General features: G+C 41.0%; 3 protein-coding genes across 4 annotated transcripts; 1 reads left to right on the top strand and 2 right to left on the bottom strand.

Annotated features, from left to right (window-relative positions):
- Positions 1-20,719: 20,719 nt before the first annotated feature.
- Positions 20,720-21,170, bottom strand: LOC104420070 (magnesium transporter MRS2-3-like). Its single transcript, XM_010031971.3, has one exon. The coding sequence runs from the start codon at positions 21,168-21,170 to the stop codon at positions 20,763-20,765; it is 408 nt and encodes a 135-aa protein (XP_010030273.3). The 3' UTR covers positions 20,720-20,762.
- A 14,974-nt stretch (positions 21,171-36,144) lies between these two features.
- LOC104418015 (protease Do-like 10, mitochondrial) lies at positions 36,145-44,692 on the top strand. Of its 2 annotated transcripts, XM_010029222.3 has the most exons (8): positions 36,147-36,558; positions 36,648-36,893; positions 36,966-37,161; positions 38,325-38,584; positions 38,952-39,079; positions 42,942-43,142; positions 43,530-43,580; positions 43,983-44,692. In XM_010029222.3, exons 1-8 carry the CDS (start codon positions 36,252-36,254, stop codon positions 44,217-44,219), a joined length of 1,626 nt encoding a protein of 541 aa, XP_010027524.2. In that variant the 5' UTR covers positions 36,147-36,251; the 3' UTR covers positions 44,220-44,692. The 2 variants fall into 2 exon arrangements, with proteins under 2 accessions (XP_039157520.1, XP_010027524.2); XM_039301586.1 differs by lacking the exons at positions 43,530-43,580; positions 43,983-44,692 and adding an exon at positions 43,348-43,502 and having other exon boundaries at positions 36,145-36,558.
- A 1,112-nt stretch (positions 44,693-45,804) lies between these two features.
- On the bottom strand, positions 45,805-49,003 carry LOC104418013 (magnesium transporter MRS2-F-like). The gene is made up of 6 exons (XM_039301861.1): positions 48,701-49,003; positions 47,595-47,705; positions 47,177-47,305; positions 46,500-46,645; positions 45,929-46,058; positions 45,805-45,825 (listed from the first exon to the last, which is right to left on the bottom strand). Exons 1-6 carry the CDS (start codon positions 49,001-49,003, stop codon positions 45,805-45,807), a joined length of 840 nt encoding a protein of 279 aa, XP_039157795.1.
- Between the last annotated feature and the right edge of the window lie 22,778 nt (positions 49,004-71,781).

The raw sequence follows: 71,781 nt of genomic DNA, 5'->3' as shown, positions 1-71,781 counted from the left end.
ATTCGTGTGAACAATATGATTCTATCTTGGATCCTTAATTCCATCCATACATATTTGGTGCCAACAGTTCTCTACACAGAGTCAGTTGCAGATGTCTGGGCCGATCGCCATCGAATAGTCCTAGGATTTTTCATCTCAAGCAAAAGATATGCACCCTTGCTCAATGTGACGATGCCGTGACTAAGTACTACAACAATTTGCGAAGCTGCTGGGATTAATTGAATAATTTGGATCCGTTACCGCAATGCTCTTGTTCGGCTCATTCTATCATCACCACACAAGAGAATCGGTGCTTGTTTCAATTTCTCATGGGTCTCAATCCGAGGTATACTAATGTTATTAGTCAGATTTTACTAATTAATCTGCTACTTAGTGTTGCACATGCATATGCATTAGTTCTTCAAGATGAGTCACATTGCCATATCCAATTGGACCGCCCACTATCCAACCAAACAAGCACTTTGCTTAGCACTCACAGAAATAATGCTCCACGGCCGTACACGAATTCATCCTACCATGGACAGCCCAGCTCTCTTGGTGCCCCCGCTCCATCCGCTAACCTAGCTAAACAGGCAAACACGTCTCGCAGCCGAGAAAGATGTGCCCACTGTGGCATCCGAGACATACGCGGGATGTGTGTTATCGACTTCATGGCTTCCCTCCTAACCACAAGCAACGTCGTGGACAGCCATCTACTTTCTCCCGGCTCGTGGATAACAAGTCCAGTCATACTTCTGATCCAGTCATACTTCTGATGCGGCGCCTCCACCATTCACAAATGATCAGTATAAGCAATTGATGTACTTGTTGCAAGAGGTAAACATCTCGAAAGCCAACCTATAATGTTCTCGACTTAACTTCGAATTCATTTAATTTCAATACTTGGGTCATTGACATTGGCGCCACCAATCACATCACATTTGAACCCCATTACCTTACAAACCCGACATACTATTCTTCTCCACATCCCACCATTGGAATTCCGAATGGTGTTGGTGTGCCCGTGACATCACACAATGCAGCCCCCTTACCTCAACTATCTCCCTTGATAATGTCCTTTGTGCTCCCTCTTTCAAATACAACTTATTGTTAATCTCCAAACTCACTCAAACTTTAAACTGCTCAGTCATTTTTTTCCTAACTACTGGCTTTTTCAGGACCTCTTGACGAAGAAGATCATTGGTTGACGTCTCTATTATCTGGAGATTCCTATTGAATCTGCCGTTCTTTCTACTACAACCTCTTCATCTCATCTTTGGCATGCCCGCTTAGGCCATCTATCTGAGTTAGTTTTATCTACTTTGCAACAAACTTTATGTTTTAGTCCAGCAAAACAATTCAGTCCATATGATGCTTGTCATTTATCCAAGCAAACGCGTACAAACGCGTCTGTCTTTTGAGTCTAGCACTATTACTACTTCACGTCTTTTTCATTTTATTCATGTTGACATTTGGGGACCTTATTCTCATTTTACACATAAAACATGTCGTTATTTTTTATCTATTGTTGATGATTATTTGTGCTATACTTGGATTTTTTTGCTTACTTTTAAATTTGATGTCATTGACTCTATGATTCGCTTCTTTACTTTTGTTGAAACTCAATATCAAACCAAAGTCCAAAATGTACAATATGATAACGGGACTGAATTCATTTCCTCTCGCTTACAAGAATTTTTTTGAGCATCGTCACTTGCTCAATGTTGCTCGTGCATTGTGTTTTCATTCTAACATACCTCTTCACTTTTTTTGAGGAGATTGTGTCTTAACTGCTACTCATCTCATTAATAGATTACCTAGTCCTCTCCATCACAATAAAACCCCGTATGAACTTCTTTATAGCAAACCACCTTCCTATTCTCATCTTCATGTCTTTGGCTCATTATGCTATGTTTCCACCGGTCATCTTCACTCCAATAAATTTGGTCCCCGATCTCGCCGATGTGTTCTAATTGGTTATCCCACAAACCACAAAGGTTACCATCTTTATGACCTTCAAGACCAAATAATTTTTACCAGTCGTGACTAGGGGCGTCAAAAAAACCCGAACCGAACCGACCCGACCCGAACACGAAACAAGTTTGGTACATGTTTCGGGTGTTGATACTGTTCGAATAACAAATATAAAACAAGTGGAATACATGTTTCTGGTCGGGTTTAGGGGTTGAACATTGTTAGACTCGAAACACGTTAACGCCCCTATTCCAAACACACCACTAAACACAAACAAACATGTTTTCGAAAACCCCTCCCCTTTTGGCTTCTTCTCCGACGACACCCCTCCGCCTCGCCGTCGCCGTCGCCACTCCTCGTCTCCGGTGAGGGTGATGGGCACGGTTGGAGCTCCGGTGAGGGAGCTTGGGCGGCAGCAAAATAGACTAGCAAGCAGGGGACCCAAAACAGGGGCAGCATGGACAGATCCACGGCGAAGGTAGGGGCGTCGGCGAAAGGCTTGGGCAGTAGGGGAGTTGCTCGAGCTTCGAATCTGTTGGCAGGGCAGCAAGGGTGTCAGGTGCCGTGGCGAGGGGGACAGAGGCGAAGCAACTGGCAGCTTCACTCGGGCTCGGGCAAAGGGCTCGGGATTTGTTGCAGGGCGGTGATGAGGAGATGTTGAGCCGTTGCAGGCGGTGGAGGCAGGCGCGGCAGAGAGGACTCGGGATCTGCTGCGAGGCGGCGGTGAGGAGATGTCGGGTCTCGCGAGTTGCAGCAGCGGCGAGCAGTGGCAGAGGCTGGCAAAGGCGCGAGCTGTGGCGTCGCGAGTGAGGGAAAGCAAGGTGGGCTGCCGGGTGACGAAGCAGAAGTAGGGCGGTCGGCATGGAAGACAACAGGCGGGGCACGATGATGCTATGCGGGGGTCGGTCACAGCAAAGAGGTTTGGAGTGATGGTGACCGGCGGTAGCGACGGTGGGCTTCATGTGGCGAGGGAGGCCCGCGGGCGCTATAGGTCGCGTGGCGAGGGAGTTGCAAGCGGAACGGGCCCCGGCGACAGAGCTGGTCGCAGCGGGCAGAGATCGAAGAGGGCGAAGATGACAACCTTTTCTTTTTTTTCTTTTTATTTTTTCCTTCTCCGGCAGCACGTCCCTCTATGTTCCTCCTCTGCACACCTGTTGTACCCTCTGTTTTCTGCTGACTTTCCCTTGTTTCCTGAAAAAAAAATTAAAATAAAAAAGAGGAAACCCAAGCAACCCGACCCGACCCGAAACACATTAGATGGTCTAATGTGTTTTGGGTCGGTTCGGGTTTGGTCACAGTGTGTGACCATCGTGTTTCGGGTCGGGTCGAGTAACAACAAAACCCGACCCGACCCATTGACAACCCTAGTCGCAACGTCATTTTTTATGAACAAGATTTTCCTTTCCGTCAAACCATCAAACATACCACAATCGAACAAGCCTCAGTACTTCCATTACCCATACCTGACCTTGGTGAAACATACCCACCTCCCTCCACCCCAGTCCTTGCACCGATCTCGACTCCTCACCCTCCTACACCCACGATCACCCCTTCACCAACTGAACCCAAAGTCATGTCTCAGCCATCTCGACAATGCCATCCACCCAGATATCTTTGGGACTACTACTGCGCTATTGTGGCCTCCGATCAATCCTCTTCGGACTCTAAGGTAGCTGAATCAGGTACTCTTTACCCTTTATCCAACTATTTATCATACTCGCGTTTTTCACCCACTCACTATGCCTTTTTAGCGTCCATATCCTCTGAACAAGAACCTGAAACTTATGACGTTGCATGTCAATCTCCCAAGTGGCAGGAGGAAATGTCTTCTGAGATACAGGCTCTTGAACAAAATGGCACTTGGGAAATTGTTCATCTTCCTCCTAACAAACATCTCATTGGATGTAAATGGGTTTACAGCATCAAATATAATTCTGATGGTACCATTGAGCATTACAAGGCTCGGCTCGTTGCAAAGGGCTACACTCAAACAGAGGGGATTGATTACCATGACACATTTGCGCGTATTGCTAAAATGGTAAATGTTCGCACTTTATTAGCTCTTACTTCAATTCGTTATTGGCCTCTCTACCAATTAGATGTGAATAACGCTTTTGTGCATGGTGATCTTGACGAAGAGGTCTACATGAGGTTTCCACCAGGTTTTCATACTAAGGGGGAGAATTTAGTTTGTCAACTTAAGAAATCACTCTATGGTCTTAAACAAGTATCGAGGCAATGGTTTGCTAAATTCTCTTCTGCACTACTTGATGTTGGTTTTCAACAGTCAAAGGCGAACTATGCACTTTTTACATTAGTTCGTGGCTCTCTCTTGACCATTGCCCTTGTTTATGTTGATGATTTGGTTAGAACGGGTGATGATGAAATTATGATTCAACTTCTCAAGCGATTTCTTGACACACAATTTCGTATTAAAGACTTGGGCACTCTCAAATATTTCTTGGGCATTGAAGTTTCTCGTTCCAAGTTTGGGATTTTCTTGTCACAAAGGAAATATGCTCTTGATATTTTGTCTGACATTGGTTTTCTTGGTGGACATCCTATTGATACTCTGATGGAACCTAATACACAATTTTCAAACTCCTCTCCAACTCTAAGGATCCAGGTTCATATCGACGACTTATTGGTAGATTATTATATATTACAGTAACTCGTCCGGATTTACTCTTTGCAGTGCAACATCTTAGTCAATTTATGCACTCTCCTCATGGAGACCATTGGAATGCTACCCTTCGGATTGTCCGGTATCTCAAGCATGATCCTAGCACTCGTTTATTTTTTTCATCTAATTCAACTCTCCAACTTAATGGTTATACAAATTTTGATTGGGCATCCTGTTCTACATCCCGACAATCTGTTTCTGGCTACCGTATGTTTCTTGGTTCTTGTCCTATCTCATGGCGTTCCAAAAAACAAACCACTGTTGCCCGTTCCTCAGCAGAAGCTGAATATCATGCTATGGCGTCTGCCGCATGCGAAATCACATGGCTTCACATGCTTCTCTTGGATCTCCATGTCAACGCTACTATTGCCAATCTTTTTGTGATAATAAAGCGGCCATCCACATCGCCACTAATCATGTCTTTCACAAACGAGCCAAACACATCGAGATTGACTATCACTTGGTTCGTGAAAAAATTCAAGATGGCACTTTGCGTACTCTTTATGTTTCTAGTCACTCCCAACTCGCGGACCCGTTCACGAAACCAGTTGCACGTGATTTATTTTGTAATTTTAAGAACAAGTTGTTGACATGTTTACATTCACCAACTTTAGGGGATATTGGCAAATTGAGTTTATACTAAAGGGCATAATTGTCATTGTATTGCTTTAGCCTTAAACCCTATGTATATATTGTAAATTACTTCATCAATGCAAGTGAGTTCGCCCAATTTCTACAACATTGAAACCAAAGGTAAACGTGACTAGTTATGGAAGACATACAAAGTGATTATATTCTTATATACTTTTGGTGGTGAACTTGTTCAGATTCCTATGTCTTTCTTCATGCTTCCTTCGCACAAGCTCTCTCTAGTTGTAATTAATCCACTTATACCTTGTCCTTTTTCATTGCTTAGCGCGAGGATGGTTTTGGACAGCGCCATATTTTCTCTCATTATCTGACCTTCACCTTGTTTTCCTCCCGATGTCGCGGTCTCAAACCATTCCAATCGACGCATGTACGCTTTCTTCCTCAAAGCACTGATGGTTGAATGCACGCACAAGCACTTGATTCGACAGGATTTGTCATGTGAAATCTTTCCGTAAATTAAAAAGACAACTCATTCAACAGAATTTGGCTTTTGGTGGGAAAGTCGAAAATGCTTTTACCAATTTTGGACGAACTTGTTGATTGAATTGTCTTTATGAGATTTTGTGGGACTATTATAAACTACTTTAAAAAATTTAAATGATTCATACTTACGATCTTCTGCTCTGATATCATTAGAGATTTTGTAAGATTATTACTAATTATTTTAAAATTTTAGATAAATGTGTGATTTAATAATTAAATTATTCTAACAGTCGTGCCTAATGATACACTTGTAGAATCCCCTCTCCCTAGAAAGCCTCCTGTTCATCGTTGTGTCACGTCATTCGACTCATTCCTAGACATGGAAAAAATTTCATTCTCACCCGCTCCAAAGTTTACGCAAATGAAAGTGGCAATGGGCGTTTCCATGCTTTCGGCTTCGGAATTGAGGGTTATAAGTGCAGTTCCTACCGTAATTAGGGAACTCATAATTAAGTGGGCTGTTGGTGTTGATCATTAGGACCTTGATCACGGCCTTGATGTGCTCCAGGTTCACAAGGACCGCCCGCTTCCGGCCGAGGATCGAGGACGGGTATGACAGCACCTGGTCGAGCACCAGGAGGTTGCGCGTGGGGAGGCTGGTCCAGCCCATGATGGAGTGCTTCTCGATCTCCTCGATGTGCGACTGCCCGGCCTCCGACACGACCAGCCAGGCCCTGGTACCGATCCCCTTCCGCCACCACTGCTGCGCATGGACCATCGCCACCCTGCCGATTTCCTCCTCCCCTGTCCGGCCGCCACTGCCACCATCGATGCGAGGGGCTCTGTCGAGATAGATCACATTCGTGAGTGAGCGAGCGGGCGGCGCCATTACTGAAGAAAAATCTGGAGAAGAAGGATGAATCTTTTCTGAGGGAATCTGGTAGAAAGGAAAGCGAAGCGTTCCCGCCAGAATCGGAAAGAGGAGACAACGTGATTACCCCAGACCGGGATTTGTTTATTTTTTTTTCAAATGTTAAAAAGCCCACCAAAAATGTCAAATTATGCAAATTGTTGATATATTTACCTAAACTTTTTTTTGTGACATGTTTAACTAAACTTATATTTGTGTTATGCATTTATCTTGAACTATTTTTTTTTTTTTTTTTTTTTTTGTGATGGCTTTTTATTGTGATACAAAAAATTGAAACTTGTATTCATGTGATATCTTTATTCAAAAAATATATATTTTCTATGATGCTAAAAATCCTAAATTTAGACTGGCCACACGTACGTTTAACCTCTATCAAGATTTTTTTTTTTTTTCCCTTTTTTCCCTTTTGTCCTTCCTCCTTTGCCCTCACCACCATCATCTTTACTATCGGCATCACCACGGTCCCCACAGTTGCCAAACTAATTAGGAAATTGAAAGAGGAAGGTAAATAAAGAAGGAATAAGAAAATGAGAAAAGAACATATAATGAGTTTACATATTTTTGCCATAGGAGCACTACATGGGCACTGTTTGCTTTCCGTCGTCCATATAGGTAACCGCGTAAGATCTTTAGCGGTGTTCGTAAGTAGAATTTTGATAGAATGCAAATGCGAATACTAATTTGGGATAAATTTGTTAAATAGATATAAGTTTGGAGTTTTTAATATTACAAAAAAAGTTTATAGCAAATATGTTACACAGATATAAACTCGACATATTAGCGTCACAATAAAAAAAAATTAAGGTAAATGTGTCACTGTAAGCATAGTTTAATTTATTTATTTTTGTGATTTAAAAATGCAGATTTGTAACTTTTGTGGGATAAATCACAAATTCGATATTATGTTGAATCTGCCTTTGAATATGAAGATATTTTCTCTATTTATGGCATGAGCTTTTATAATTCAAACGTGAGGGAATTTATTTAATTTTGGATCTCATGTCCAAATTTGCATTGATTTTTCGCAGTTAATCCTAATTGCTTCTATTCATTCCCATGTGCTAGTGTCACCCCAAAAAAACATATTTTCTAAAGGTGTGTTTGTTTAAGGAAAAGTGTCTGTCTGGAATTATTTTTCCCAAGTCTCACTCGTTTAGTTCATCGAAAATGATTAGCTAATCAAAAACACTTTATGATCAAGAAAATATATATGCACAAAATTAGACAAGTGAATTTATGTATCTAAGGAGGTGAAAATACTATCCAGAATTGCTCATCTTGAATTTTTTAATATTTTTTTTTTCTTTTATTTAAAAATGGTTTTTAATTTTTTCTTTTCTTTTATTTTTCTTTCTCTTTCCTCCCTCCTTCGTCTCCAGTTGCCGGGCCTTGGCAACCAACTATAAGCACATGCCAGCCTCAAGCTAGCCTTAAGCTTGCCAACCTGAGCTAGTTCGGATTAGGTGAGCTCAACCTCGCTCGAGGCTAGCCAAGTCAACCCTTGTTGAGCCTCAGCGGCGGTGCCAGTGGCCTCTTGCAGTTGTTGCTAAGGCTCGGCAACTAGCAATGGAGAAGGAAGAAAGAAAAAGAAAAATATAAAAATGTTTTAAAAATGATCTCTTTTTTTTTGCATGAAATTGAAATCATTTTTCAAATAAACTTCAAATACTAGAAAACGTTTTTACCACATATTGCCAAACAAACAAAAATTAACTATTTTCTTGAAAAATTATTTTCCGGAGAATATTTTCTTTTTTCATGAAATTTTACCCATAAGGCAACAAGAAAACTTTATTGCGCTATGAATCAATGATCACATTCTACCTAAGTGCAGACATTCGACATGTACCATCCGGAAGTAGGTAATTTTAAGTACCACCCCTACATTTAAAATCTACAACTACACGTAAGGAAACAATATTCAATGCGGATTATGCCTGACCTCAAATTCCCATCGCGCTAGAATCGATCAATTACGTAATCAAATATTTAGATTGAATAAGACGTTGAGCTATTACCTAATTCAATCAATGAAGTCCACCGAGGTTGGCAAAGAATGTTGGGATTGTCGGATTCCCAAAAACCGGATTCGACACTAAATCAAACCCCTAAAACGAATGCGGAAGACGAGCCCAGGAAATTCACATGTATCACCGATCCTAAAGCACACCACAAAATCGAGCGTACCTTGTTAGCCACAAATTAAACACCGACGCCGATAAGAGAAAGAGAAAACGATCCCGTTCGATCCGATGACGTTGATTGGCCTTGAAAGGAAGAGGGTGTCGCCTTTTTCTTCTTGTTTTTTTCTTTTGGAGGGAGAGAGGGAGAGGAACGTATGTAATGTCAAAAGGTACGTTCCTTCCTCTCTCTCTCTTCCTCCTTTTATACGTCCCTCCAAATAAAGAAACGTACCCCTTCATCCATGGGCCCTAATCTTGTGGGCCGGGCTTTTAGGCCCAACATGGGCAGACGAGCCAACTTAGGCCCATCACATAAAACCATCATATCCCACTCGCACATGGTAGGCTGAACATGATTCTCTTAACCTCTCTTCAATATTCATACCGGTGAATAATCCGTGCAACTAGCATACTTTGAAAGCTCGTTGCTATACATCTGTTAGGAATATATAGCAGCTCACAATGGGCATCATACTCTGAGTAGATTTAGTATGCAGTACTCTAGATCGATCGATCACATTTATATCTCTCTTGATATCTTTTAAACAATGATATATATATATATATATATATATATTATGATTATCCCAAAGACAGTCATAATTGGTCGACCAGTGAACACAAAACTACAATGTGATTCTCCAAATTCGATCTTCTTCTTTCCTTCAAACTCTTAATTTCAGTTCAGCTTGCTTTTCTAGAAATGTCCCATTAGATCGAATCAACTCATGACCATTGGCAACATCCTAAGATAGCAAACACTAAATAGAAATCTTTGAGAATAAGTAAAAGTCATGAGGGCACTAAAATTGAGGAACTCATTTCCTCAAGAGTCTCACACGGCATAAAAGTTGAGATCAAACTTTTGCCACTCTTATTGGCCATCTCCTACATACGTAGTATGAAATACGTATTACGGTATTAACTCCTTTCCCATGGAGCGTATGTCTTTTCCTTCACTACTGTATAGATGATAGTTCAGACATACCCAATGTCTAACTTGAGTTCACATATATACTCATTCACAAAATTCATCAGAACTCACATTTGGCATCATAAACAAATAAAGTAAAATACGTGGGGTATTTTACTTTCAAACATAGTAAGTATTATGTCATCATCTTAACACCCAGTTAAGGCGACAAATATATTTTAAGCTTGAGCTCTCGATTATCACCTAGATAATAAGCTTAAAAATAGTCTCATCTCTATTTATCATACAGTAAATAGAGGCAATTACCTGTGTGAGTGGGCCAATCTTATATCTGTCCGACATACTTTCTTAACTTAAAATAATGCACTGAGCATCAAGATGCATAAAGATCAAACAAAGATTCATAGGCATTAACAATGAAAAACAAAAGTTCATAAATGCGAACAAATCAGGGAAATTACAATTCAGTACATCATACTCTACGCAATACTAGAGATTTTACATGACCACAAAACACATCTCTAGGTATTGGCTTTGTCATAGGATCTGCTATCATTCTATGCGTAGATATGTATTGTAAGTTCACATCCTTTCGTGCAACCATATCTTTAACAAAGTTATACTCGGTATCTATATGTTTGGTCTTGCCATGATATTTTGGATCATTGGTGTACGTTATAGCTGCTTGGCTATCACAGTTAACTAATAATGGATTTGCAGCTTTCTCAATAACACCCAAATGGTCTAAAAATCTCTTAAGCCAAATTCCTTCTTGTACCGCTGCTGATAATGCCACGAACTCAGCTTCCATCGTGGACAAGGCTATACATGTTTGCTTCTTACTACTCCATGATATGGCGTCATTGTTCAGTAAGAAAGCAAATCTAGAGGTTGATTTTCTTTCATCTAAATCTCCTCCCCAATCAGCATCTGAATAGCCTTCAAGTCGCAGATCATTTCCTTCGTAATTCAACTTGTAATCAGCAGTTCCCTTCAGATACCTCATTACTCTCTTAACGGCCTTCCAATGTGCTGGACCTGGATTGGATTGGTATCTACTCACCATTTCAACTGCAAAACATATGTCAGGTCTTGTACACATCATAGCGTACATCAAGCTCCCAACAGCACTAGCATAAGGAACATGTTTCATTTGTTCCTTCTCTTGTGGAGTTCTTGGACACAGTCTATGGCTCAATCCTTCATCTTTTGCAATAGGAGTGTCTATGGGTTTACAATCTTCCATACGAAATCGTTCAAGAACATTGTTTATATATGTTTCTTGCGAAAGAGATAACGATCTCTTCGAACGATCTCTTGAAATCTTAACTCTAAGAATGTATGCAGCCTCACCCATATCCTTCATCTCAAAGTTGGAAGACAACCAACTCTTGACAGTATTAACAAGCTCCATATTACTTCCTGCAATTAGTATATCATCAACATATAATGATATGATCACAAATTGATCATTGGATCTTTTGATATATACACAATGATTCTCATCTATCACTGTAAAGTCATATGCCATTATGGCATTATGAAAATGTATATACCATTGTCTCGATGACTGCTTAAGGCCGTATATCGATCTCAAAAGTCGATATACTTTTTCTTCTTGGCCTTTCACTATGAAACCAGCAGGTTGTTCCATATATATTTCTTCCTTCAATTCTCCATTAAGGAAAGCAGTCTTTACATTCATTTGATGTAACTCAAGATCCATACTAGCCACTATTGCCAGAATAATGCGAATCGAGGTAAGTCTCACTACAAGAGAAAATGTATCTTCATAATCAATTCCTTCATGTTGATTATACCCCTTCACCACAATGCGAGCCTTATGCCTTTCTATCGAGCCATCAGCCTTTCACTTTATTTTAAGAACCCACTTATTTCCAATAGCTTTGCGTCCTTTGGGAAGATCAACCAGTTCCCAAACTTGGTTTGATTTCATTGACTTCATTTCCTCTTCCATTGCATGAATCCATTTCTCCTTACTAGGGCAATTCAGAGCCTCATTAATATTTCTTGGCTCATCCTCATCTTGCGGAGCAATCATAAAAGTTTCCCCTTCAATGTCAAAACGTTGACGGGGAATATTTTGGCAACTTGTTCGCCGTATGGGAGATTGTACACTTTGCACATCATTCCCCATTATGCTCCCACTTGGATTAGATAATGATGATGCTGTCTCATCATGTGGTTGTAATTGAGAATGAGTTGAATTCAATTCATCACTTCTCATATTACTCCCACTTGGACGAACTCTACTAATATCATTATCTTGATTCAAGATTTCAAATAGGGAGTAATCTTACCCTATTTCGCCCTTCTTAGGAAATTCATCCTCTAAGAATGTGACATCCCGTGATTCAAATTCAATTATACTCCCACTTTCCTGCTCACCTATGAACACATACTCTTTCGAGTGTTCCGAGTATCTTATGAAAATACTATTCTTTCTTCTGAGACCCAATTTCCCAAACTTGTGAGAGAACTCATGAGTATATGCAACACAACCCCATGGCTTAAGAAAACTTAAGTCCGGTTTTCTACCTATCCATAACTCATATGGAGTGGAAGTAACTGATTTGGAAGGCACTTGGTTAAGTATATAGGCAGCGGTTAACAAATGCATCACTCCAAAAGGTGATAGGTAAGTTAGCATGAGCCATCATGGACCTAACCATTTCCAGTAGGGTTATGTTTCTTCTCTTCACAACACCATTTTATTGAGGAGTATATGGAATAGACAACTATCTTTCTATTCTTTTTTTATCACATAATTTTCTGAACTCATCAGATAAATATTCTTGACCTCAATCGGATCTCAATGCTTTTATTTTCTTGTCTAATTGATTTTCTACCAGATTCATAAACCTTTTGAAACAACTTAATGCTTCAGATTTATGAGAAATCAAATAAACATATCCGTATCGAGTATAATCATCTATAAAAGTGATGAAATAAACAGCCCCATGCCTTCCTCTCACATTCATTGGACCACAGACATCAGAATGGATTAATTGCTGAGGAAATTCAGTTCTTTTATGTTTTCCAAATGGTTTCCTTGTCATTTTCCCTTCTAGGCAATGCTTACATATGGGCAAATCGACTTTTTTAATGTTGCCCAACAAGCCCTCTTTGGCTAATCTATTCATTTGTTGTTGGCCAATATGACCAAGTCTTGCATGCCACACATTCACATCATTATCATACGAATTAGGAGATGTGAGAAGGGAATAACAAACATTTGCATTAACATAGTCAATATCTAATACAATGAAACCATCCAGAAAATAACCACAACCATAGTAATTTGTATCCAAAAACAAATCCACACCTCTATTATGGAAGTTCATATTAAAACTTAATTTAACCAATACTAAAACAGACACTAAATTCCGAAGAATCTCCGGAGCATACAATACATCATGTAGGAATAAAGTGCGTCCACCACGCATGTTCAGTTGGCAGGTGCCAACTCCTTTCACTTCAGCTCTGGAGTTGTTTCCCACATAGATCCACTTAGTTCCAGTTGGTACACATCGGAATTCCACGAAGGATTCTCTATCCTTCGCTACATGGTATGTCGCTCCTGAATCCACAGTTCACAAAGGATTAGACCCAGTTAAGAATACAGAACTCGACACAAAAGTAAAGTTCCTAAAAGTACAATGGGTGTTTACCTTCTTTGGCTCACGACAGTCGCGAGCATAGTGACTTTTCTTGTCACAGTTGTAACACTTCACCGTTACAAGCTTCTTCATTCGAGGACGCTTTCCTCTTTCATGTTGGTTAAGCTTGTGCTTCTTCCGTGAAGGACCTGCTTCCTTGCCTTTCCTTTTATCAAACCAGTTAGGACGTTTGCGCTTGGAGCTCGAAGCTCCATGTGAGCTAGAACCAGCATGATAAATTTCAGCTTCTAGCTTAGCCGCCAAGAGGCGATCCTCTTCCAGCTCAAGATGACGCACTGCATCCTCAAAGGTTTTGATATTTTCATTATGGGTCAAATGCACCTTCATATGCTCCTAACTTTGAGGCAAGGAACGAATTACTGCTTGCACTTGCTGCTCATCTGTCAAGACATGGCCAGCATTTTTTAGCTCATTTATCATGTTTGACATCTTTCTAAGATGTTGCTTCATGGTTTGACCATGAGGCTTCTTATAAGAGTCAAACCTAATAGTGAGTTGCCTCAGTCTGGTCACCGAAGTATCACCAAATCTTGCTGCCAATGCTTCCCACATTTCCTTGGCGTTCTCGAAACGCCTAAACTCTCGCATGACATCATTTTCCATGCTGTTCAACAACGTAATGCGAGCAAGAGAGTTCTTTCTTTTCCATGCAGCAAATGCTTCCTTATCTCTCTTGTGCTGTGCAGTGTTTCCCTCTTCAGGTTCTACCATGGTCAGGTTAAGAGCTTCTAGTGCCTCTTGCTCTTCCAGCACATATTGAATTTTCATGTGCCATATTTCATAATTGTCGCCATTGAGCTTTTCACCTTTGTTCAGCTCGGCAACTATGCTCTTTGTGGCTGAAGCCATTGATCTGAACACATCAGACATATATGCACGAATTATTAATGCCTATCATTTATGCATCCATTTTGCACAGACCCATCATTTTAATAAACAATTTCAAGTAAGGTTTCAGAATCAAAAGGTCACTATGTTTCCAATCATCATCCAAAAATCCTAACTTAAAACTATCATTAATATAATTGTCTTATGCAAAATAAATTCTATGAAGCTACAAAAACTTCTATGAACTACCCACAGCAACCAACAATAACAGAAAGCAAATAATATTTGACATCCAATAGAATAATAATAATGCTTTCACATAATACAACTAACATATCAGTTGCTACATCAACAATAATCAGGTAATAAATATTACATAAGACGTTCATAAAGCACACTTAACAAAGACCAGCCTCTACATCTAACACCAAGTCTGTACATGAACTGGGAAAGATCCTCTTTTGTTCAATTTCTTGATATTTTCTCTTGTAACAATCCAATAATATTTATTTATAAAATCCATCACAATTTTCCTATATGAGGCAGCTTTGTTGACATCCCAAATGCGATTCAACACTCCTTGCCATTCTGGTGGAAGGGTGTTCATGAAAAATCGCACCATCTCAGACTGTGGTATAGGACGACCATTCCATATGACCTTTTGAATTTTCCCGTTGACTTCAAGGACGTGATCAATTAAGTTACCACTCTCCTATCGATGATCTGTCAGCTCAGCTATCAACTTAAAAAGCCTTTGCTTTTGTTCATCAGTAATTGCGCGAATAGGTGTGCGCGACCTTAGGGGAGGTATTGTTCCTGCAACAAATGCAGAACAAATAATGGCTCACATATAATCCACATAGACTTAATTGAAAAGAAAACACATTCTTTTCCTTTCTTTTTTTTTAGTCAACGGTCAACGGTCGTCGGTCAACGGTCAGGTCGTCGGACCGATCAGACCTCGGGTCGGGTTGCCGGCCCGCCAACTGTCACCGACGATGACGTCATCGATGACGTCATCCCAGCGGTTACTGACCATTGGGTGACGTCATGGTGACATCATCACGCGTCGGTTCGCCAACCGGCGCGTGCCGGTTCGCCAGTCAGCGGCATCGCGCACGTGCCGGTTCGCCACCGACGCGTGTGACGCACGCGCTAGCTGAGCCAGCGCTTCAGGCATGTGGCGCCCACGCGCAGCGGCTTCGCCGCGCGTGTGGGCACGTGCGGCGTCGCCCGGCGGCGGTCGACCCGTCGACAGACTTGTCTCGACGAGCTCTTTCACCCTGTGCCATCAGAAATCGATTTCGACTTACAGAAACTCGAAAAAATGGATGAATAGTGCTCGGGTGTCGGGATTTTTCGCCCCGATCCGTGTCGGCCGATTATTTTCACGAAAAATCAATCAAAAAACATTCATAAACATGAAAGGGGTCGAGAAAACATGAACTAGGGCTCTGATACCAACGTTGGGTTTGTCAGATTCCCAAAAACCGAATTCGATACTAAATTGAACCCCTAAAACGAATGCGGAAGACGAGCCGGGAAATTCACATGTATCACCGATCCTAAAGCACACCACAGAATTGAGCGTACCTTGTTAGCCACAGATTAAACACCGACGCTGATAAGAGGAAGAGAAAACGATCCCGTTCGATCCGATGACGTTGATTGGCCTTGAAGGGAAGAGGGCGTCGCCTTTTTCTTCTTGTTTTTTCTTTTGGAGGGAGAGAGGGAGAGGAACATACATAATGTCCAAAGGTACGTTCCTTCCTCTCTCTTCCTCCTTTTATACGTCCCTCCAAATAAAGAAACATACCCCTTCATCCATGGGCCCTAATCTTGTGGGCCGAGCTTTTAGGCCCAACATGGGCGGACGGGCCAACTTAGGCCCATCACATAAAACCATCAGAAGCGATTCTTGGCTACCGACGGGGCAAGGCGAAGACGGCAAGAAAACCTCAACGGAGACTTGCAGGCTCTGGCCCACGGCAGAGGAGGACCACGGTGGTACTGCGATGGCGAGGAGCCGCGCAAGCGGAAGCCTCGCTTGAACCGCGAAACCTCTCTTGGAATTGTGGGTTTCCTCCGAGGATTCGAAGGCAGGTGTGACAAGTCGTGTGAGCTGTGGCGGCGTGGCGAGGGAGGAGGCGTGGTGGCTGTCCGGATGCTCGCAGCGGTGGCGGGAGGTTCACGGTGCGGAGAGGAGAGCACGCGGGTTTGCAGACCGCGAGGAGAGTCTCCTTTCCGTATCTTCTTTGTCTCTATATCGACTTTATTCTTGACTTTGTAATTTTCTTCGAGCGTGCGTTGTGGACTGCCTTTTCTTATGCTGCTAGCATGAAGCAGTGGATAACGAAAGCATGGAGAAACGTAAGGATTTCGAAGGGAAACGAATGGGTTGACTTCCCTTTTGGGGAGTGGGGGAATAATGGTGTGCATGTGCACTACCGTTTGCTTTTATTATTCTTTGGCCTTGATTATGCGGCTGACCCCAACTTAAGATTTGTTTATATTATTTCAAATTGCACTTCCATTAGAAGAGAGAAAATGAACATGGAAAATCCGATGATACCTCGAGTTTGTCCCCGAAATAAAGGAGATATTTTTCTCTAGTTGTGGCATGAACTTTCAGTGGTTTGACCACAAACGAGATTCAATCCAATTTGAGATTCTCATGTCCGAATTTGTATTGATTTTTCCCAAGTAATCTAATAGTTTATCTTTCTTTTTCTTTTTCTTTTTTTCTTTTTTTTAAAAGTACTATGCATATTCATGTGATTGACGGTCAACAACTAGAGTAGAACAAAAAGACATTATTGCAAAATCATCCTTTCTTTTAATAAAACTTGCAACTTACATCTGATTTTTTCATTTGCGTATATCGACTCGCATGCTCATAACCCTGCTTATTTACAAAAATTGTCATCTACCTTCCCAAACTGTTCTTCCAAAAAAAGAAAAAAAAAAAACTAGAAACCCAAGTATGCAAGTTTTTTTTTCTACCATCTTTCTGCCCATCATCCCCCCGCCAAAAAAAAAAAAACCCTGACCGTTGCTTACCTCGAACTTAAGGTTGACATTGCCATAGAGATTGGGCGCCTTACTCTAGACCAACAAGCTTTTGTCATCGAGGGGGCGGCGGGTGGCGGCATTAATGTTGGCAAGGGGTGGAGAAAGTGAGAGAGGATATACTTTGTGTGCGTGACCAAGTGAGAAGGAGGTGGAGAAAGACAGGGAGACGGGAAAGAAATCAATGTAGGGTTGGCGGTAGATGTGTTTTTTTTCCAGTTTGGAGGAGATGCATATGTTTTTAAAAGTGATGATTTGGCTTTACATGTAGTCATTGACTCGGGAGCTACTAGTCCTATGACGGATAAGCAAGAACTATTTTTTCCCATCATAACTCCAGTCCTTTATCAGAAGTTATTTTAGCTAATGGTTCTTCTACTCAAGTGCTTGGGTCATGAATTGTTTCACTTACACCTTCCTTATCTTTGGAGAGCCGAACACCTAGAGTACCAAAGCTTGGTACGGGGAGACACTTAAGTGTTAAGAGTTTGGAAATATACACTTAAGTGCCGAAATCGAAGCAAAATGGATCCATTAAGTATCAATGGCGAGAAAATTCGGCCAAAATGCTAACATGGCATTTTTTTAGCGAGACAATGGCAAAACAATGTTGTTTTGCACACTAACGTGGAAAGAAAAGCAAGAAATGATGTCGTTTTGCCTCAGATTTGAATTGTAATATAATTATTAATTAAATTAAAAACTAAATTTAGTAACTATTTTTTTTTTAAGTAGAAGCAAATTGCAGAAGGGGAGGGTTGTGCAAGCTCTCACCGCCACCTCCCTATTGTTATTGACAAGGGCTGGCGACGACGGGGAGAGAGTTGTTTAGCCTTGGCTAAGGGCTGGCAACCCTCTCGTCACCAGTGATGAGGGCCCACAAGCCCTCACCCAAATTTGGGGTGAAAGTTGCAACCCTCCCCCAAATTCAAAGAAGGTTGTCGCCCCTCGCCTAGTCGGGCCAAGAGCCGTCGCCCACTGGGGGGTTGCCTAGCTAGCGGCGACGACCCTCGCCAGATCTGGGGGAAGGCCGCGACCTTCGCCCCAAATCAAGGCAAGGGCTTGTGGACCTTCACCACCAATTGGCGAGGGCCCGACAACCTTGGCCGTCCCTCCATCATCGCTAGCCCTTGCTAATGACAATGGGTAGGCAGCGATGGTGGCTTGTACAACCCTCACCTTCTGTGATCTACTTTTTTATTTTATTATTTAGTTTTAAATTTAATTTAATAAATATTTATTTATTTAAAAAAAGAAAAAAAAAGACAAAATCACGTTGTTTTGGTTCTTCATTATTAACTCAGCTCTCTAGCGTGCCATGTAGGTTTTCCGGCCACTTTCACTAGATTTGACACTCGTTGTCCCGTTTTTTTTTTTTTTTAAAGGGACACTTAAGTGTCGTTTTCGTAACTTTCGATACTTAAGTATCCTCATGTCAAGTTTTGGTGCTCCAATGTTCTTTTGCTCTTATCTTTGTCTTTTGTTTTTTTACATATTTCCCAAGTTTTTTTGAATTTGTTATTTGTTAGTCAGTTAACTAAAGCTATTGGTTGTTCAGTTGCATTTTACCCATCTTATTGCATTTTTCAGGACCTTCAGACAAAGAAGATGATTGGTGGAGGGCATGAACAGGATGGACTCTACTATCTAAATGGTGTCTCTAGTGCTAACACCAATGGTCTAGCTGCTATTCGTTTTACCCCCTTATTATGGCATTCCCATCTTTATTTAAGTTACAACAAATAATTCCCGAGTTTAAACCAATTTCTAGTCTTGAGTATGAGGCTTGTGAACTTGAGAAATATCATCGTAGTTTAAGTACTTTGTTACTTTTGTGGATAATTATTCTCGTCTAACACGACTTTATATGTTTCATGACCATTCTGAATTTTTACATATTTTTCAATTGTTTTATCTTGAGGTTACTAATCAATTTAATACATCACTTAAGATTTTGCAAATAGATAATGCTCTAGAGTATACACATAAATCGATTTCTTTGTTTTGTTCTAATCTTAGCATTATACTTCGAAAAAGTTATACTTATACCGCTTAGTATAAGGATGTAGCTGAGAAAAAGAACCGTCACCTTCTAGAAGTTGCTCGTTCACTCTTGTTTCATATACATGTCCCAAAATCATTTTGGAGTGATGCTATCCTTACTGCATGTTATCTCATAAATTATATGCCTTCCACTGTCCTCAATGATCAGTCACCAATCAGTGTTGTATTTCCTGACAAGCCATTATTCCCTCTTACCCCACCCGTCTTTGGGTGTGTTTGTTTTGTCCATAACCTACATTTTGGTGCTAATAAACTATTTCCTCATGCCACTAAATGTGTTTTTCTCGGGAATTCACATACTCAAAACGGATATCGGTGTTATAATCCTATAACTTATACCTAATATGTTAGTGTTGATGTTACTTTTTTCAATGGCACACCATATTATTCTACTAAGAGTAAAGAGTTTTCAATTGACATTGTAGCCAATCCTCTTATCCCACAACTTATCCCCTTAGATTCTGTTAGTCCTTCTTCAATACCTCTTCCTTTGCAGGTGTATTAGCAACGAAAGCAATTTATGGCACCGCCAGTCTCTAGTTCTTCCATGCCCTCCATTCAATCTTTCTCCTTGTCTCCTGGTCTAGACGATCTTCCGATTGCCCTTTGCAAAGATACTCATTCTTGTACACAAAAATCCTCTTTGGCTTACCCTATCGAGTGTTATGTACATCATCAAGTACAATTTGGATGGCTTAGTTGAGCGTCTTAAAGCTCGGCTTGTTGCTAGAGGTTTTACTCAAACTCATGCAGCAGGCAAGGTCCAGCCATCGACTTCCTTTGCAAGCAAAAATGTAACTATTAATAACGACAGGCCAACCAAATGCCGGGACAACTTGAGCAATTTTCTGTTCGTTAGAGCTACGCAAATAAAATTCATTTACAACTACTACCCAAGGCCAAACGAGGATTAAACCAGCGAATGACAGTAAGTGTGATTTCATAAACAAACTGCGCTAATCATGCGTCGTGACAGACAAATCAAATGCCGGGACAACTTCTTTCAGTAGGTAGTTTGACATTAGGTAAAAAGACAATATAATTCACTTAACACTACTGGCAGAGGCCAAATAAAGAGCAAACTGGCAAATAACGGTAAACCGCGACTGACTCTGTAAACAAGCTGCACTTAACACAACATGATGAACCACACAATTCCGAACATACTTCGAAACCTCAAACGACGATCGATCGATACTACTTGCGAATTTTAGCAAATATCTCTTGCAACCTACAAAATGCCATGCGGATTTCTCATATGTCCTTCCATTCCGCCCCCTACCTCAGGGTTTCTGCATAAGCCGCCGACGACAACACGGAATCCGAACCATCTCACCTCGGCCTAAAGCCTCACCTGTTGAGTCGCGTAATTGGAGCTAGAAACCCGGCGCTGGAGGTCCTGGACGAACTGGTAAACCAGAGGGCTGTTGGTGTTGACCATCACAACCTCCTTGGCGGTGATCACGGCCTTGATGTGCTCCAGGTTCACGACGACCGCCCGCTCCCGACCGAGGATCGAGGACGGGTACGACAGCACCGGGTCGAGCACCCGGAGGTCGCGCGCCGGGAGGCCGGTGCGGCGCATGATGGCGTGCTTCCCGATCTCCTCGACGCGCGACTGCCCGGACTCCAACACGATCAGCCACGCCCGGGTCCCGATCCCCTTCCGCCGCGGCCGCTGCGCCTGGAGCATCGCCGCCCTGCCGATCTCCTCCTCCCCCGTCCGGTCCGGCGGTGGCGGCGGCGCCATCGATGCGAGGGGCTCCATCGAGAGAGATCGCATTCGCGAGCGGTGCCTTCGACAAAGAGAAATCTGGAGAAGAAAGGTTGAATCTTTTTGAGGAAATCTAGTAGAAAGGGAAGGTGCAGCGTTCCCGCCAGTATCGGAAAGAGGAGATGACGTGGCTGCCCCCGACCGGGATTTGTTTATATTTTTTTTAAATGTTAAAAAAGACCCAAAATCTCAAATTATGCAGACCTTAAACTTTTTTTTTTTTTTTGTGACGTGCAAATCCTACTCGTGTGACATATTTATATAAACTTATCTTTATGTTACACATTATACCCAATTTTTTTTCACAAAAAATCTAAACCTTTTTTTATACAAAAAATTAATACCGTTTACTTCACATTATCCATATAAGCAATCACATAAGATTTCTTATGGGCGTTCGTAAGTGGAATTTTCATAGAAGATAAATATGTTATATGGATACTAATTTAGATATATGGTGTTACAATAAAAAAAATTTAGAATAAATATGTCACGTTAATATAGTTTAGTTTCTTTTTTTTTTTTAGTTTTCTTGTCAAATATGTGATTTAATAAATGCTGATTTGCAAAATCTGTAGGGAAAATTGCAAATTCGATAGTATGTGGAATTTTCCCTTGAATAAAGAAGATATTTTTCTATTTACGGCACGAACTTTTATAATTCAAACACAAGGTCCATTGTGGGATCTCATGTCCAAATTTGTATTGATCTTTCGTCATTCCCATGTGCTACTGTTGCCCAGAAAACATATTTTCTAAAGGTGTGTATTTGTTTGAAAAAAATATATATTTGTCCAGAATTAGTTTTCCAAATTTTCACCTGTTTAGTTGACTAAAAATATTTAGTAAACTAAAAACACTTTCTGATCAAGAAAAATATTCATGCATAAAATTAGGAAAATAAATTTCTATATCTAATGAGGTAAAATACTTTTAGGAAATGTTCATTCTAAATTTTTAAATTTTTCTTTTTTTCTTTTATTAAAAAAAACTTCTTTTAAAAAAATCTTTTCTTTTTTCTTCTTTTTCTTTCCTTCCTCCTCCATCACCGGTCCTTGAGCCTCGATGATTAGCCATAGGTGCAACCGGCCTTAGGCAAGGCTTGAGCTTGCCAACCTGAGCTCGTCAAGATCTGGCGAGCTCAAACTTGTACGAGGCTAGCCAAGTCAACCCTTGTTGAGCCTCAGGCGATGACGCCAGTGGCCTATTGCAGCCATTGCTAAGGCTCGGCAACGGACCATGGAGGAGGATGGAAAGAAAGAGGAAAGAAAGAGAAAAGAAAGAGAAGAAAAAATAAAAAAAAATTAGAAAACAATATGTTTCACATGAAATTGAAATCCTAGAAAATGTTTCAATCACATATTATCAAAAAAAAAAAAAAAAACCATTTTCTTGAAATATGATTTATCTAAAATTATTTTCTTTTTTCTTGAAATTTTTTCTCAAACAAACGCAGCCTAAATATTATGCATGTTTTACATGGTCAACAGCCAACAACAAGAGGCAGATACAAGAAAACTTTATTGCGCTATGATTCAGTTGTATCAATCACATTCTACTTAAGTGCAGACCTTCGACATTTACCACCCGGAAGTAGGCAATTTTAAGTACCACCCATGCATTGAAAATCTACAACTACACATAAGAAAACAAACATTAAATGTCGATTATGCCTAAACTCAAAATCCCATCCCACTAAAATCGATCGATTACGTAATCAAATGTTCGAATCGAATAGACTTTGATTGACAATTACCTAATTTAATCAACAAACTCCACCAAGGTTGGCGAAGAAGTGATTATGGCTACTGATGAGCAAGCCAAAGACAACAAGAAAACCTCGCAACAAAGACTTGCAGGCTCGGTAAGGTTGGCTTAACCGGCCTGCGGCGGAGAAGGACCACCGGTGGTTACTAAGACAGGCAGCAGAGCTGGGGTAGCCAGAAGCCTTGCCTGGAACCAGGAAACCTCTAGTGGAATTGTTGGTTTCCTTCAAAATTTCGAAGGGAGGTGCAAGGATTTGTGTGAGCTGTGGCGGCGCAGCGAGGCCAAGAGGTCGAGGTGTGGCGGAGCTGTGGCGGTGCAACGAGGCCAGGAGGTGGAGGTGTGGTGTTTGTCCGGAGACTCGCTGTCACGCCCCGAACCTCGAGCGCGCCAACATCCCACCATGGTCATGCAAATGCGACATCTCCAGGTAGTGTCGCCGACCCCATTCATTTATTATTGCGCAAGCGGAACGTATTATAAAACCCCTGACAATGAAATACGGGATAGAAAAGCAGGAAGCAAAACCACAACATAACACTTTCATGATTCAACAGAATTACAAATAGAGGTCTACGGCCAAAAGTCTACAAAAGACCGGCTCTTAAAAATGAACTGTCCTACGACCTACAAGTCGAACACGTTCTCCAATCCTCATGACTTCACCTCTGCAACTCCTCAAGATCAACCAAAGCTATCTAGCCGCTCCGTCCACCAGGGACCTGAAATTGTAATCCCCAAACCGGGATGAGACAATGTCTCAGCAAGTTCAACCCCCTAAACCCCTATTAGAAAGAAAATACACCCAAGGATGGCCTAGCCACATTCACACAGAAAACTTACCCCGTCTTAATTCATTCCTGCAGATTAGCACAATTTGTATCACACAATCTCAGGTAGTAATAAAAACTTAAATCATTGAAACACGACCGATTTCACATGGTGAACAATCACAACAAGCGTTCCAATCATTAATCACTGCCACACACGGGCATAGCCAACTTGCAGTTCGACTATCTACTGACATTAATGCCAGGCAGCGCCTCCCCCCATGGAGCGCGGCTTCGTCACCACGTTGATGACATTCCCGAAAGAGCATGGAGTCTAGTTGGCCTAGCCTCTACTGCGACCCGAGCCACGTCACTCTCTTGACGGCATTTCTAGCAGAATAAGAGTCCAGTTGGTCTAGCCACTACTGCGCCCAAGTCTTTCAACCAGCACACAACAATTCAATAATCAATTGCACAAATCATCACTCAATTTGTAATATCTAATCATCAAATTCATAATCTGAATACATAGCAGCGATCAGCATGAAATTCTGAAAATTTAGGGTCCCAAAATAATTTTCGGAATTTATTAAATAATTAAATTTATTCCGAAAATTAATTAAATAATAATATCCCTATCTTTCACAATTCACACTCAATTTATAAAATCCAATCATCAATTTCAAAATCTGACTACACAGCAGTGACCGGCACGAAATTTTGAGAATTTAGGGTCCTGACAAGATTTTTCGGAATTTAATAAATAATTAAATTTATTCCGAAAATAATTAAATAATAATATTTTAATAATTTCGAATAATAATATATTATTAAATTATTTAATAATTTCGGAATATTTAAATAAATCAAAAGTAAATTCCTTTATGTCACATCAAAGCTTATATTAATATAACCACTTACTTAACCTTAAATTAAACACAATTTAGGTTAATCAAACACCTTAATATAATCTACACTTAAATAAATTAAACTAACCACCTAATAATACTTAACATAAACTAAGCACCCCTAAAGCATCATTAACCTTAATCAAGGTTTAGTGAGCTAAACTCACTGGATTAGCGAACCGATCGGACCAAAACGACGAGGACGTCGAGGGGATCGACTTTTCTCAAGGTGGGCCGAGCATCCGGGGCCGGGAAGCCGGCCAAAACGGGCCAAATAGGTGCTGCCATACCCATTTTTCCAACTTCTGATTTGGGGCCAAGAAGGGCAGTTCCGGCGCTGGCTTGGGCGAAAGGGGGATCGGTGGCGGCAACAGCTGGTCCCGACAGCTGCAGGCGGTGGCTCCGGCGGCCTTTGCGACAACGAACGACGGCCGGCGATGCTGGACGCAACTCTAGACGATGGAGGGACGACGGCTGGGTGGCGGACGAAGCAAGAACGGGAGGCGCGAAGCAGCTCGCGTGCGGATGGGTGGTGACGGCGAACGGCGTGCGGCGGCGGTGAACGGCGGAGGCGTGCGATTTCTTCGACTCCGCTGGTCTGCTCGGTTCCGTCGAGCAGCAAGAAGAAGAAGATGGAGGAGTCGCACGGGAGAGAGAGAGGAAGGAGAGAGAGAGATGGGACCATTTCTCTCATTTTCTTTTCTTTTTCTTTAATCCCTCAAACATGGCCCACCATGACCTCACATGAGGTCATCTTCCACTCACACCAAGCTTCCACAACAATCCTTCTATGGGTCAAATTTCATTTTCCGCCGGGGTCCAATTCTTGTACATCCAATTTCTTCAATTCCCATCAATTCTTTTTCAATTGAGTCCAATTGAAGTCCATAAAATTAATCCAATGTCACCGCACTTCAATTCACATCTTCACTTGTCCGTAGAACCAACTTAAGTCCCAAAAGTGCGACCAAAGACAGGCCTACTAATTTCTCGAGCCAAATTAGCCATTCTCTGATTATTTTGCTGAAAAACTCGACTTGCACAAAAAATCTTCCGAAGATGAGTTAATAATTCCTAAAATGATTTGTGACACACCCAGACTTCCAATTTCTGAATTCGATCCCAATTTCATGGTTAATTTCACTTTGGCACGATACTAGCATGGTCCAACCTACCGGTAGTCTTTAGAAATTTTCATACATTTGACCTGTGGTTGATCATCTCAAGCCACAATGTACATCTTTGAAACATTGGCGACTTTCGGTTGTCGGGGAAATCTCAAGGTTTCAAATACGGACACAGGGTACCCAATCGACAGAAAGGTCGGTCCAGTGCCGATCGACAAGAATTGTGCGATCTGGTGGAATCACCCACACTCGATCACACGCCTCTATCAAGTCGACCTATCTCCGATCTCTAATTGATTTTTAATTGTGCCGTAATGACCCTTGCAGATTAGCTCGGTCGAAAGATCGCTTCCTGGTTAAATTCTTGAGTCTAATGCATTAGAATTTCTTAACGGCTTCACCCGATAGACTAGATTTCACATGAGTGGCCGACTCAAGGAAAGAAACTATATGCATACCAACGAAATGCCCGTCTCAATTTATTGAAAATAGAATTGGAAAATCGGGATGTCACACTCGCGGCGGCGGTGGCGTGACGTTCACGGTGCGGAGAGGAGAGCACGCGGATTTGCAACTGCAAGGAGAGTCTCGTCTCTATATTCCGTCTCGTCTCTGTATCGACTTTATCCTTGACTTTGTAATTTTCTTCGAGCGTGCAATGTGGACCGCCTTTTCTTGTGCTGTTAGCATAAGTATCAGATGACGAGAGCATGGAGAAAATTGATAGATTTCGAAGGGAACGAATGCGTTGACTTCCCTTTTGGGAAGTGGGGGAATGATGGTGTGCACGTGCATTACTTATTTGCTTTGATTATTCTTTGGCCTTAGATCATGCGGCTAACCCCGACTTGGGATTTGTTTATATTATTTCGAAATGCTCTTCCATCAGAAGAGAGGAAATGAACATGAAAATTCTGATGACACGTCGAGTTTGTCCTAGAAATAAAGAAGATATTTTCTCTAGTTGTGGCATGAGATTTCGATGGTTCGACCACAAATGAGACTCAATCCAATTTGAGATTCTCATGTCTGAATTTGTATTGATTGTTCCCAAGTAATCTAATAATTTATCTTTCTTTTTCTTTTTCTTTTTTTAAAGTACTATGCGTATTCATGTGATTGACAGTCAACAACTAGAGTAAAACGAAAAGACTTTATTGCAAAACCATCCTTTCTTTTAATAAAACTTGTAACTTACATCTGATTTTTTCACTTACATATATCGACTTGCATGCTTATAACCCTGCTTATTTACAAAAATTGTCATCTACCTTCCCAAACTGTTCTTCCAAAAAAAAGAAGAAAAAGAAAAAAAAACCACGAACCCAAGTATGCATGTTTTTGTTTTCTACCATCTTTCTGCCCAACATCAACCGCCAGCTGATGATGGGCAGAACTTGCAACTTACATCTTTCTTTTCACTTACATATGTCGACTTGCATGCTTATATAACCTTGCTTATTTACAAAAATTGTCATCTACCTTTCCAAAATATTCTTCTAAAAAAAAAAAAAAATTCAACCATGAACCCAAATATGCAGGAAAAGTACCAAAATAGTCCTAAACTTTTTACATTGATACCAATTCAATTCTAAACTTTTCAATTAGATCAATTTAATCCTAAACATTTTCATATTTGTACCAATTCGGTCAATCTGGCTAATTTAAGCTGGAAATTGCTAACGTGGCCGTCAGTGGTCTTATGTGAACAAATTTTATAATTTTTTATATTTTTTCAGTTTTTTTAATTATTTTTTTTTTTTTTTTTTTTTTCTTTTTTTTTTTTTTCTTTTACCTTTCTCCTTACCCTTGGCCGGCGAGGTCGCTGGTCAACCATCACCGGCCACAGGCTAGTAGTGGCGAGGGTGCTCACACCCTCGCTAGTCATTAGTGAGGGCCATCACGCCCTCGCTGGCCATTGGTGAGGGGCGTCAGCCCCCACTAAATCAAGGTGAGGGCCTCTACGCCCTCGTCAGGCTTCAGCCAAGGGTGAGAGGGCGCGATGGCCCTCGCCAACCAAGGGTGCGGGCCTCTAGGCCCTTGTCAACCACAGGTGAGGGTGCAAAGGCCCACGCTCGTGGCAGGTGAGAGTCGCTATGCCTCAGGCGAGGCCGTCGTAGCCCTCGCCTGTGATCGACGAGGGTGCAGGGGCCCTCATCGGCCAATGGGCAAGGGTTTCGGCTCTCGCCTGTGGCCGGCAAGGGCACAGGCGCCCTCACCCCGACCAACCTGTGCTTGGTGATGGTCAGTTGGTGACATCGCCGAGCAAGGGTAAGGAGAAAGGAAAAGGAGAAAAAAAGGAAAAAAAGAAAAAAAGAAAAAAATAATAATTTAAAAAATTTGAAAAAAAAATATATATAATATTATAAAAATTTATCCACGTAGCGACACATAAGACCACCGGAAAGTCACATCAACAATTTCCGGCTTAAATTAGTTGAATGGACTAAATTAGTACCAATGTGAAAATGTTTAGAACTAAATCGATTCAATTAAAAAGTTTAAGATCGAATTGGTACCAATACAAAAATTTAGAACTTTTCCCCAAGTATGCATGTTTTTGTTTTCAACCATCTTTCTGCCTATCATCAGCCCAAAGCCCACCCCCAAAAAAAAAAAAAAAAAAAAAAAACCTCGACAGTTGCTGACCTTGAACTTAAGGTTGACATTGCCGTATAGATTGGGTGCCTCAGTCTAGACCAACAAGCTTTGTCACTGAGGTGGGGGTGAGTGGCGGCGTTAACAGTGGCAAAGGGTGGAGAAAGTGAGAGAGGATCTACTTTGTGTGCGGGACCAAGTGAGAAGGATGTGGAGGAAGAGAGGGAGACGGAAAAGAAATCGATGTAAGGTTGGCGGTAGATGTGTTTTTTCCAATTTGGAGGAGATGCAAATGTTTTTAAAAGTGATGATGGTAATTTATATATAAGTGTATGTTGCGACCTAAATTTTGGATGTACCACCTAGGTTTAGGCTAATGGACTATTAAGTCTTTAAACTTAGCCCGGGCTCTCCTAAACCCATACAAATTCGCAATTTAAGGTTCAAATATTTAACATGCAAATGATTATTATTTATGAGTCGTCACTAATCAGTTTACGGTAGATCGATTAGATACCAAGTAAAATAATAGGATAATTATTTTACTCATACGAACCAGAGACTAAAGGTACGGGGTACTAGATTTCTTTAATGTCATTTCGCTACCATTTCTTTTTAATTTTTAAAAATGTTTTTGCAAACAGCTTGGATTTATTTTAACTTAAATTACTATCATGCAATGGGATGATCACACGGATACTCAATCATTATTAAACATTGAATAAAATAAATTACACCAAATGAATCCAATACACTAAAGCAAGTAATTCTTTTTTGGGTTTTTTTTAATCTCAAAATTAAAACATGCACCTTAACTACATAACCTAATTTTACTAACAAATAAATTCTAATGAACCTATTATGCAAACTATGCACCTAATTTTTTTGTACTTTTTATTGAAATTCGGAATTAATAAAAACCCTAATTAAACTATCTAAAAAAAAAAAGAATAATTTTCTAATTTATTTTAGGAATTAATTTGACTTAAACCCTATCCTATCTTAGAAAACTATTTTTTAAGAAAAATGAGATAATTAAAATGTGCAAACATTATTTAAGACCATATTTATAAATAAATTATTTAGGTCTAACCCTAACCTATTTCTAAAAATGCAACCCTAAAAATGTAATCCTAAAAATTTATAATTTACTAAATCTACATGTCTAATTTACTAAAACTACTTGCTAATGCAAGATTTTGATTTTTTTTTTTATTTTTGATTTTTTAGTGTTTTTCCAAGACAAGTAATTATCAAATAAGCATTCAAGATATTCATCAAATAAAAAATTAAAATAATCGAAAAAATAACATGTCAAATTAACGATTACTCCAATCCTAAACATCACGACTAATTAAAAATCTGATCCGAAGTCTTACGGATCAAATTAATAATTATAAAGATTTAACAATTAAAATACCATCAAAATATCCAAAAATTAATATAATTAAAAAAAATGATCCGACATCTTACCGATCAAATTAATAATTATAATAATTTTGGACAAAACCCTTGCAGATAATGCCTACAAGATTCATGAGTATTGACTCTCTTGTTCCAATTAAAATAACTAAACTTACAAAAATATAAACAAAATAAAGTAAATAGAAAAGAAAAGAAAAACTACCTAATTTGCTTTGCTTTTCTTTTTCCTTTTTTTTTTTTTCCCTTCCAAGCAATGCTTGGCAGCTGGTTCGGGGTTCACCGTCGGTCGGAGCTCCGGCAAGGGGCAGCAACCGGTGGACCAGCAGCGGCAGAAGGCGGAACAGCAACGGGCAGGGGCGGCTCAACCTGGGTTGCAGCGTCGGTTTGCTGGACGGGGTCGCAGATGAAGCAGGGCGGCGGTTCAGAGCTGCAGGAAAGGCCGGCGTCCCAGGGGAGCGGAGCAGACGCGGGTCGGAGGTCGCGATCGAGGCGGGTCGCGGCTTCGAGCGGGCGGAGCAGATCCGGCAGCGTCGGGGCGTCGGACACGCAGGCGGAGGCTGGCGGGGGCGATGAAGACGAGCTGCGGGCGGTGAGCAGCAGTGGCGACGACGGAGGAGGCGTTGCGACAGCGGTTTCGATTGCCGGCGAGGGCTACTGGTAGTCGGAGCAGAGCAAAGCAGGGGCGTCGTATCTGGTGCAGTGGGTCGCTCGGATTGCAGCATTGGCGACACGCAGACGCGCGGTGACTCGGGGTTGCGTTCCGGCATGGCAGATCTGGGCAGAGGCGGGGCCGGCAGAAGCTGCGTCGTGACTTCAGGGGCACGGAGCAGCGGTGGGCTTCGGCTTGGGGTCGCAGCTCCGGTTTAGCAGATCGGACAGTGGCGGAGGAGGCGCGGGCGTCGGTTCGTCGCGAGGGGTCAAGCGGCGTGCTGGTGCAGTGAGAGGGACAACGGCGACTGGCGGAGCAGCGGTGGCGACTGGCGCAGCGGAGGCCTGGCTGCCGGCGCCAGGGGATCGGGCAGCAAGGGACACCGGCGAAGGAGTCCCTCGAAGAAGACGACTGCAGCTTCCCTTCTTTTTCTTTCTTTTTTCTCTTTTCTCTCTCTCACCTGTCCCCTCCCACGTCTTCTCTCTGCTCACATCTCTGTTCTGCTTTTCACTTTTGCGTTCTTTTTTCCCAAAAGAAGCCCCCAGAGACCTGCTTAACCATTTTATAGGCAAAACAAAATGCAAACTTTTTTTGAATATTTCTCTTCATGAAGATTACCTAAAACCTCCCGATCACAAAAATCTTTTTATTTTCCTTATCTCTTGAATATTCTCTAGTGATTTTATCACCTAAAGATGATATTGCAACCCAATTTTCTTAAATTCCTAAAATCCACCGTAATATCATTTCAAATCTTCATTAAAATAATTTTTATAATTAAAAGAAAATGGGCTCAGGCCAATTTGCTCGTTTCATGGGCTTAATTCGGCATGTTAATTTAAAACTCAAAACCACTAATTTGACCCATATACCATCGGTCTAATAAATAAATGCACAAAATGCAAATTAAAAACAAATGCACCTAGATTAATATGGTATGCAATTAATATTTTTTTTCGAGGGATAAAATTGACCCCTTAATTTTTTATGCAACAAATAAATAAGCAGATCGCTAAAATTTAGGTGTCAACAGTGTAAACTTGAAGATATGTTTTGCAAATATCTTATAAATTTTTGCATCTTTTTATATTGGCCAAATACCACGAAAAACCTCTAATTGATATATGTGTGTGTGTGTGTGTGTGTGTGTGTGTGTGTGTGTGTGTGTGTGTGTGTGTGTGATAAATTTATTTTAAACTAATTTTTTAACCACAAAAGATTAAAATTGATACACCTATGATAAATTTACCCTCCGTCCGTTTTCGTAAAATTTTATTATTAAATTACTGAGTTAGATAAAATATAGCAGTTGATGGATATACTGGCTTTGGATTTTACTCTCCGTTAGTTTTCGTTAAATTTTATCATCAAATTACAAAGTTAGATGACATGTAGCAAATGACAGATGTACCAATTTAGGGTTTTATTCTCTGTTAGATTTAATTTAATTTTGTCATCAAATTACCAAATTGGATAACATGTAATAGTTGACAATTATATCGATATAGAGTTTTATCATTCATTTGTCACAAATGTACTAATTTGAGATTTTTTTTTTTTTGTATTAATCCAATCTAACTATAAATATTAGAGAGTTGCGCTAAATTACAAGTATACAAGTTTTGAGTTTTTTGTGATCAAAAAAATTAATTTGGAGTAAATTTATTATCAAATATTCGAATCGAATAGATTTTGATTGAGCAATCACCTTATTTAATTAATGAACTCCACCAAGGTTGGCGAAGAGCGATTCTATGCTACCAACAGGCAAGCCAAAGATACCAAGAAACCCTCACGATGAAGACCTGCGGGCTCGATAAGGTTGGTTAAATTGGTCCGTGGTAGAGAAGGACCATCAATGGTCACTAAGATGGCAGAGGAGCCATTGCAGTCGGAAGCCTCACTTCTGATAATGCTAGTAAGAACACCTAGATGGGGCGAATAAATGTTAAAATAAAATCTTAACAAATAAATACAACATTAAATAAGTTGCGAGCAAAATCCAAATAAGGATCATAGTCTGTTAAATAAGTCACTAGACTTTTGAGATAACTAGTAAGTGTGTAACAGACTTAAGTAAAGAAAGTTGAGAGAAGATTGCATACAAAATTTATAGTAGTTCGGCTTAAATCAAGCTTACATTCATTCTTCCACGTTTCACTATAGTATCGATAGAAGATTACAACTTATGAGTGTAGATACTCGGTGATGAGTGCAAATATTTAGTGGTAAATCTCACTAACTCACTACGACACTTTTTATGTGTTTTCTTTCTTGATCACACTTTGTAATGCTCACAAATGAAACAAGTAAAATAGGGTTGCTTCAAACTTTGGAATTTCGAATTCACATCTCTCTTCTTCTTGACCAAATGACCTCCTTTAAATAATCCTCTATGATATACTAGTTGTTGACATTCTCCAGAGAAATTTCTTCCAATCATATCATTGGACTGAATCTTTCAGATGGATCTTCTAGTTGTTGAAGACAGGAATGGAATTTCTATTTGATTCTAATCACCTATATAATCAGAATTTTGGTTTTCATAAGTGATGTTTCTCAAAAAAAAAAAAAAAAAAAAAAAAAAAAAAAAAAAAAAAAAAAAAAAACCCTTATCTTCCAAATTGAGTCAATCAATATTTTTTTAATAAAGTAAGGAAAATCCTTGGGTAGAAGATAATCGTTGAAGAATTGTTTCCAAACAAAGGTTTATTTTGGATTTGTGTTGCAACGTCACTACGTCTGGTTCTAAACTCTTCTCATTCTTGACATGATCTCGTTCTGAACTTGTCAGAGTAGGATATGCTTCTAGAAAAGTATTGATAGAGATCTTCGAAAACATCTTCAAAAGCACAAACGTTAGAAGTATAAAGTTTTGTCAACTTCAAAACTTAGTAAGAGTTTTCTCAACGGCTTGGAACCGTGAAACCTCTCTTAGAATTGTGGGTTCCCTTCAGGTATTCGAAGGGAGGCACGATGAGTTGTGTGAGCTGTGGCGGCGCAGCGAGGGTGGCAGCGTGGCGGCTGTTCGAATACACGCAGCGGCAGCAGTGGCAGGGGCGGCTTGAGGGTCCCGGTGCAGAGAGCACGCGGGTTAGCAACCGCGAGGAGAGTCTCCTTCTGCTTCTTCTTTGTCTCTGTATCGACTGTATTCTTGACTTTGTAATTTTCTTTGAGCATGCAATGAGGACCACCTTTTCTTGTGCTGCTAGCACGAAGCAGCAGATGACGAGAGCGTGGAGAAAAGTGTAAGAGATTTCGAAGGGAACGGATGGGTTGACTTCCCTTTTGGGGAGTGCGTGAAGAATGGTGTGCCGTGCTTAATTTCTTGGCTTTGACTATTCTTTGGCCTTGATTATGTTTATATTATTTCAAAGTGCGATTCCATTAGAAGGAAATGAATTCTGATGATACGTCAAATTTGTCCCCTGAAATGAAGGAGATATTTTTCTCTATTTGTGTCATGAGCTTTTATAGTTCGAACGCAAATGAGATTTAATCCAATTTGAGATTCTCATATCTGAATTTGTATTGATTTTTTCCCAAGAAATCCAATAAATTATCATTTTTTTTTTAAGTATTGCATGTCTTCATATGATCAACGGTCAACAACTAGAGTAGAACAAGAAAACTCTATCACAAAACCATCCTTTTTTTCAAAAACAAACTTACAACTTACCTCTGATATTTCCACTTTCATATATCGACTTGCACGTTCACAACCGCACTTATTCACAAAAATTGTCATCTACTGGGCCGCCAAACTGTTCTTTCAAATGATATTAATAATAAAAAAAACCCACGAACGCAAGGATGCATGTTTCTGTACTCTACAATCTCTCTTCTGCCCATCATCGGCTGGCGGCTGCCACCCCCGCTCCTCGACCGTCGCCGACCTTGAACTCTAGTTCGATAACTATTCTTGCCTTAGAGATTGGGCGACCCAATGTAGACCAACAAGCTTTGTCATGGAGCTCTTCAGGCTTGCGCGAGCCCCATGGGCCAAGCCAGCAGTTGACTCAAGCCCATCACAGTCAAGCTCGTTGCTCGCGCAAGCTCGACCTCCCATGGCCACAAGCCGGGAGCCGCGAGCTCTGTGAGAGAGAGGAGAGAGGGTGGGTCGTCAAGGCGAGGGGATCGACAGCAAAGGGCACTGGAGGTGGCGTCCGGTGGCGGTAGAGGCGGTGGCAAGGGGTGGAGAGAGAGAGAGAGAGAGAGAGGATCTACTTTTTGTGCGTGACAGAGTGACAAGGTGGAAAAAGGGAGAGGAAGAGGGAAAATAAAATGGGTGTAGGGTCGGGGTAGATTTTTTTTTTTTTCCAATTTGGTGGAGACGCAAAATGTTTTTAAAAGTGATATTGGTTATTTAATATAGGATATGAGTGCAAACTTGAAGATACGTTGTGCCAATATCCCATAAATTTTTGCATCTTTTTTATGTTTGATTATAATGCTTAGATTATAATTACTCGTATAGGCTTACTTGTTCACCGAAGCTACCTAAACTTGAAAAGAATTAAGACAAGTTGGAGCATTTTGCAGTCAAACTCTAGTAATCTATGGCTAGCTTGCCTTGCACCCACATCACAAATAAGTATATGTAAATGGACTAATTACTTTAATGTATTTGTTTATAATGTTTCTAATAAAAAAGTGAATAGCATAAAAAAAAAATTGCATGCCTTATAAATTATGTAAATCGAATTTATATCTACTATTGATCGACATAAGTTCCCATCATCGGAATTAGGGTGATATTATTTTACACGATCACGCGATGATAATTTTTCGAGGCTACTAGTTTATCAAAAAAGCTAATGCCACATGTTCAGAAGTTGATATCACGATCACAAGAGATTTTTCCCAAAAGGAAAAAAAAAATTTGAAGAGCCAACTTTTATCAGAGGGATGGATCTTATCATCATCTAACTTTGCTTATGTAACATTTGATATCTCAAATGAAGGATGACGTGACTAACAGTAACTATCACGTCACTAATATACTTTAGATTTTGGTTAACTTAAACAGGATTGTGCCCCTCATTTTAATTTTTAAAAAAAAAAAACGACACTCTTTGTTTGCAACTTTCACCACATTGATTGACATGACATTTGTCATTGCTCGATTAACGACATTATATTAGTAGAGTCTAAAAACATATCTAACAATGGCCAAATTATCCCTAAGAAGCGGATAAATTTGTTTCCTTTATGAAATTTGTGGAATCTTATTGAGCAAAGGCTCTTGATCATAAATTTCTTTTTCCTTATCGTTCCGGTTTAACAGAGAGAGAGAGAGAGAGAGAGAGAGAGATGCTTTAATTGTTGTTATTTACATCTGATATTCCGATGGAGAGAGAGACGACAAGCGGAAGAATGTCGACGTGTGCCCGGCTTATTGCACGTTATTTACATCTGATATTCCGATGGAGAGAGAGACGACAGGCGGAAGAATGTCGACGTGTGCCCGGCTTATTGCACGACGCGTGGACCCACTTGCCGTCCATGGGTCCCACCTTCGAGACCCCACCGACACGGGCGCGCCTCTCTCCGTTGATTGCGCGCTCTATCTCTCCTCTCTCTTCCGCGGCATGCTCTCTCCATAATGGAGGTGGGGTCGGACACAAGGACGATGGAGGCGCGACGTGTCGTCTATGGAATGGACCGACCATCATGGCGAGAGGAAAAAGCGCCAACCCTTCTTCAACCTTTGACAAGAGTTTCCCTTCCTCAACTGGACTTCCATTTGTGCAAAGTCTTCAGCTGGCTCCCGGCTACCCGTTCAACGCAGCTGGTAATTTCTGGACCTGTTGAAGATGGCTTCCCGATTTGTGAAACCACCTGTGTCCGACGGCGATCCTGGCTACCGGAGGAAGTCCTTACCTTTTCCTTCCCTTCCCAAAAATGATTTCGCTTTTCGTGTCGCCAAAGCTGCCAGTAACAATTTGGGTGGGTTTCCTACCTCGCCATCCTTCTCGAGCATCTCCAGTGGAGACGGGAGCGCCCCAAATTCGGAGATAGAAACAGAATTAGACTCGGTGGTCAAGATTTTCACCGTCTCCAGCAGCCCCGGCTACTTACTTCCCTGGCAGAACAAGCCCCCTCGCGAGGCTCGGGGTTCCGGTGGGTACCCTTCCTCTTGGTTCCTGTTTGACCCTTGTTTTCTTTCACCCCTGCAATCTAATCTTATTTCCCTGCTGTCTGAACCGAAGGATTTGTCATTTCTGGGAATAGAATTATCACCAGCGCTCATGTAGTTGCGGACCATACGTTCATTCAAGTTAGAAAGCCTGGGTCGGCTACCAAGTATAACGCCCATGTCCTGTCTGTTGCTCATGAATGTGACTTAGCCATTCTGGGGGTGGACAGTCAAGAATTCTGGGTGGGCATGCGTTTCTTGACGCTTGGAGACATTCCGTTCCTACAAGATGAAATAGCTGTGGTTGGGTATCCTCGAGGTACTCGCTGCTCGATTCCCGACCTATATTACGCCATTAGTGAGTAACAAGTTTGCTCTTACTTCGCTGTAGGTGGGGACAATATTTCCATAACCAAAGGCATTGTCTCCAGAGTTGAGCTTCTTCAATATTCGCATGGTGCGACTCAACTTATGGCAATCCAGATTGATGCAGCTATAAACCCTGGAAATAGTGGGGGTCCTGCTCTCATCGGTGGTAAAGTTGTTGGTGTAGCTTTCCAGAGCCTAACCAGTTCTGAGAATACTGGGTGAGTTGTTCTGTTCCTATTATGATGAGAACATTGGTCATGCTCTACATACTGGACATCTATTGCAATGGCTTTGCTTTATCCCCTCTTTCCTCATGTAAGCATTTATTCCGTTAGAACATCGTCACTGAGAACTTAAAAATCATGCTAAACCTGTTTATCTTGTTGAATTCCAATCGACTCGGTTTGTGTTCTGTGTAGAGCTTCCGTACATGAATAATTTCTTTTTCAACTTTCCCACAGGCACTTTAAAATTCATTTCAGTAGAATCAGCTGTTTGCTTATCGATGAGATGTACTTACTCAAACCTTTCATTCCTCTTTGTCCAATATGATTGTTATCTAGTATGTATGCATCGAGAATCCTAGACAAAATGTGCTTGAGTTGTTGATTCGTGCTCTGCTTCTGAACAATTGTTCTTGGATATTTTCTGTCTTCACACGATCGTGTGGATATCTGGCCTGTTTTGAGGATGGAGACAGCTATCACCTTAACAGCAAATCATCGACCTTCTTGTATCCTGCCAGCGTTACTGTGGCCGAAAACCCTATCTTGGACATCACTTAAGCAAAAAGTTCCAGTACCGAGGCTTGGCTAGCGGATCATTCTTTGCAACATTAAGGATAGAGAAACTTCCTAGCATGAGCTTCTTATCATAGACCCGAGTGTTTGGATCTGCCTCATACATGTGGACACTTAATGAATTCTTTTTCTTTTAATTGCCGTAACAGAACTATATCACTATGAGTACTTCATGCAGATCATCATCATTGTATGCCATAGAATAAGTACGTATAATTAAAGGTCACATTTTTATATATTCCAACGGCTGAACATGTGAGTGTTTAAAAGATAGTTCTTTCTATCTTGGATTGGTTTTGAAGTTACCATCCTTCTAGTAGCCGAAATAGTGAATATAGGTGGTTGAAATTGCTAAGAAGTTGTGATCACTATTTTGGAGGTATTTTTTCTTGTAACCCTCTTAAATTATTTCTATCTTGGATTGTTTTTGGAGTTACCATCCTTCTAGTAGCCGAAATAGTGAATATAGGTGGTTGGAATTGCTAAGAAGTTGTGATCACTATTTTGGAGGTTTTTTTTCTTGTAACTCTCATAAATTATTTCTCTTAGTTCTCCACTAATTTTTTAACCATGGTTTGTAGATACATAATTCCGGTTCCAGTAATCAAACGCTTCATTTCTGACGTTGAAGACAATGGAGAATACTCAGGATTATGCTCCCTTGGCTTGCATTACCAGCCAACTGAAAATTCTCAACTGAGAGACTACTTCAAGATGCCACCAAAAATGACTGGAGTTCTTGTAAACAGCATCCACCCTCTTTCAGATGCTTATAGGATCCTCAAGAAGGATGATATCATCCTTGCATTTGATAATCGGCCTGTGGCAAATGACGGAACAAGTATGTTCATACAATTATAGCATTTAGCCGTAGATTACCATCACAGCAATAGGAGTCAATGTCTTCGTGTTAATACAATTCATGCTATTCAAAATACATGGATAGTACTAATTTCATAACCATGCTGGCTTTACTTGTATCCACCCTCAATGGGCCATGCATTTTATTTTTGTTTTGTCTTTGGCATCTCACTGATTTCAATCTCTTTGAGTTTGTACTAGTTAGACAAGCGTACCTGGCTTTTCATCTTTGTGACACTGGGCTTTTCTAATGGCTTTGCTTTTGAGTTTTTTTTTTTTTTTTGGTGCTTTTTTTGTCATGTGTTTTTGTTGAAGATAGTGTTCCTTTTATGTGATGCATATTGCAGCTCCTTTCCGGAAGAGAGAGCGCATTGCATTTGATCATTGGGTATCCATGAAGAAGCCCAATGATCCGGTCCCAATCAAAGTTTTTCGGGAAAAAAAAGAGTGTGAATTCAGCATAACCCTCCGACCAGTAAGTCATTCTGACATTTTTTTCTTTTGTTATGTTTGCATGATACCATATATTTGTGAGCAGGTACTGTTCATGAATGGCATAGAAAGTTTAATATATGCTAACATGTAAAACCAAATTAGAAGTGTTAAAAGTTCGTTCACCTTAGACGATTCTACAGTGAGAAAAAGCAGGCAGATTGATGATCCCCTATTTCATCTTGTGGATTGGTGATTTGTGTTGAGGATGGAGACTTAGTCTCTTTGATCGGCTAAGAGTAGACCTGTCAAAGGGTGGATCGGGTTCGGTTCGGGTTGGGTCATAAATGGTCCAACCCAAATTGACCCATTTAACTCATTTATGACTCATTTATCGTAATGCAAATTTCATAAAAGAAAATCACTTTCTCATCCTATCCTTTGTCGATGGTGTGTGTTCAAAATGATCAGTCAGCATATGAAGCTATGCTTTAATGGATTCGTGGAGAATCAAATTAGCGTGCCACTCCACTCTCTTTGCTTCTTTGAAGATACGATAGTCTAGTGGACATTATCAGGCTGCCTTGAGTTGGTAGATAGAATCACACAAAGATGATTGAATCAAGAATGGATCATCTGATCTTGTGGTAGGCCAGTCCATCTGCACTTTCAGTCCTCTCAACTTGTCATCAGTACCAGTTCAAAGAAAGGAATTACAGCACCTTTCTAATGTTTTGATGACCTTTTTTGGTCTTAATAAAGATAACACACCAATAAGAGACAATGCTGCATAGGACTGAGCTTATGAGTCGTAACCTGCCAGCAAAAGACAGCCTCCTAGCAGTCCAGCTTCTTAACCAACTCAAAAGTCTCAATTAAGGCTTTGCAATCAGCTTCAGGTAGTTTCCCAGATATTGAAGGAAGACCTAAATACTTAACAGGTGGAGAACCTCTATTAAAACCACTCAGCTTAAGACCGCTCAGCTGGACCATCTCCCCCAGATTAGCTTCAGAGACTCCAGAAGTGTATAACCTTGAAAGGTCATAGAAGCACTGAAATGTTTCCAATGTCTCCTTTGGAGCATCAACACACCCATTAGTTAGTGTCAAAATGTCATCAGCAAAACAAAGATGAGTGATCTTGATTTTTAGCACAAAGGATGGAACGTCAGCTTTCCTTGCTTAGCAGCCTTACATGACACTTCAATCACCTTAAGAAAACTCTGGGTCACCTTGCCTGAGATCCCTACCACCTTGAAAATAACCGTCGAGGCCACCACTAAGAGTAAGAGAGAAGCATGCACAAGTAATGTAAATTTTTTAGGGAAAACCAATGCAGCCATGACAGGGAAATAAAAAGGCCAATGTACTTAAGCAAAGGCCTTCTTAAGATCTGCCTTTTTTACACTTCTAGAAGACAACTTCTTTCTTGTGATAGCGCTTAATATCTTCACAAGCAAGCAAGATATTCTCAGCAATTTTCCTACCCTCGATGAAAGTTCGTTAATTCTTATTAACATAGGATTTTAGTTATGCATTTGTAGACAACATCCAGCAGGAGACAGGCTTATAATCAGCCATTCTAGAGGCATTGTGGACTTTACGGACCAAAGTGATACCAGTAAACTTAGCTGCTTTCACCCGTTGATTATCCTGAAAGAAGCTAAGTATAACAGCACTAAAATCCCTACCAGTGATAGCTGATAGGCCAAGAATCTTCAGAGAAACGAGAGGAATACCCATTGGGACCAGACCAAAGAGAGGCTTGGATTTCCTCAGCTGTAATAGGAGCACCCACGAGATCCTGTAGATCATCAGAAAGGTTATACTCAAGCAATTTCTTCAGCTAAGAGATAATTCCACTGGAGCAATTAACATCTGGAGCATCCAGTAAGTCTTAATAAGAGCCCACAGGTTCTGCCACAATTTCATCATGCTTCTAATACGATACTTCCATGACTGGCCACGGGAGATCTAAATGCCCCAATTCAAGTCTGATTTTCTGCTCTTCCTCAGTTACACTCTCAGAGGGATTACTCCTAAGAGCATGCTGAACAGCAGCAAGCTCAAGTTTTTTTCTTTTTTCCGCTTTCTCAGTTAAAGCACCAAAAGAACCTCTTTTTTAATGAGCAATGAGCAATACATTGGATATTCGGTCACCACTTTATTCTAATCAGAATGCACAATTCCCTTAAGACTCCTCATGATATGTTCGGAAGTACTTTAAAGACTTCTTGAATTTAACTTCATTGATCTCTAACTGAAGTAGAGGCATAAGAATGATCAAATTAACTGGCAACCCTCCAAGGCTTGCCCGGTTGGGATAATTCTGTCATTCTTTGCATTTTACATGAGCCCATTCTAACTGCATGGCTTGGAGCAATGAGGGATATGTTAGGGCTAAGACTATCACCTAGATGGAGGTGAATAGGTGAATATGCGAAATTTAAAAGATAATCGAATTTAATATTGCAAATGGACAACGTCTGGTAACAAGATGTGCGGTGGTCAGATCTTACTAGTATGCAATAACCTATCACAACAAATAAATAGGGATAGAAAAATGCACACAACAATTATAGCGGTTCAGCTTATGATAAGTCTACGTCCACTCTTCCGCGCCGACAGTCGATCGGCTGGATTTCACTAAAGAACCAATCAGAAGTTACAACAACTGAGTATTCTCGACTCGAGTAAGTGTGATCAAATCTTCTGATCTCACACTCCAACAACCTTTAAGTGATTTTAGATTTAAGCTCACAAAGACGAATGTGTAAGGACAAAGCTCTCTTGAAAGACTTTTAGACTTCAAAAAATCTCTCTTATTTCCTTCAACATCACGACCTCCTTTAATACTCCTCGGTATCCAAGCTGATTGTTGGAAAGAGCCTCTGAAAATCATTCATCCAATCAACCCATTGGACTAGAATGACACTGGAAGATCTGATTGCCTCAAGAATGCCAAGAATGAAGTCTCCCATTGATTCTGCTGCCCGTACAACAGATTGGGTTTACATAAGTCGAGTTCTTTGTTTGGAAAGAACATTTCATCTCCAATTGATTGATCCAAGATTCTCAATGCTTCATCTTTAGAAAGATTATATTTGATATTCTTCCCTTCTAGATAATCAATAGATATAGTAAGAAATCCATGCCAATTTACTAGCCGCGGTTCTAGATCTCCTCAATGTGTCTGATTGTAATCCTGATTACATTGACTCTGATTATCAAAGATATGATCATTAGATCTTCAACACGACTATGAATCCTGATAAAGTCTGATAATGTATTCTAGAAATACCACCTGGAAAAACTTGTCATCAGGATCATAAGTCAATTAAGATAAGTTTTGTCAATTTTCAAAGTCATCTCGAAGAGTTTCCACAACAGGATGTACTCAGTAGCCCCTACATTTACCACCTGTTTGTGGACTAAGTATATGTTGTTTGATCTTTGTATATATATGTGTGTGTTGAGTGTGTCTTGAATTGTCTTTCGGGTATTCAACCCAAATTGAGTTTTAATACCCAAATTGAAAGTTGTGGCGAACCAACTTGAGAAAAAATAAATGGAGGTTCACCCAAGCCCTCTGCAACCAACGCCGGAGAAGTATAAATATTGTTTTTCTCAAATGATTGGGTTAAGTAGAGACAGCAAAAGTCTTAAGGTTTTCGAGCCGTCTTTTGTAATTCTTGAATTTTCTATAGCGGATTTTGCTTCTCAATCCCCGTGATTTTTCCGGCAAGGGTTTTCCACGTAAATTTGTGTGTTCTTTTATTTTTCTTAGTTACAGTTTCGTTGTAATTTCCTCATTGGTCATAACAATGGGCTTGCCTCATCAGCAAAGAGAGAATTTAGGAAGACTGTTACAGTCGTTAACATATGAAAAATAATGGATTTTGCAGTTGCAACCTTTAGTTCCAGTACATCAGTTTGACAAGCATCCAAGTTATTACATTTTTGCGGGTCTGATATTCATTCCGCTCACCCAACCCTACCTTGACGAATATGCTGACCGGTATAGCATGTGGCCTCGGCGGTTGTGTGAACGTGCACTGGAGGAACTTCCAAGAAATGCTGGCCAAGAAATCGTTATTATTTCGAAGGTTTGTATTCTTCCACATTCTACTAGAGGCTTTTGACTTCTTTTATCAGCAGTAAGTTTTTGTTAGATAGGATGATCGAGAACCTGTTTTTGATTAAAAGCTAGGAGGGATGTATATGCTGAACTTAATGAATGATGTAAGTGATATGGGAAGCCTTTCTTTCAGTCTGATACTTGGTCATTGTGACTGCAAGATGTGATATCAGTTGGTAACCATGCTCTTCATCAAGCGCAAGAGGTGGCAGTGGGGGGGAATAGCCAGATATCTCAAACTATTGTTATGTCCTAAAAACTCAATCTATTGAAAATATTATAGGTCGTGCAAGAAGACTAGAAAGGTAAATCTAGTGTCTATATTTGAATTACTAACAAATGCTGACTGCTACAGGTCCTGACGGCTGACATCAATGCAGGGTATGAACATCTTGCAGAATTACAGGTACCTGCATCCTAGGTGGACGGATTTCATTATTGAACTCGTGTTTCAAAAGACACAGGAAATTTTTTGGGGTCACTTCAAGAAATTGGAAGGGTAGAATTCAACGGTTGTAATTTCTTTGTAACGCGTACAATCAATCTCGCCATTTTAATGGTAGTACCAACCAATTGGAAAAAATGAAGGTAGAAAAGAAAATCAAAACAAGCATTATGAAGAAAATCAATGCTGTCAATTTTTAGTCTGGCCAACTTACAAATTGCTTCCAGGTATATATCTTGAGCCAATATGCATCTGATCATAGTGGGTTATGGCCGCTGTTTTTTTTCTTCTTACACCACTAGGAAGTTGTCCTGTTTTTTGTGAAACTTGAGTAATTAACTACTATTATTTTGTGATTGACAGGTGAGGAAGGTCAATGGAACTGAAATTGAAAATTTGAGTCATTTGTACCGGCTTGTGGAGGACTGCACTGATGAAAGCATACGATTTGATTTGGACAATGAAGGGGTAATTGTATTCAACTATCCTATGGCGAAAACTGCCACCACTACAATTCTGATGCGCCATAGGATACCCTCCACTGCATCGGCTGATCTCATTGTTGAACAGGACAGCAAGAAAGACGTGACTGAAGCATAAAGCCAGAATTGGTGTATCATAAGAGCTTTGCCTTTTCTATGGATTTCGATTCACTTGTTGGCTTGCTTGGTGTGTGATAAGTTAGTCAATAATTAACGAAGCGGAAACTGTCGTAACGTAGGACGTCGGCTGAGGGGAGGAGGAATTGTGGTTTTGCGAGTGGCCGGAGAGGAGACTGTCAAATTATTGGAAATGGTGGAGGACGGAGGAGTGAACGTGGATCTTTACATTGAAACCAAAGGTACACGTGACTAGTTATGGATGACATACAAAGTGACTATGTTCTTATATACTTTTGGCGGTGAACTTGTTCAGATTCCTGTGTCTTTCTTCATACTTCCTTCGCACAAGCTCTCTCTAGTTGTAATTAATCCGCTTATACCTTGTCCTTTTTCATCGCCTAGCGCGAGAATGGTTTTGGACAGCGCCGTAATTTCTCTCGTTATTTGACCTTCACCTTGTTTTCTTCCCAATGTCGCGGTCTCATTCCATTCGAATCGAAGCATGTACGCTTTCTTCCTCGAAGCGCTGATGGTTGAATGCACGCACAAGCACTTGATTCAACAGGATTTGTCATGTGAAATCTTTCCGTAAACAGAAAAGACGACCTATTGAACAGAATTTGGCTTTTGGTGGCAAAGTCAAAAATGCTTTAACTAATTTGCAACAACCCCTGTTGATTATATCGTTGTTGTGAGATTTTATGGAATTACTATTCAACTGTTCTAAAAACTTAAAAAAGGTTTGTACTTGCAACGAAAGTCAAGACAGATAAAAGGGTAAATCCCGGATGCTACTTCACAGTCAAGGTACCTATGTCGGGAGGTAGCCTTGAGATCATCACACATGCACATCACAACAGATTCATTAACTAATTTGCAACGGACCGATGTAAAAATAACATTCAGATGAAAAAGCTTGAAGAGGACTTTTATGGCAATGTATATGGAAATGCATTAAGAAAACTAAGTGAGTTCCATCGCTTAATTCATCTAATGGTTAAATGGAGGATTTAGCCTTCTAGTGAGTTATATTTTGGATGGGAGATGCACAATATAGTGTACTCGGATAAATAAATAAATAAATAAATAAACACATTTTCACTAATGATGTTTTTTGCTTAGGAGGATTGGGCATTCACTTTTAGGTCCGATTGCAAGGTGGAATGAAGGAAATGCCCATTCCACCAATAGATGGAATTGTGATTTCTCTCCAAGATTCAGCTGATGGAATCGCTATTCCTTCACCTTTAGTTCACACATTTCGAAGAATGTCCTCTCTTTTCTACTTCCTGTAGTTTATTCTAAATAAAATATTGGCATTGCGTTATTCTTTCAATTCTATTCCCATGTTATTTCTCCTCCACGACAAAACGAATTTGGATGCTCATTCCATTCCATGCCATTCCTCCTCCCATTCCATTCCTTCCGTTCTCTTACTTCATCACATCAAACATAATTTATGTAGATTTCAAATTATAAACAAAATGAGAAAACATTTCCTCAAATTTTTAATTGGTTGAATGCATAGAATTTATCTTAAGGCAGAAAATCTTAAAATTTTCAAAGTGAATTATCTTATTCAGCTAATTATGATAGTCAGTGGTCTAAGGCACAATCATATATGGACAGTTATATCATACTAGTGAGCTGATACAAATAAACCACCGAATTCAGCAATGCATGTAAGGAAAGCACATAGATACATACATCCGATAATTTTTGCAGTGTGCAATAAATTTGGACAAAATATGCTTCTAAAAGCATCTCAAGCTCCTCAATGTTAGGCTTGTAGCTGGTCAAAACTACAGTATCATCTTCTTCATTATAATCTTCAGCCCTGTCAAGACATATCAATGCAGAGTACCAAAGCATCACATTATGCAAGACAAGCTATAGATGAAAAATAAACTCAGGAGTTGTGGAATGACACAGCACATGTAAACCGATATACTGCTGCAAGTGTGTAAAGATCGAAGGGGCCGGACAGTATAAATTGGTAGGCTTGTAGTTTTAAGTTAATGTACTTTAAGATTGGACCTGCGAGAATAGAGAATAGGTACTTCCTCTCTGTCCCACATATTAATGGGTACAGCAGTGTTCTCTATTTCTTTAGCCTTCTATTATGCATGCTTCCACTTCAACATTGCATCACACTACAAAACTTCATTCTCACTTTATTTCTAAATAGCAAGATAGCTTCAACTGCAATCAAATTGAATTACCAGCGGACCAACATTCCCCTCCATAAGTATGTAGGACTATTTAAGTTGTCAGTCACCTTTCATCATCTATTTCAGGAGCAGCATTGTCTACTTCCTCTCTGATTGAAGCATTATCCAGTGAGTGAGTGAGAAGCTTTTCTGTCAAATACATCTCAGCCATATCATTATCGTCATCCAGCAAATGTTCAAGCTCATCTCTCACCTATGTTTAAGAAAACATGCAAATATTATGTAACAATCGGGTAGAAACCATTGTTGAAGAAAACACATCATTAAAACACTAGACAAATGAGATTTAACAAGAACAATTTAAACATCAGATTAATGAAGCAGAGTTCTTCTTAAGGGTCTTCAAAAATTTCAAATGAAAAATGCAAGCCTCTTCCTAATTTCTTATTGCACCTTTCACTGTCACATGTATGAAAAAAAATGTGAGGAGAAAGGGCGGACTCAATTAGTTATCTCCTAAATTTTAAATGGAAAAGGTACATGTAGGACATGAGAACAGCAGGGTTGAAGTTTTCTGGAGAAATAATAGCATGATCAGTTCAAGAAGACTTGGAAGCGTGGAAGGGTGTTTACTCTAGTACAGAGATTAAAATTTTCAGCCTCAATCTATATTACTGTCTTAAGGATGAATAGCTTTGGCTAATGAGTTTGTGAATTTTTGAACCCTGGGTGCAGTCCCTCTGCCTTCCGCTCACAAGAAGAGTTGTACCATCATGTCAATTACCTTCTGTACTCGGCCAGAGATGGCAACTAGATGACTCTTTATTTGTCTAACACGATCGAGGTTAAGTGTGCTGATTTTGGAAGTTAGTTCATCCAAAGCTGGATATGCCTCATCCTCCAGGGTCATGGTCTGAAAATGTCAGAAAGGAAAACATTTCAGTTACCGTCCAACAGTGGAAAAAGTTAGAAGCTAAAAGGTCAAATGGGATGAGGAGAAATTTCAGTGATGCAGTTTTTAATGATTGAACACAAAAAATCAATCTTTTATTTTTGTGTAATGGGAGTAATGGTAAAGGCTAGAAATTCTGGTTCTATATGATAACAACCCATGTTTAGATATAAAGTAGCCTGAGAAGGTACAACATCCTTAAGAATTGTTATATTTTCCAATTCACTAGATTGAAGTGTGTCATGTATACCTCTGATTCAAGGCACCGGCAAGCAGATTCAAGACAAGATTCCAGTGCTCTGAATTCAAATGGCAGTGTCTTGTGAACGCCACTAGCAGGCAAGGTCTTGCCGTCGACTTCCTTTGCAAGCAAAAATGTAACTATTAATCACGACAGGCCGACCAAATGCCGGGACAACTTTTAAACTTTTAAACACGGCCTTGATGGGGGAAAAGTACCAAAACAATTCTGAACCTTTTGTATTGGTACAAAGTCAGTTTTAAACTTTTTTATTGGATCAATTTAGTCTTAAACATTTTTCATATTGGTACCAATTCACTCAATCAGGCTAATTTAAGTCGGAAATTACTGATGTGGCTGCCGGCAGTTTATGTTGCGCCACGTGGACAAATTTTGTAATTTTTTATATTTTTTCAGATTTTTTAAATTATTTTTTATTTTCTCCTTAGCCCTTGGCTAGCAAGGTCGCCGACTGACCAACCATCGCCGGCCACGAGGCTAGTTGGGGCGTGGGGCCCCGCGCCCTCGACGACCACGAGCGAGGGCTGTCACGCCCTCGCCGGCCACAAGCGAGGGCATGGGCCCCCGCCCAAATCTAGACAAGGGTTGAAACCCTGGCTCGTTGGCCGACGAGGGCCTCTCATCGACTAGTGGCCCTCGCCTGGATCTGGGCAGGGGCCCCACGCCGTTGCTTGTGGCCGGCAAGGGCACGGCGGCCCTCGCCAATTGCCGGCGAGGGCGTGGGGCCCTCGCCCGACCAACCTATGGCCGTCGATGGTTGGCCTATCGATGACCTTGCCAGCGAAGGGCTAAGGAGAAAATAAAAAGAAAAAAAGAAAAAAAAGAAAAAAATAATTTAAAAAATTTGAAAAAAATATAAAAAATTATAAAACATATCCACATGGCGCCACATAAGAACGCCGGTAGCCACATCAGCAATTTCCGGCTTAAATTAGCCGGATGGACTGAATTTGTACCAATAAGAAAATTTTTATGACTAAATTTGTCTAATTAAAAAGTTTAAGACCGAATTGTATTAATACAAAAGGTTTATGACTGTTTTGGTACTTTTTCCGCCTTGACGTGCTCAGTTCACGTGACTCGGTTCATGTGACCGCCTGCTCCCGGCCGAGGATGGAGGACGGGTATGACAGCACCAGGTCGAGCACCAGGAGGTTGCGCGCAGGGAGGCCAGTCCAGCCCATGATGGAGTGCTTCTCGATCTCCTCGACGTGCAACTGCCCGGACTCTGACACGATCAGCCAGGCCCTGGTCCCGATCAACTTCCGCCACGGCTGCTGCGCCTGGACCATCGCTACCCTGCCAATTTCCTCCACCCCCGTCTGGCCGCCGCCTTTGATGCGAGGGGCTCCATCGAGATAGATCACATTTGCGAGTGAGCGAGCGGGCGGTGCCATCACCAAAGAAAAATCTGGAGAAGGATGAATCTTTTCTGAGGGAATCTGGCAGGAAGGAAGGTGAAGCGTTCCCGCCAGAATCGGAAAGAGGAGACGACGTGACTACCCCCGACCGGGATTTTTTTTTTTTTTTTTAAATGTCAAAAAAATCTACCAAAAATCTCGAACCATGTGAATTGTCAGCACATTTACGCTAAAAAAATTTTATGACATGTTTATTCAAATTTATATTTGCGTCACACATTTGTCTCGAACTATTTTTTTTTTTCATGGCTTTTTATTTTGATACAAAAAATTTAAATTTGTATTCATGTGATATCTTTATTCAAAATATATATTTTCTATGATGATAAAAATCTTAAATTTGGACTGGTTGCACATAGGTTTAACCTCCATCAAGATTTTTTTTTTTTTTTTTTTTTGTCCTTCCTCCTTTGCCCTCGCCACCATCGTCTTTACCATCGGCGTCGCCACGGTCCCAACAGTTGCCAAACTAATTAAGAAATTGAAGGAAGAAGGTCAAAAAAGCAGGAATAAGAAAATGAGAAAAGAACATATAATGAGTTGACATATTTTTGTCACATCAGCACCACATCAACACTATTTGCTTTCCGTCATCTATGTAGGCAACCACGCAAGATCTTTAGCAGCTTTCGTAAGTAAAAATTTGATATAAGGTGAATGCGAATACTAATTTGGGATAAATTTGTGAGATATATATAAGTTTAGAGTTTTTAATATTACAAAAAAATTTATAATAAATATGTCACATAGATATAAACTTAACATATTAGTATCATGGTAAAAAAAAAAAGGTAAATATGTCACTGTAAGCATAGTTTAATTTTTTTTTTTTTGTTTAAAAATGCATATTTGCAACTTTTGTGGGATAAATCACAAATTCAATCTTATGTTGAATCTACCTTTGAATACGAAGATATTTTCTCTATTTATGGCATAAGCTTTTATAATTCAAATGCGAGGTAATTTATTTAATTTTGGATCTCATGTCCAAATTTGCATTGATTTTTTGCAGTTAATTTGAATTGCTTCTATTCATTCCCATGTGCTAGTACCACACCAAAAACATATTTTCTAAAAGTGTGTTTGTTTAAGGAAGAGTGTTTGCTTGGAATTATTTTTCCCCACTCTCACACGTTTAGTTCATTGAAAATGATTAATCAATCACAAACACTTTCCAATCAAGAAAAATATATTGCAAAAGAATTAGACAAGTGAATTTCTACATCTTAGAGGTGAAAATACTTTTCGGAATTGCTCATCTTGAATGTTTTAATATTTTATTTTTTTCTTTTATTTAAAAATAGTTTTTAAGTTTTTTCTTCTATTTTCTTTTTTTCCTCCTTGGTCGCTAATTGCCTGGCCTTGGCAACCAATTGTAAGCACATGCCGGCCTCAAGTGAGGCTTAAGCTTGCCATCTTGAGCTAGTCAGGATTTGGCATGCTCAACCTCGCTTGAGGCCAGGCAAGTCAGCCCTTGTTGAGCCTCGGCAACAGCGCCAATGGCCTATTGCAATCGTTGCTAAGGCTAGGCAAGCGGCGATGGAGAAGGAAGAAAGAAAGAAAGAAAAAAAAAAATATATATATATATATATATTTTAAAAACGATCTTCTTTTTTTTTGCATGAAATTGAAATCATTTTTCAAATAAACTTCAAATACTAGAAAACGTTTTTACCACATATTTTCAAATAATAAAAAAAAATTAAAAATTAAAAAATTAAAATAATTATATTAAAAAACAAAACGAAAAGAGAGAGAGGTCGGGCTGGGTTGGGCCGGATCTAACCTCAGCCCGGCCCACCTCTTTTTCCTTTTCCCCCGCGTGGGCCTAGGCACGGCCGATCTTCCTTTCTCCCTTGACCCGGCCCACGCCCAACTGTCTTCCTTCCTTGTGATCTTCTCACACAGACCTGCAGCAATAGCACAGTGATAGAGGAGCAGCGAGAGGAGTAGGAGGATCAGGGTCCAGCGTGATCCGTGGGTCGGGGAGCAGGCCGGTCGACAGGCTAGCGAGGCAGGAGCCGAGCACACCGACTGTTGACTTGGAAGAGCTTGGGGTACTTGCAGCAAAGGGAGAAAAAAGCAAAAACCATCAGGGGAGAACCCAGAAACAGTGAGCACCATAGGGGAATCGAGGGCGAGAGAGAGAAATTTGTGGGGGAGGAAGGCAGCGGCCGAGGAGATTGGAGTCGTCCCTGACACCGTCCGAGCCATCGCCGCTCCCAGTCCCCTCGCCAATGACACCCTCGAGCTCGAAAACCACGGCGCCGTCCTCGACGAAGAAGTCCTGACGCCGTTCTTGAGCGACCCTGTCCATCTGCGCCGCCCGCATCCAGTCGTCAGCCACCGCCGCACCCCACCTCGCCTGAAGCCCGCACCGACCCGCGACCCGCCTGCTTGCGACTCCGTCTCCCTCATCGCGGCCCACCATCTCCGTCCATCAACCGAGCATCGACCCCCCTGTACACCGGTCCGAGTCATTCCCCCTCCGAGCAACGCCACTGCTACCTGAGCAAGCTAGATCTGGAGGGAGGAGGCTAGTCGTCACCGTTCCTACTACTGCTGCCGCCTCCTCAGCCACCGATGACACTGTTGACCCTGACGTTGTTGTCGCTCCTTTGCTGCCCTGTGTTGCCGTCGAACCACACAATGCCGCGTCGCTGCTGCCACCCGCTGTGTTGCTGCCGCCACCTGCTATGTCACCGTTGTGCCTCACCGCACCACCGCCGCCAAGAAGCCCGAGAAGAAGGTTAGAAACGGGTTAGAATTAGGTCGGACGAGAACCCCCCAATCAGGTAGGGTTTCGACCAGATCTGAGTCGAGCTCGAGTCACAAATTCGAGTCAAGTCTTCACTGATTTGGGTCAAATGGGCCTAGTCGTGCGTGGGCTGATCTTGCGCTAGAGGGGGCCTGTTTCGCCTTGTGGGCCTGGTTTATTTTAAAAGAGAGGAGGGAGACCTATTGGGCTGGGCTCGTGCTTAGGGCCCACCCGGGCCCGCCGAACCGAACCCGGGTCTGGTCGGAGACCGGACCCGACCGGCCATGTATTGCCTTTTTAGTGTAATTAGGCATTTATTTACTCGTATATTGATTATATTGCATATTTTGTTATGTTTAATTGCACGTGTTTAATTTTACTGCAATTAGGATTTTGGTAGCTATGATTGTTATTTTAATGATTGTGCACCCGTATAATCACCTCACATATTAGTGGATAGGTATAAAATTAATCCAAACTACATGACAAAAATTTTTACTCTTAAAATGAAGAAGATTATGTATCGAAATGGCACTAATTGGTCAATTAGTGTAATCAAGTCTCCGATCCTAAATTCTCTGGTCGTGTAGGAAGTGAGGTACACTCCCATGCCTCACTTAGTTTCTAGCCGACCCCAATAGGCTAGTGGCGACTCCTTTTGTGCAAAATTCCTAAAATATATCCCAACGTCACTCGAGGTATGGGTTTGGGAGAGCCCACGCTTAATCATGGGCCTTAGGTCTGTTATTTAGGCAATACCCCTAAACTTGTTCCCTCCCCTGAGGATAGGTCGCGATAACTTGGCGACTTCGCTGGGGACTTGGTTTTAAACTTTAGAGGACATAGGCCAAAATTAATATTGTTTAAAAATATTTTTGTTTGGTAGCAAGGATTCCAGGTACGCCCCTAACGTGTTAGTGTTAAATGTTTTTATAACTGGGAGTTATAAGGGGAGAAGTGATTGTTAATCCTTTGTCATGCAGGTGTGGAGTTGGGAATGAATGTTTATGTTTTGAATTTATGAAGTGATGCTTGCCTATAAATTGTCATGCTTGTGTTTCCTACATTGCACTACACCATGGCACACATTACCTGCTGCTAGACCTGGGCCGCATAGGATCATCTAGGATGGTGTTGAGGTGGATACCACTCCGATTACAACCGTGCTCAACCCCGAAATTTCTTTCTTCATGTCAAAGGTACCCACCACGGTCTGCAACTGCGCGACACGGGTCAGTTCTTTGACGAAACCGAAGTTATGGGTAACACGATCTAGCCGCGATCTTGCTGGTTCAGTCCTGTGATCCCATGGCTTCATTTTGAGCCGGATAGAGTAGAAATCGAACCATATCCCATGTGTATATCTATGTAATTGAAAAAAAAAAAACCAGAGACAAAGGTTCGCACCCATTGTAAGTATCATTTTCCTTTTTATTTGCTCATTTTATATTGAACTTCCATTTTGAAATTCGCGGAAATCAATCAAATGCCCTCAGTGATGTAGGCTTATGATTGAAAAATTGGCAATCACTTTTGACAAGTGAACATTTGAATGCAAGTTCTAAATATTTTGATTTGGCCCTGTTGAACACATGATTTTATTTAAATTCCTAGTTATGGGCTCAAAATCACATTTTGAAAAAAAAAATGACAAAAAAATGGCTCACAAGTTACGATTATATATTGTGGCACAAAAATTGAGATTTCATTTTTGATCAAACTCTTTCCTTCTCATATTTTGGGACTGAAATGCAAATTACATTTTATATAGATTTCTCAAAATAGAAGTCATTTCATTTTTTGCAAGAGTAAAATCATAAAATCAATCTCTTCAAAAAAAAAAAAAATCAATGTCATTTTTGCGTACGAAACTTTTAGAATAAAAGTGGACAATCAATTGATGGTCATGGATTGATTATTTAAATGATGTCTTCTTTTATGATAAAATCTTGGTGAAATACAAAGATCATGTAGTAAGGATTATGGGGCATGTACCGTCACCTCGATTTTGTTATAAGAAGCGACCTCATTGATCACATACTGACATTGTCGTCTTTTTGCAGGTTATGCATGATGCTCATTGACATTCTCATGGTGACCACATAAAGAAGTGAATTATAGAGTTAGGACAGGATTTGATTTTTACTTTCATCTATGTAAGAGTTTATTGTATTTTATCATTGTCTTTATTCTTGTTAAGAACCATGTTTTCCGTTTTGAGTTTTGATTGTGAATCCAATTAATGCTTTTGTATATCACATGACTCTTTTTTTTTTTTTATGATGGAATTAAACTTCATGAAAATCATCCTTTAAAAAAAAAAAAAACGAATTCAGAAGTGTTTCAAGTGAATCTTTATGTTTACCTTCCAAAATGAATTTCAAGAAAGCTTTGCTTAAGGCTCTCTCTTCATGAAACCGCTTTCTCCCGGTAGGACGATGAGTTTATTTGAGATCGACTTTTGCTCATTCTAAAAGATAAAAGTGTAGGCTCATGGAACTTAAGGATTAAGCATGCGTTGAAGCATCCTCGACGCCAATTTTCCATAGAGGCGGAACGAAGTTGAATTCCATTCTAGGAAGTTTTGTTATTCGCAAATGCCTTAGATGCCAAAACAACTCATTGATTTTGTTCACTTTGAATGATGAGACAAATGAGAGGAGCTGCCAAATATCCAAAAGGGCAAATTCGAAGGAAGAGTATACTGTATCAATTCTAATTATCCATTTCTGATATCGTTTCTAACTTGATTTTCTTTTCATTGTCAATGAGACATCAAGAGTACCAAGTTTTGTAACGTTCCAGCAAATGCGATGGAGCGTTATTGAGTCCTGTTCATCTTAAACAAAGAAAGATTCAAATGAAACAGAGGGGCAATATTATTCATTCCTCCATGAGAGATACCTTAGGGTGTTAATTGCTCGACTTTGAAAAAGATGTATCTTGTTCCTAAACTTGATTCTCTTCAGCATAAAAAATGACATGTCCTTTTCTTTGATATAGGACAGACTCGAATGGAACAAATGTTTGTCATATAAAGAGTGGGAGAACAACGTTTGATTTCGAGAAAAATCTCTCATTCACCCATCAATGAAGTGTGCTGGAACAATATTGTCAAACTCATCAAAAAGGATGTATCGTTCCTCAATTGAACCTAACTAAGTATAGAGATAACTCGTTTCATCTTTCCTTTTTATAGGGTGATAAATAAAAAAAGTCGCACCTTGCGTAGAAGCGGCGCTTTCTACCAAGGAATCAGGAAAACATCAAACACTTAAAGGCGAATGCAAGGGAAGAGTATTGTCCAATTACCAAGTATCCATGAAGCTGAATCCAAGAGATGTTAGCGCCCAAAGGATGAAAGCAAATGAAGAGTAATAATGTATCGTTTCCAACATTTCAATCCCTAAAGATTTTTGCACTAACATATTCTTTCACATTCTTTATAGGGTTACCGAGTCACCATACCGTAGGTAAGTACCCTTATTCTCATTTCTTTTTTCTTTAAGAAAAGGAAGAAAAAAACAGAGAATTTCCATTACAAAAAAGAACCTTTGGCGCTTTCCTAGAGACAAGCACAAAAATTAATAATTGAAAGAATTTCTACAAATTTTTTGAGCATCATTTTTATCTCAAAATTGTTTTCTCGTTTTGTGGATTATTAATTTTGAATCAAAATTCCATATGGAGATTAATCTATTCAGACGATCTCAGCAGAGTGAAATAGAAATGTTAATCATGCCAAGCAGAGGATACTTAGGATGAGGAAAGGCAAGCCATTTCTAAACACATCCTTCAAACACTTTTGAGAGTTGAGTGAAAGACGACATTCTCTTAGAACGAATGATTCATTCGCATCGAGCGCAAAGATCGAAATGATAAAGGCGTTTCTTTCATCAATCCCAAGCATTGCACTAATCTCTTGCTATCCCTTTGGGCCGAAAAAAAAAAAGATGATACTTCAAAGTACCCTTGTCAAGAACGACCCTACATTGGGGCAGCATAGGGGGTTATGATCATGTTGTAGAGTGAAAGATTGAAAAAGATTCTATTACTTTCACTTGCATCAATCTTCTGGTGATAGCTTTAGAGGAATTCTCATTAGAGCTTGACTCATCTCAAAGTGAAGAAGAGCATTTTCTTCTCTACCCAAACATTGATACACATTGATTTAACCAATTTGGGCCTGATTATTCATTTCTGAATCTCAAGCGGTGATCATCTCCCTTCACTGGGGCAAGTCATAAGAATTGACCAAATACAATTTACAGTCACGATAAAATGTGAAAAGCATCTCGAAAGTTATAAGAGCTACAAAAGTTCAAAGAGCAAAAAGTTTGACAAACTATGGGGCATGAAAAAGAAGTGTGCCTGGTAAAAGCAAGGCCAATGCCCATTAAGAAAAAAAGCCAAAAAACTACATCTTATGTGGAAGAAAAAATTATCAAAGTCCAAGTGCCTGCGCAAAAAAAAAAAAAAAATCATCGCAAGAGTAAAGGATATTAGAGAAAGGAGCAAAGCTCCCATGCATAAATGATTAGTCAAGGGACTTTTGAGATGTGATGTGTTTCAAAAGCCAAATGCTTTCGAAAGGTCGAGTGACCTGGTCCCGATGCCATGATAATCACCAACTCTTAAAAACCCTCTTGAAAATTTTAAGCCTTTCAAGCCTCTTCCAAGCCAACATTACAACCCCTTCCAAAGTCTCTTCTGATTGGGATTGTTTGAGTGAAAATGAGAATGCCACAAAGAAAGCTATCACTTGAAGGAGTGGAGGTAATTCTATCTTTTCTTATCTTCAGAGTTCTCGACTTGTAACCTCGATGAAGATAACAACAAATGTTCTTTTATTGGCCTCAAAGCAATAATTCCTTTGTGTAAGCCCTATATTGACACTTAAATTTTGGCGACCCAGTAAAATTAATAGGGATTAATTTTTTGCAAAAAAAATAGGGATTAATTTTAAACCCTAAAAAAAAAAAAAGCATCAGAACAAACAAAATGAATAAAAGGAAAATAAGGGGAGGATCAATCTGATTTGATTATGAATGGAATGTGGAAATTTTGATTAATCATTTTTGCTTCGGCGAATATTCAAATTGTAGTAAATGTGGAAGCAAATTTTCAAACAGAGAAATAAGGTGAATAAAATGTAAGGAGTTTGATAAAATGGAAGAAATCAAAACATTCGAGGAAAAATCAAACCGAATGCAAGATTTTGCTCCAATTTGCAAACCATAAATTGAGGCAACAAAAAAGAAAGCCCAAAAATTGTCATGGAAGATGGCTATCGGAACCACTATAAAAGGGACCAAATTTTGTGAAAAGGGAGGGGGTGTGAGGAGTGAAAAAAGAGTGGAAGGAGGAATTCGTGCTAAAAAAAATATTCAAAAAGCGTGAGAGAAAGAGAAGAATTCGGAAAAGGGAAGAAAAAAGAAGAGGGAAAATGTCACGTCTGCAGAAGGGAAACAGCAGAGAGAGAATAGGAGACAGAGAGAGAAGTGACGCGGGGGAGACGTGAGTGAGAGAGAAAAAAAGAAAAAAAGAAAAAAGAAAAAGAAAGGGGCTGTTCATCTTCTTCACGCACGCCTCACCCCCCGGTGGCCCGAACCCTCGCCGGCGCACCAGCAGCCAGGCCATCGCTACGCCGGCCGCCGCACGACGCCCCCGCTCGACGCTTCCGAGCACCATCGCCGCTGCAGTCCGACGCCAGAAGCCGGACTCTCCTCTGCCGCGAGCTCCGCCACTACTCCGATCTCGAGCCGAACGCCGCAGCCTGCCGTCCACCGCGCCGGTCGCTACTGCGTCTGCTCAGCCACGCAGCAGCCCGCCTCCAGCTGCTGCTCCACCCGAACGCTGCCACTGCCGCTGGAGTTCCCCACCTCGCCTGCAGAGCCCCCACAGCAACCCATCGTTCCTCCTTCCGGTGATCTGCGCCCCCGAGCCCCTGATCGCCGCATTGCTGCTGTCGCTCCGCCACCGCGCCCCTGCTCCACCTCCACCGGCAGCGCTTGACGACTTGCGCCGCCTCCGCTCCGCTCGACGCCGCGAGCAGCGACCTGCTCGCTTCCACTTGCAGCGCCGCTCGAACGTCGTTGCCGCCTGCGCTTCCGCTCGACGAGCACTGCCAGCAGCTTGCCCACAACCCGACGTCTACGGCCAGTCTCTACCTCCATCCTCGGCGACGACCCGATGCCGGCAGCCGAGCCGTCGATCCCCGCGACGCTGCACCAGCCTGAGATCCGCCCGTCGACCTTGCAGCGCCCCCGCTGCTGTCTCCGCCTGTTAGCCGCGGTGCCCGACGACGACGCCCCTTTTCTCGCCGGCGCCGCGCCACCGCCCCAGCCCTCGCCGGAGCTCCGACGCCGGCCACCGTCCGCTTGGCGCTTATCAACCTGCTGGCCCCCATTTTCCTTAGGTTGCTCATTTTTCTTTTATTTTTATTTTTCTTATTTTACGTTATTTTACTTTATTTTTTTAGTTAGTTTTGCTATTATCGTATAAGTTTGAATATTGTGAGGTGATTTTTAGTTTATGAATATCGTAGGCATTAACCGCAGGTTTTGTCCAAAATTATTGTAATTATTAATTTGATCCGTAAGATATCAAATCATTTTTTTTAATTATATTAATTTTTAGGCATTTTGGTAGAATTTGAACTGTTAAATCATTATAATTATTAATTTGATCGTAAGACTTCGGATCAGATTTTTAATTATTTTGAACTCTTTGTCGTGATGAATAAGGTTAGAATAATCGTAAATTTGACTTGTGAGACAACATGTTATTTTTTCGATTATTTTAATTTTTTATTTGTTGACTATATTGATTATTTAGATTTAATATTTATTACTCATCTTAATAAAAACTAAAAAAATAAAAAAAAATCAAAATCTTGCATGAGCATATAGGCTTAGTAAATCAGACATGTAGGTTTAGTAAATTAGAATTTTTTTGGGATAATACCCTAAAAAACCCAAAAACCAGTACACTTGTGACAAATTTACCCTAAACCGGTATACTTTTGACAAATTTATCTCAAACCGGTACACTTATGACAAATTTACTCTATATTAATTTTTGTTAAATTTTATTCTCAAATTATTAAGTTAAATGACACGTGACGGTTGACCAAGTATACAAATTTAGGATTTTACATTCCGTTTGTCACAGTTTACAATTTTTATGATTTTTTTGTGGTATTAATCCAATTTAGCATAATGTATATTTGTTACAAATTTACCAGTTTAGGGTTTTTTGCAGTCGAATAAATTAGTTTGGGGTAAATTTGTCATAAATGTACTAGTTTAGGGTTTTTATAATCGGTCGGGGTAAATTTGTCACAAGTTTACCGGTTTGGGGTTTTTCATGGTCAAAAAAATAGTTTGGGGTAAATTTGTCACAAATATACCAGTTTGGGGTTTTTAAGGTATTAACCCTTTTTTTTTTTTTTTAGGATTACGTTTTTAGGATTATATTTTTAGATTTTTTTTTTAAAAAAAAAGTTAGGGTTGGACCTAAATAACTTTTTTTTTTTTTTAAATAGGGTTTTAGATAATGTTAGCACATTTTAATTATCTCATTTTTGCAAAAAATAGTTTTCTAAGATAGGATAGGGTTTAAGTCAAATTAATCTCTAAAATAAATTAGAACATTATTTTCTTTAGATATTTTAATTAGGGTTTTTATTAATTTTGAATTTCAATAAAGAAAATACAAAAAATATGAGATGCATATTAAGTAGTTTGCATAATAGGATCATTTGATTAGAATTTATTTACTAGTAAAATTAGGTCATGTAGTTAGAAATGCATTTTATAAAAAAATCTAAGAAAACCCAAAAAAATTGTTAGTTTCGTGTGATGCAATTTATTTAATTTGTTGAATTTTTAATAATGGTTGAGCACTCGTGTAATCACCCTTTTGCATGATAAAGATTTAGGTTAAAATAAATCCAAGTTGCTTGCAAAAATATTTTTTGAAAATTAAAAAGAAATGGTACCAAAAGGACATTAGATAAATCTAATGTAACCAAATCCCCGTACCCTTAATCTCTGATTCGTAGGAATAAAATAATTATCCCATTATTTTATTTAGGTGTCTAATCAACTTACCGTAAATCGATTAGCGGCGACTCTTAGATAATAATCTTTTGCATGTTAAATACTTGAACCTTAAGTCGCGAATTGGTATGGGGTTGGGAGAGTCCGGGCTAAGTTTAAAGACTTAGGGGGTGCATGATAACCAAAATTTCTGTTCCAGAAATAGTTTTTCTGTTCCAGATCTGTTTCTAGAAGAGAAATCATTTTGATAAACTTATTAAGTTTTTCTATTTCTGGAATAGATTTCTATTCTAGAAATAGGTTTGAAAGAGAAATCGAAACTAAAATTTTCTACTTCTCTATTTCTGGAATAGAAATCGAAATAAAAATTCTTCTTATCGTTCATCAATCGATCATTCATTCGTCGCCGCTAACCACTGTCCGTCGGTCGCTCTCCGCCGCACCGCCGGTTGCCGCCGCCACCGGCCGACCGTCGCCGACCGCCGCCGCTGCCATCACCGGCCGGCCATCGCCGGCCGCCGTCGCTGCCATCACCGGCCGCCGGCCATCCATCCCTGCCGATCGCTGATCCACCGCCGTCCGAAAGGAAGAAATTTTGTGTCGTTATCAAACGAATTTCTATTTTTAGAGTAGAAATTTTATGTCGTTATCAAATGGTTATTTTTGCTTAGAAATTCTTCTAGAAATAGAAATAGAAAAAAACTATGTCTGTTCCAAAAACTATTTCTGGAATAGAATGGTTGTCATGCACCCCCTTAGTAGTCCATTAACTTAGTTTTAGGTGATGCACCCGAAATTTAGGTCGCAACACCCTAACCGAGCCTATATTGCGGTCCTTTCAAAAGACCTTTTTGATCGATCAGATTGTGCTCATCGCAAATGTTTCTAAAAGCCTTTGAGACGGGTTATGTGAGATACCCTCAGCAATCAGTTACTTCCCATGCGAATGGATATGATCAAGCAGCCATTTTATCGAGAGTGTGTGAGAAACCCTTTCTGACTAAGAAGCTCTAGCTTGGCATGCTTAACGAGTCTTTTTCACGAGTCGTAGCCGTTCTGATAAGAACTTGATGATTAATGATACATTCCCGAACAAGATGACAGTTTTGCGCCACATAATGCTGATTGATATCAAATTTTTTTTAAAAGCAGTCGAACTTAGCTTGATTAGCTTGTTCAATTAATACTGCAATATTGCCAATGCGTCTCTTGATGATGTCTCTAATAACATTTGCTCAAGTTGAGTTTGACAGGGTTTCCTAGTGAAGCTATGCATTTTTTCAAGGGGTTAGTGAGTGCTTCCCTAAAAACCAAAGGTTCGTGGGTCTATCCTTAAACCACATGGCTTGTGGTTTCATCCATAACCATGTTTGTCCGCTCCCAGTCGAAACCTGTTCGTACACGGTAAAATTATCACACCTAGTTAAAACCCGTTCGTACACAATGAGACATTCCTTCCAGTCGAAACCCGTTCGTACACGGTAAGACTATCACACCCGGTCAAAACCCGTTCGTACACGGTGAGACCTTTTTTCCAGTCGAAACCCGTTCGTACACGGTGAGACTATCATACCTGGTGGAAACCCGTTCTTACATGGTGAGACCTTCCTCCCAGTTGAAACCCGTTCGTACGAGATGAGACTATTACACCCGGTCGAAACCTGTTCGTACATAGTGAGACCTTCCTTCCAGTCGAAACCCGTTCGTATGCGATGAGACTATCACACCTGGTCGAAACTCGTTCGTACACGGTGAGACCTTCCTCCCAGTCGAAACCCGTTCGTATGCGGTGAGATTATCATACCCAGTCGAAACTCGTTCTTACACGGTGAGACCTTCCTCCTAGTCGAAACCCGTTCGTACATGGTGAGACTATCATACCCAGTTGAAATCCGTTATTACACGGTGAGACCTCATCCGTCTCATTCTTTTTATGACTCGGTGGGCTTCTGTAGCCCGGAGTCTTCTCCTTCTTTTTATGACCCGGTGGGCTTCTGTAGCCCGGAGTTTTCCTCTTCTTCTTATGATCCGGTAGGCTTCCGTAGATTAGAGTCTTCCTCTCTTCTTATGACCCGGTGGGCTTCTGTAGCCCGAAGTCTTCCACTCTTCTTATTGACAAGACACACTTCCATAGTTATGAGTCCTTTATGTCAACCTGATACGTGCTTGTGCACTTAGGGTCTCTCTACCGTCGAAATAAATTAGGTATCTTCTATCTTTGAATACAACCTTTTTGAGGCTACATTTAAAGAGGGGTAGCTGTTGATACCTAGTTTGTATTTTCAAATATTAATAAAAAAATAAAAAAATTAAATTAATTATAAAAAAACGAAAACGAGAGAGGTCGGGTCGGGTTGGATCGATCTCGGCCCGGCCCGCCTCTTTTTCCTTTTCCCCTCGTGCGAGCCTAGGCGCAGCCGGCCCGCGCCTGATTGTCTTCCTTCCTTGTGGTCTTCTTGCGCAGACCTGCAGCAACAGCACAGTGACAGAGGAGCAGCAAGAGCAACAACATGATCAGGGTTCGGCGTGATTCGTGGGTCGGGGAGCAGGCCGGTCAACAAGCTGGCAAGGTAGGAGTTGGGCGCATCGACCGTTGACCTGGAAGAGCTTGGGGTACTTGCGGCAAAGGGAGAAAAAAGCAAAAACCACCAGGGGAGAACCCAGAAACGGTGAGCATCGTAGGGGAATCAAGGGCGAGAGAGAGAAATTCTTGGGGGAGGAAGGTGGCGGCCGAGGAGAGAGGAGCCATCCCGGACGCCGTCCAAGCTGCTGCCCTCCTACCCGACGCCGTCCGAGCCATCGCCACTCCCACTCCCCTCGCCAATGACGCCACTCGAGCTCGAAAACCACGGCACCGTCCTCGACGAAGAAGTCTCGATGCCGTTCCTGAGCGACCCTGTCCATCTGCGCCGGCCGCGTTCGGTCGTCAGCCACCGCCGCACCCCACCTCGCCTAAAGCCCGCGCCGACCCGCGACCCGCCTGCTTGCAACTCCGTCTCCCTCATTGCGACCCACCATCTCTGTCCGTTGATCGAGCATTGACCCCCCTGCACACCGGTCCGAGTCATTCCCCCTCCGAGCGATGCCACTGCTACCTGAGCAAGCCAAATCTGGAGGGAGGAGGCTGGTCGTCACCGTTCCTGCTGCCGCCTCCTCAACCACCGATGACACCGTTGACCCTGACGTTGTCGTCGCCCCTTTGATGCCCTGTGTCGCCGTCGAACCACCCAACGCCGTGTCATCGTTGTGCCTCGCCGCGCCACCGCCGCCAAGAAGCCCGAGAAGAAGGTTCGAAGCGGGTCAGAATCGAGTCGGACGAGAACCCCCCAATCGAGTAGGGTTTCGACTAGATCCGAGTCGGGCCCGGGTCACAAATTCGAGTCGGGTCTTCGCTGATTCGGGCCAAATGGGCCTAGTTGCACGTGGGTTGATCTTGCACTAGAGGGGGCCAGTTTCGCCTTGTGGGCCTGGTTTGTTTTAAAAGAGAGGAGGGAGATCTCTTGGGCTAGGCCCGCGCTTCGGGCCCATCCGGGCTCGCCGAACCGAACTCAGGTCCAGTCTCCGACCCGCGCTAACCCGGTCGAACTGGGCCGGGTTAGACCGGACCGGACCGGACCCAGCCCGATGAAATTTTTTTTTTTTTATAAAATATATATTTTTAAATTTTAATTTTTTAAAAAAATTTAAAAATTTTGAAAATCCAAAAATGGTAGGGTTTGATTAGGAGTTGTCATGTATTGCCTTTTTAGTGTAATTAGGCATTTATTTACTTGTATATTGATTATATCGCATGTTTAGTTTGCATATTTTGTTATGTTTAATTGCACGTGTTTAATTTTACTGCAATTAGGATTTTGGTAGCTATAATTGTTACTTTAATGATTGCCCACCTGCATGATTATCTCACATGTTAGTGGATAGGTATAAAATTAATTCAAACCACTTGACAAAAAAATTTACTTTTAAAATGAACAATATTAGATACGGAAATGGCACTAATTAGTCAATTAGGCTGCGCATGGCAATATTTCTTGGCCGGGGAACAATTTTTTTTCAGAAATACTTCTTTTCTATTTCTATTTTGGGGAACAATTTCTATGTAAAAAAACCCGTTTGGTAACTATACAAAATTTTTACTCTAGAAATAGAAAAAGAATAGAAATGCGTTTGGTAAAAAATAGTTTCTTTTTTATATTTATTTGTTTTTTTATTTTTGCCGGTAGACCGCTGCCACTGCCGGACGCCGCCGCCGCCGCGATCGGCGGCGACGGCGGCGGTTGGTTGGCCTTTGGTGACTGGTGGTGGCGGTGGCGGTCGATTGGCCGGCGGCAACGTGCGGCGGCGGCGGCGGCGTCCGGTGGTGGCGGTTGGCCGACGGCGGTAGTGGCGGCGGCGGGCGACAGCGGGCGGAGGTCAAGGGCGGTCAATGGCGGTCAGCAAGAGAAGAATAAAAGAAAAAAATTCACTTATTTCTTAAACTTGTTCCCGAGAACAAGAAGCAACTTTTACTTCTTTTTCTATTCCAAAACCATTCCTGGGCTAACTTTTTGTTCCCGAGAACAAAAAACTAACTTGCCGTTATCAAACAGGTTTCTATTCTTTTTTTGTTCTGGGGAAGAGAAGAATAGAAATTTTTGGGCTGGGGAAGTTTACCATGCGCACTCTTAGTGTAATCAAGTCCCCGATTCTAAATTCTCTGGTTGCGTAGGAAATGAGGTATATTCTCATGCCTCACTTGGTTTCTAGCCGACTCCAATAAGCTAGTGGCGACTCTTTTTATGCAAAATTCCTAAAATATATCCCAACATCACGCGGGGTAAGGGCTTGGGAGAGCCCACACCTAATCATGGGCCTTAGGTTTGTTATTTAGGCAGTACCCCTAAACTTGTTCCCTCCCCCGAGGGTAGGTCGCGATAATTATTTTTCCAAAAATATTTTCTTTTTTCATGAAATTTTCCCCATAACAAGGGCAACAAGAAAACTTTATTGCGCTACGAATCAGTGATCACATTCTACTTAAGTGCAGACCTTCGACATGTACCATTCGGAAGTAGGTAATTTTAAGTACCACACCTGCATTTAAAATGTACAACTACACGTAAGGAAACAATATTCAATGCGGACTATGCCTGAACTCAAAATCCCATCGCGCTAGAATCGATTGATTACGTAATCAAATATTTAAATCGAATAAGACGTTGAGCAATTACCTAATTCAATCGATGAACTCCACCGAGGTCGGCAAAGAAGCGATTCTTGGCTACTGACGGGCAAGCCAAAGACGGCGACGAAACCTCGCAAACGGAGACTTGCAGGCTCGGTAAGGTCGGTTGAACTGGTCCGTGGCTCAGAAGGACCACACGTCGAAGCCTCGCTTGGAACTGCGAAACCTCTCTTGGAATTGTGGGTTTCCTCCAAGGATTCGAAGGGAGGTGCGACGAGTCATGTGATCTGTGGCGGCGTGGCGAGGGAGGAGGCGTGGCTGCCATACGCGGCAGCGGTGGCGGCGTGAGGGTCACAGTGCGGAGAGCACGCGGGTTCGCGACCGCGAGGAGGGCCTCCTTTCTGTATCTTCTTTGTCTCTCTGTATCGACTTTTTTATTAACTTTGTAAATTTCGTCGAGCGTGCAATGGGGACCACCATTTCTTGTGTTGCTAGCATGAAGAATCAGACGACAAGAGCATGGAGAAAATTAAGAGATTTCGAAGGGTCCGAATGCGTTGACTTCCCTCTTGGGGAGTGCGTGAAGATTGGTGTGCATGCATTACTATTTTGCTTTGACTACCCGGGCTGGGATTTATTTATATTAATTTCAAAATGCGATTCCATTGGACAGAAATGAAAAATCCTGATGATACGTTGAATTTGTCCCTGAAATAGAGAAGATAATTTTCTCCATTTATGGCATGAACTTTTATAGTTCAAACACAAATGGGAATTAATCCAATTTGAGATTCTCATGTCTGAATTTGTATTGATTTTTCCCAAGTAATCCAATAATTCATCTTCTTCTTCTTTTTTTAAAGTATAATGGACACTCGACAACCAGAGTAGAACAAGAAAACTTTCTTGTAAAACCATCCTTTAAAAAAAAAAAACTTGCAACTTTCATCTGATTTTTCCTTTTTATTGCAAAACCATCCTTAATAAAAAAAAATTTAAAAAAAATCTCTTGCAACTTTCATCTGACTTTTCCTTTTTAATATATCGACTTACATGCTTGAGCTTGTGTGAGCCCCGTGGGCCAAGCTCACGGCTTACTCAAGCCCATCACGGTCAACCCTGTCGCTCGCGCAAGCTCGACCATGATGGGTAAATGTCGACAATGGTGGCAATGGCAAGGCGTGGAGAGAGAGAGAGAGGATCTACTTTGTGCGCGCGACTGTGTGAGAAGAAGGTGGAGAAAGAGAGAGGAAGAGGGAAAAGAAAATGGGTGTAGGGTCGGGGTAGATGTGTTTTTTCTTGTTTCCAATTTGGAGGAGTCGCAAAATGTTTTTAAAAGTGATTATGGTTTTTTTTTTTTTTTTTTTTTTTTTTTTTTTTTTTTTTTTTTATGACAGGAGGAACCAGCTTGCACCGATAGTGCGCCGTAAACCCCCTGGTGACGCTAGCAGGGAAACCACCACTCCGACGCCACGCTTAAGTCACCACACAACGCTTCAGCCTCCCTGCTTCGCAGGGGCTTCGAACGTAGGCCTCCGCCGGGGAGGGCAAATGATCTACCATCCACGCTGCAACGGCCGGTGGTGTGATTATGGTTATTTAATATAGGATATGAGTGCAAACTTGAAGATAAGTTTTGCCAATATCCCTTAAATTTTTGCATCTTTTTTATGTTTGATTGTAATGCATAGATTATAATTACTCATTTAGGCTCACAAGTTGCTCACGAATCTACCTAAACTTGAAAAGAATTAAGACAAGTTGGAGCATTTTGCAGTCAAACTCTAGTAATCTATGGCTAGCTTGCCTTGCACCCATATTACAAACAAGAATATGTATATGGACTAATTACACTAATAAAAAAGTGAATAGCACAAAAAAAAAAAAAAAATTGCATGCTTTATAGATTATGTAAATCGAATTTATATTTACTATTGATCATGTGAGCCCTGACATAAGTTCCCATCATTGTAATTAGGGTGATATTATTTTACCCAACCATGCGATAATAACTTTTCGAGGCTATTATTTTATCATAAGAGTTAACGCCACATGTTGAGAAGTTGCTATCATGATCACAAGGGATTTTTCCCAAAAGGAAAAAAATTGAAGAGCCAACTTTTATCATAGGGATAGATCTTACCATCATTTAATTTCACTTACATGGCGTTTGATCTATCAAATGAAGGATGACATGACTAATAGTGACTACCACGTCATCAGTATAGTCTAGACTTTAGTTAACTTAAATGGGATTGTACCTTTCGTTTTAATACATTAAAAAAAAACAACGCTCTTTGAGCTAAGGCTTCACAAAATCAAATTGAGATTTCTCCCCTAATCTGATTTTGCTCAAGAACCCTAGTCCTAAATCTACTCGCTTGAGTGACCTTCCCCCCAACTCTCTCCGATTGATGGAATCGAGCCCCAACTTGAAGTCTTCTAACATTCATTCTCCCCTTCACAAATTGATTTTTGACTTTCAAGATCCTAAGCCCTAAAGCCGCAAATCTCTCTCTTCTCTCTCTTCTCTCCCTACCCTCCTCCTCCCCCCCCAAAAAAAAACCCAAACTTTTAGCATATTGATCGACATAGCATTCGTCATTGCTCGAGTAACAACATCACATTAATCGAGTTTAACAACATATCAAACAGTGGCCAAATTATCCATAAGACGTGTGTAAATTTGTTTCCCGGATAAAAGTTGTGTGATCTTAATTGGGCAAATGCTCTTGATCATGACTTTTTTTTTTTTCTTAATGTCCCGATTTAACGAGAGAGAGAAAGAGAAAGAGAAAGAGAAAGAGAAAGATGCTTTAATTCTTGTTACTTCTGATTTCCCGATGGAAAAAGAGACAGATACCACAAGTGGAAGAATAAAAGATCCCCTCCCCCACGTTCCAGAATCTCCACGCCGAATCCCCAGAGAGGGGCGGGGAAGATCCCTCGGCCGACGCTCGCACCCCGCAGGCAGCACGGTAATTCGCAGCTCACGCGGGGACCCGGAGACGTCGGGGATCCAACACAGCCTGGTCGGCACGCTTTCTTCTCCTGCGGCACGCTCCCTCCCAAGAAAATAAATATTAAGTGGGTCGACTATTCCGTGTCGACGGGTGGTTTTATCAGAGGTTTATCTTTCTCTCTCTCCTCACTATCTTCTTCCCTTCCCACCCGACGTTGTGCTGGTGATGGATTTTTCGCTTCAAGACCCAAATTGGGCTCCCCTTTTTTTCCTCTTTTTTTTTTTTTTTCTTTTTTCAACGAGGAATGGGCTCCCTTTATCTATAGGGTTATGCATAATGGACAGCTCAAATCAATAATCATTTGGATCAAATCGAATAGGCCAGTTCAGTCTTGTTCTTAAGAGTGTTAGTCCGATTTTCAGTCCCTAAAATTGAAATCAGTGTCCAAATGATCTAGTCCCAATTCTAAGAGGACACTGGACCGACTACAAATGTTTTTTTAATTATTATTTCTTCAGTAAAATGCGAACTAAATACTATTTTGTCCAACGGTACCATAAGTTACGGCACAATAACTCATCACTCATTATTACTTCCGTCAATATCTTAAGACTTTTCACTCTTTCTCAATATGTGTAACCACCCTTTAGTGAGGAAAAAAGTGGCCGATTCCATTGGACTGGACCGGACCTGAATTGAAGGTCCATTTTGGTTCTCGGTCCTAGGACCAAATAGTCCAGTTCCGTTATTTCCTTAGAATCGGACTAGACTAAAAACTCATCACCTCTATATTCTTTTGCAATTTTGATTGATTGTTTTTCTTTTTATTGCTCGTTCTTAATTCATCACCTCTAATAATAATAATAGAAAGATTGCCAACTTCACGTTGCTTGGACCAAAAATTAGCTAATTACACCCAATGAAATGGGGTTTCACGCGCGTATTGAAATGAAGGAGCACCCCCTGTTATGATCCGTCAGAATTTGATAAATTTCGCATTTGTATTCAATTTCCATCGATTCAGAAGACTTTTGGTGTAGGGAACATACCGATTCCCGCGCATGCGAGAAATGAAGATAATGACTTTAAAGAAAAGGGGAGAAATGACGTAAGACATAAATCTCGGGGAAATCTGCTCCTTTTGGTCCAAGCCACAACCCTCACGTGACCTCCTGCTCCTCCTCTTTCCTTTTTATTTATAGCCCACTTCGCTCATCGTTCCTCCAAGATTTATCTCTCTGCTTGACCTCCTGCTTTTTCCCAATCGTTCCTTCGTTCACCGGTGAGGTCTTCCCCTCCTTATAATAGCTCTCTCTCTCTCTCTCTCTCTACGCTTCGATGCATCCTTTTTCCCTTTCTTGACTGAGCCTCGCGCGTGCAGGGAATTTGGATCCGCGTCCATCTGGAGCGATGGACTTTTTCTGTCAAGACCTAGACTGGCGGTGTCGTGTGAGAGAGAGTGAATCAAAAGTCCATCTTCGTCGTTCTTTGGGGGAGGGGAGGGGAGGGGAGGGGGGGAGAGAGCGAAATTTGAGATGTAGGAAGAGAGAGAACGCATAAGTCTTCAATAGGACAAATATTTGGTGGGTCGGCTATTCCATGTCAACGTGTGCCCGGCTGATCAATGGACGACGCGTGGAGCAACTTGTAGTCCATGGGTCCCACCTTCGTGCCCGACCTTCGTGAATTGCGTGCTCTATCTCTCCTCTCTCTTCCGCAGCACGCTCACTGCTTCGTCTCAAATGAAAAAATATTAGGTACCCTAAAATGCCACGCAATTTTTGCTCTGAACCGTTGAGAGCCTGACACCTGCTCAGACCACGTCGTCCCACATTATCTTCCATACTCTCTGGTCCACCTCTCTGCAAACGCTCTTACGCTCTCTCTCCTCTGTGGGGAGAGAGAAGAGAGAGGGTGGGACGACGTGGAGTTGACATGGACAAGTGTCATGTTCTGAATAGTTCAGAGTAAAAAATTGCGTGAGGTACCTGAAACACAAGGACGATAGAGGCGCGACGTGTCGTCTACGCAATGGACCAACCATCATGGCGAGAGGAAAAAGTGCCCACCCTTTTTCAACTTTTGATAAAATTTTCCCTTCCTCAACTCAACTTCTATTGATATGAAGTCTTCAGCTTGCCCCCGGTTACCCTCCATCTTCAGCGCTGCTGGTAATATCTGGACCTGTTGTAGATGGCTCACCAATTTCCAAAAGCGCCTGTGCCCGATGGCGATCCTGGCTATCGGAGGAAGTCCTTATTCTTTTTCTTCCATTTACAAACCTTATAATTTCCCTTTTCGTGTCGCCTCCGCTGCCAGTACCGATTTGGGTGGGTTTTCTACCTCGCCATCCCTCTCGAGTATTTCGAGGGAAGACGAGAGCGCCGCATATTCGGGGATAGAAACAGCATTAGACTCGGTGGTCAAGATTTTCACCGTCTCCAGCAGCCCCAACTACTTGCTTCCCTGGCAGAACAAGCCCCCTCACGAGACTTGGGGTTCTGGTGGGTACCCTTCCTCTTGTTCCTGTTTGACCCTTGTTTTCTTTCACCCCTGCAATCTAACCTATTTCCCTGCTGACTGAACCGAAGGATTTGCCGTTCCTGGGAAAAGAATTATTACCAGCGCTCATGTAGTTGCAGACCATACGTTCATTCAAGTTAGGAAGCCTTGTTCGCCTACCGAGTGTAGGGGCCATGCCCTGTCTGTTGGTCATGAATGTGACTTGGCCATTCTGGGGTGGACAGTCAAGAATTCTGGGCGGGCACGCGTTTTTTCGAGCTTGGAGGCATTCCGTTCCTACAAGATGAAATAGCTGTCGCTGGGTATCCTCAAGGTACTCGCTGCTCAATTCCCGACCCATATTACACCATTAGTGAGTAATAGGTTAGCTCTTACTTTGCTGTAGGTGGGGACAATATTTCCATAACCAAAGGCGTTGTCTCCAGAGTTGAGCCTACTGAATATGCGCATGGTGCGACTCAACTTCTTGCAATCCAAATTGATGCAGCTATAAATCCGGGAAATAGTGGGGGCCCTGCTCTCATCGGTGGTAAAGTTGTTGGTGTAGCTTTCCAGAACCTAACCGGTTCTGAGAATATTGGGTGAGTTGTTCTGTTCCTATTATGATGAGAACATTGGTCATGCTCTACATACTGGACATCTATTGCAATGGCCTTGCTTTATTCCCTCTTTTCTCATGTAAGCATTTATTCCGTTAGAACATCCTCATACACTTAGAACTTAAAAATCATGCTAAACCTGTTTATTTTGTTGAATTCCAATTGACTTGGTTTGTGTTCTGTGTAGAGCTTCCGTACATGAATAATTTCTTTTTCAACTTTCCCACAGGCACTTTGAATTTCATTTCAGTAGAATCAGCTGTTTGCTTATCGATGAGATGTACTTACTCAAACCTTTCATTCCTCTTTGTCCAATATGATTGTTATCTAGTATGCATCGAGAATCCTAGACAAAATGTGCTTGAGTTGTTGATTCATGCTCTGCTTCTGAACAATTGTTCTTGGATATTTTCTATCTTCACACGATCATGTGGATATCTGCCCTGTTTTGAGGATGGAGACAGCTATCACCTTAAAAGCAAATCATCGACCTTCTTGTATCCTGCGGCTATAAACCCCATCTTGGACGTCACTTAAGCAAAAAGTTCCAGTACCGAGGCTTGACTAGCGGATCACTCTTTGCAACATTAAGGATAGAGAAACTTCTTAGCATGAGCTTCTTATCAAATACCTGAGTGTTTGGATCTGCCTCATACAGTTGCCTTTGCTGTTGCACTCCTTCTA

Source organism: Eucalyptus grandis, chromosome 9 (assembly GCF_016545825.1).
Source record: "Eucalyptus grandis isolate ANBG69807.140 chromosome 9, ASM1654582v1, whole genome shotgun sequence".
Classification (NCBI taxonomy): Eukaryota; Viridiplantae; Streptophyta; class Magnoliopsida; order Myrtales; family Myrtaceae; genus Eucalyptus; species Eucalyptus grandis.
The sequence above is the reverse complement of the archived record's forward strand: the minus strand, read 5'-3'. Positions and strand labels throughout refer to the sequence as shown.

Bases quoted from the DNA above. Each gene is read 5' to 3' on its own strand.
- LOC104418013 (XM_039301861.1), bottom strand. From the start codon at position 49,003: ATGGCACCGCCCGCTCGCTCACTCGCAAATGTGATCTATCTCGATGGA. The intron at 46,646-47,176 runs GTAATTGACATG...TCTTAAACATAG, and splicing joins TCTCTGGCCGAGTACAGAAG to GTGAGAGATGAGCTTGAACA. The intron at 45,826-45,928 runs GTATGTATCTAT...ATTGTGCCTTAG, and splicing joins CACTGCAAAAATTATCGGAT to ACCACTGACTATCATAATTA.
- LOC104418015 (XM_010029222.3), top strand. From the start codon at position 36,252: ATGGCTTCCCGATTTGTGAAACCACCTGTGTCCGACGGCGATCCTGGC. The intron at 39,080-42,941 runs GTAAGTCATTCT...TGGATTTTGCAG, and splicing joins TCAGCATAACCCTCCGACCA to TTGCAACCTTTAGTTCCAGT. The intron at 43,581-43,982 runs GTACCTGCATCC...TGTGATTGACAG, and splicing joins AACATCTTGCAGAATTACAG to GTGAGGAAGGTCAATGGAAC.
- LOC104420070 (XM_010031971.3), bottom strand. From the start codon at position 21,170: ATGGCGCCGCCGCCACCGCCGGACCGGACGGGGGAGGAGGAGATCGGC.